This window comes from Sphaerodactylus townsendi, linkage group LG15 (assembly GCF_021028975.2).
Source record: "Sphaerodactylus townsendi isolate TG3544 linkage group LG15, MPM_Stown_v2.3, whole genome shotgun sequence".
NCBI lineage: Eukaryota > Metazoa > Chordata > Lepidosauria > Squamata > Sphaerodactylidae > Sphaerodactylus > Sphaerodactylus townsendi.
The window spans coordinates 8,560,447-8,630,490 of NC_059439.1; the positions used below are offsets into that span (position 1 = coordinate 8,560,447).

At 55.0% G+C, this 70,044-nt stretch overlaps 1 protein-coding gene across 1 annotated transcript; it reads right to left on the reverse strand.

Annotated features, from left to right (window-relative positions):
- Positions 1 to 2,503: 2,503 nt before the first annotated feature.
- TNS4 (tensin 4) lies at positions 2,504 to 50,250 on the reverse strand. The gene is made up of 12 exons (XM_048516437.1): positions 50,149 to 50,250; positions 40,373 to 40,951; positions 33,512 to 33,944; positions 29,022 to 29,437; positions 24,399 to 24,485; positions 22,120 to 22,227; positions 20,100 to 20,195; positions 16,538 to 16,615; positions 14,844 to 14,915; positions 11,860 to 12,028; positions 4,075 to 4,101; positions 2,504 to 3,112 (listed from the first exon to the last, which is right to left on the reverse strand). Exons 2-12 carry the CDS (start codon positions 40,839 to 40,841, stop codon positions 2,983 to 2,985), a joined length of 2,085 nt encoding a protein of 694 aa, XP_048372394.1. The 5' UTR covers positions 40,842 to 40,951; positions 50,149 to 50,250; the 3' UTR covers positions 2,504 to 2,982.
- Between the last annotated feature and the right edge of the window lie 19,794 nt (positions 50,251 to 70,044).

A 70,044-nucleotide genomic window follows, 5' to 3' on the forward strand; every position in this document is an offset into this window, starting at 1 on the left:
AAAAAGGAAAGCGGGAACTTCTGGGTTCCGCAACGTGATAGCCAATCAGAAACCAGTTGAAAAAAAAAGGGAAAATGGCATTGGGCAAGTTTGTGAGGATGCGTGTGCGCCTCTACGTTTCATTGATGATTTCTTGGGGTTTTTTCAATGAAAGTTCCGCCCCCCACAACAGCGTCCCAGCCAATCGGAACAGGGGCCCGCCCTGCCGATCACCATTGAACGTGCGGTCGTGGGGGAGTGCTCCATGTCTGAAGCTGCAGCAGCCGCGAAGCTTCATAGAGGGGCAAGCTGAGGTGGGTAGTGAGACTGCGTGCTCAAAAGCAGCGATTTAAAAAAGCGCGGTTTGCCTAAGCCAGTGGTGGCGAACCTTTGGCACTCCATATGGTATGGACTACAATTCCCATCAGCCCCTGCCAGCATGGCCAATTGACCATGTTGGAAGGGGCTGATGGGAATTGTAGTCCATAACATCTGGAGTGCCAAAGGTTCGCCACCACGGGCCTAAACGTTTTTTTTTTAAGTGGGGAAAGGGCAATAGAGTTGTTATAAGGATAAAACAAAGGAGTGGAAATTAAACTTGCCAACCTCTAGGTGGCACTGGAGATCTTCCACCATTACAACTGATCTCCAGATGACTGAGATCAGCTTATCTGGAGAAAATGGCTGCTCTGGAGGGTGGACTCTATGGCATTATAACCTGCTGAGGTCCCTCCCCTCCCTAAACCCAACCTTTCTCAGGCTCCACCCCCAGAATCTCCAGGTGTTTCCCAACCAAAATGTAACAGCCCTAGGGGAAAACCAATGTTATTAGCTGCGTTGGGTCCCTGTGAAAGAAAAGCAGGATGTAAATATCTCAAATAAATAAATATCCAAGAAATACAGGAAATAGCCAATAATCACATGGTCCACTAGTGCAGCTGCAATTAGTTTGGGTGGGTGGGCAGAAGAACTGTGTTTTCATTGCAAATAAAACTTAGGGTAGGGACCATCTCTCCCCTTATGTCCCTACTCAATCTCTGCGATCTGCGGAGGAAAATTTGCTGGATGCCCTCGGCCCCTCGATGATGCGGCTAGCCTCTTCCTGGGCCAAGGTTTTTACTGCCTTGGCCCTTGCCTGGTGCAACACTCTCCCTCCAGCCATCAGGGCCCTACGGGACCTTGGACAGTTCCACAGGGCCTGTAAAATGTAGTTGTTCCACCGTGCCTGGTGGGGGGGCTAGTCGCTGATTGTCTGCCAACCCCCCATATACCATCATAATTGACTGACACTGTATTGCGCCCAGTACCCTCCCGGGTGGATAGGAGGTTTTTCTCTGAGTGCCAACTGATGTTAGGTTTTTCTATTTTGTCTTGATCTGTATTTAGTTATTCTGTTGTATTGTATCTTTTAATGGATTTACTTCTGTACACTGCCCAGAGCCTTTCGGGGGTGGGCGGTATAACAAATGTAATACAATCTATATATATAAAAAGCTAACAGTGTTTTTGTTGATGATAGTATACCTCAGTAACTGCTGGGCCAATTCCTCTGAAAATTCCCAGCCACTATAGTCAGCCAGGCGAGAGTGTTTTTAGATGTTCACATACCTGAAATTTCACACCTGGCCCAGGTAAAATGCCTTTTTCCTGGCGCTCCATGGTGAAGGACATGCAGCTGCCTGTGTGTAACTGTCACCCTTAGAATGTTCGTGCCCTTAGAATGTTCACTCAGATGGCCAGATAGGAGCAGTGAAAACAGTACATAGGCAGTAACTCGAGTGGAAGTGAAACACAAACACACACATACACACGAGGGAGAGGGAAGGGAGGGAGAGGTCGCATGCAAGGGAAGAGAGGGAGGGAGATGAAAGGGACGAAGGGGGAGGCATGCAAGGGAAGAGAAGTGAGAGAGGGGAGAGAGTGAGGGGTGGCATGCAAGGGAGGGGAGGCAGGGGGCCCAGCATCTTGATATGACCCACCCACCCTAAGCGGAGGAGGAAAAGAGGGAAGGGGGAAGGAGGGAGGGAATTTGGCATGCAAAGGGGAAGAGAGAAGTGAGGAGGGAAGAGGAGTGAGGGGCGACATGCAAAGGGATGGGAGGGAGGTGCCAGAGCACCCTAAAGATTCCCACTGAACCACTGCGGTTACAGTTAAGAAAACCAGGCACGCATTACTCAGGAGTAAGCTCGGTACAGCAACCATGACATACTCTGAATGGCTGAGTTGCGCCTCTCAGAAGGTTTCCTCAGAAGCGAAACCCATTGCCACCAACCAAACTTACTCCCAGGTAAAGGATCATGACCAGCCAGCCTAGATGTGTGGGAGGGGTGCCTTTCCATCCCACCCACCCCGGAACGCGGGCACACACATCAATGACATCGCACAGTATCAGGCTGTGTGTTTGCATGAGCACGTACTGCTGGCCTCTGCAATTGATTTGCTGCTACTGTTCCTTTTCCATTTCACCACAATAAACCACAGCAACGCGTGGCTGGGCCCCGCTAATAAATAAATAAAAAACTTCTGCAAAACCAGAGTTTATTGCGTTGCCTTATTCCTAACCATGAAGGAGAGAAGCATACAAAATACATCCAACATCTACAGACAATATTTCACTAGTTCCAGAATAATTGTCAGGTAACTTTACTATTGGCAAATGAATCCTGTGGCCACAGGAAACATGTGACCGGACAGTCATTCCCGTGAGCAAAACCTTTACAGCTCTTCTGAAGTAGTCCAAAATCATAGACAAAAATGGAAAGACAGGAAATTACATTTTTGGCCCATCCGCACAACAGAGCGCAGGAGATTGCGTGGCCGAGTCTCTGGTCAATCGTCCTCCTTGCCCACAATTGCATTTCTGTATCTTTTCAGGGCAGCTCTCGCATATCTGCAGCCTCAAAATGAAACTTGGGGCAGCTTCAAAGGTTAAAGGGAGCCCCTGCATTGGGGTTCTACATGGGGCGACAATTGGAAAAGGAAGTGCTAAGCATCTGGGCAACTTTAAGCCACAGGTAGAATTTTCTTCACAAAGTCAACAATGTGAGAAGCCGGATGTATGGGGTCATACTCTGCAAAGAGGTGGCAAATGTTCTCGGAGTCAGCCGGGCTCTTGGCAACAACACCAAAGATCCTGCGGTGAGAAATGGAAAAGGAAACACATCCTGAAGGGATAAGCTTACATCCTCAAGTGACAAAGAACTGGCTTCAGCAAATGGGCAGATGGGCCAGGGTGCTACTCCGTGGTTTAATTAAGCAGTTTTCCATATGCTTATTTTGTGTAATTTCATCTGCTTCCGGTAGGAATGGGAGATAAGAAAGGCCCATTTTCTTTGTCTTTTATTCAATCTCTTCCTCCTGCCCCATGCCTTTTATCCTCCCCTCCCCCCATGTGCTGTCTAATTGGAGAAAGGATTGAAAAAGGGTCGGAAAAAGAACGCTCAGGCTGATGTTCCTGTGCCATATGTAGAAAAGTACAAAGGTACTGGAGGCAACTTGCAAAAGTTACAAAAAAGGATGTAAAAGAAACTGAGTGTGACACTCAACAATGAATGAACATCAACATTTATGTGATTACAAAAATGGATCAGAATAATGGATAAAAATAGGAGGCTATCCACTCTTTCTTTTCGACCCACTGAGGATAAGGAGAATATATATTTTAATGGAACCACACTGGCAGCATGGTCACTTCCAGCAACTACCAGGAAATACAGATTCCAGATTCCAGGTGGGATCAGGGGATCTCCCAGAATTACAGTTTATCTTCAGACAGTTGAGATCAGTTTCCCTGGAGAAAATGGATGCTTTGGAGGGTGTCTTCTGTGGCACTGCGCCCACTGAACTCCCTGTCCTCCCTGGGCTCCATCCCCAAATCTCCAGGAGTTTCCCACAGACAATGGAGTGGGAGACCCTACCCTATAGCCCCTTGTGGGCCAGGGAGGACCTGGCAACCCTATGTGGAAGCAATTTTGCTGGCATAATTTGTAAGAGAAGAGATGCTGTAGGGTTTAACCACATCCCTCTGTCCCCACTCCGCCCTCCACAGCTGTTGGCAATCGCATAATGATCCTGAGCCTACCCCATATTGGTTACCTTGAAGCTCTGGAAAATTTTTGCCACCTTTTTGAAACAAAAAAGAAAGAAGGGAAGTTAAGATTTCACATCCATCCTAACATACTTTCTTTATATATTACCAAAGAAAGGACAAAACTGAAATCTTAGGCTGGGCAAAATAATCAGAAGCTTTTAAGAGCCAGACCTTTTTTGGGAAAACCTTGGGGCTTTCCCCACTCACCTTCTGCTGCGCACCGCTCTCGCGCCTCCTCAGCGTGCGTCATTCCTGGCACGCTCTCGGGGTTCCCCACGACCCCACTCTCTTGTAGAGGGTCATCAAAAGGATACCCGTTCGCTCCAGCGCCAGAATTTGGGGCGCGAAACTGGTGCAAGAGCAGCAGCGTCGGGGCGGCTCCGTTTTGCCGCCACAAGTGGGGAGCGCCGCTTTACGGGCGCTAAAAATCCCGGATTTGAGACGCAGCAGAAGGTAAGTGGGGAAAGCCCCCTTGTATTTTCAACATTTCTTCATAAAATACAGTTTTGCAGTAAGGCTGATCTTCACTGATGTACACCCAGATCTTGTCTGCACAGAACAAATAAAACATCTTGCAGATGTTTTTAAAAAACCTGTTTTGGCTTTTTTTGTTTGCATAGTGCGGACAAAAAAGCATTGGCAGGGAAAGCAAGTCTTTACTCTGCCTCCTTCTCTCCCCCCACTAGCTGATTGAAGCTTGTACATTTCATTTTGTTGCACCTGCCATTTTGTGCTGCTACAAAGATTCTCTGTTCTGCTGGCCATTTGGTGAAGGTTTCCCATTGAGGTTTCCTCTCCTGGGCAGATTCTGCACAGGCTGTAAACAGCAGAGTGCAGTCGGCGTAAATGGAAGCACAGCTGGCCCGGGGCGCTCGCATGGCCAGGCATCCCGTGGACAGCATGAAAATTGGCCGGGCTGCGGGGACTTCGCATGGGGCCTGGCGGGATTTTTTTTGTTGGCCAACCATTCCTGTGTAGCTACGTAGCTATGCAGGAATGCACACATGAACCCCCACGGCCACACTGACATCCCACAAGACCCAGATACGACCCTGTGCGCCTGCGTGGCTAAGCAGAAGTGAGCCGGAAATTAAAAAGTGTGGCCGAAGCAGAAGTGCCTCCTGCCCGACTATTTGCTTGGCGCCGGTTGCAGAACGGCGTTTTTTAAAAGGCTTATTTAGCAAGTCAGATATATTGGGGGAAATAGGCCCCAAACGGTATTTTTACTGTCCTCCCACCATTGATTTTGGCCCATGCCAAATCCGCCCTACCAGCTCATATACATGCGATTTCACTGTAAAAAGTACATAAATAAAGTTTGTTTTGCCAATGTTGTTTTTTCTTTTTGTTTTGAGGGAACTGTCTACAAAGTTGTGATATCATGATATGAGAATTGCATATTATGACATTGTAGTTTCGCAGACAGCTCCCTCAAAACAAAACAAAAAAGAGAAAAAACGGCACAGGCATGGGAAAATTGGGCATAGACGATCTGCTAGCAGAGGAAACCTCCGTAGGAAACCTTCACCAAATGACCTGCAGGATGGAGAATCTCTGCAGCAGCACAAAATGGCAGGTGCAAGCAGCAAAAATGAAAATAAGAATTTTAAAATTACTGGTCGAGAAAAATAATGCATTTTCTGCTTGCCTGCTCTCTGAACAGCAAGCAGGAAATGACTTGACCCTCTCTTGGGGGAAAATATCACTAATTTAGCATTTTTTAAAAAACTTGGGTTGGGGGAAATAAAACAATTTGAAAATATTTTGGGGGAGAGAGTTGTGTGGAGTTCTTCCCCAAAACAATTTTTATAATGTCCTCAAGACATTACATTTGTGCTGTGCAGAAAAGACCCTAGTTACCTAATTGTTGCCCAGCTGAAGTTCTGCTCTTGTTTTCCCATCTTGGCACATTGTGACACTTTCCCCATAAACCTTAGGTCTATAAACTTGCCTTACCAATATGCAAATTCATGTGCCAACTGTGTTCCCACTCACCAAGCCCACCAGTCAAGATAGCCAGGGCATTCAAACTTCTGCATCCCTAATGCACTGCTCAGAAGCATACCAGAATCTTCACCAAAAATCAGTAGCATCGGCCTAGCCAGATATATAAAAAGGGGCTGAGTTTTGTGACAACTTAACAAATTTTGAAATGGCTTTGGATCCTGTCACCATATAGCTGTCTGTTGATTAGAGATAATCAAGAATCAGATCTTATATCTATCTAGCACAGGGGTAGGGAACCTGCGGCTCTCCAGATGTTCAGGAACTACAATTTGTGGGGGGGGGGGGGGGTGGGGGGGGGGGGGTGGTGGGGGGTGGGGGGGGGGGGGGGTGTGGGGTGTGGGTGGGGGGGGGGTTGGTCGGGGGTGGGGGGGGGGGGGGGTGGGGGGGGGGGGGTGTGGGGGGGGGGGGGGGTGGTGGGGGGGGGGGGTGGGGGGGGGGGGGGGTGGGGGGGGGGGGGGGTGGGGGGGGGGGGGGGTGGGGGGGGGGGGGGGTGGGGGGGGGGGGGGGTGGGGGGGGGGGGGGGTGGGGGGGGGGGGGGGTGGGGGGGGGGGGGGGTGGGGGGGGGGGGGGGTGGGGGGGGGGGGGGGTGGGGGGGGGGGGGGGTGGGGGGGGGGGGGGGTGGGGGGGGGGGGGGGTGGGGGGGGGGGGGGGTGGGGGGGGGGGGGGGTGGGGGGGGGGGGGGGTGGGGGGGGGGGGGGGTGGGGGGGGGGGGGGGTGGGGGGGGGGGGGGGTGGGGGGGGGGGGGGGTGGGGGGGGGGGGGGGTGGGGGGGGGGGGGGGTGGGGGGGGGGGGGGGTGGGGGGGGGGGGGGGTGGGGGGGGGGGGGGGTGGGGGGGGGGGGGGGTGGGGGGGGGGGGGGGTGGGGGGGGGGGGGGGTGGGGGGGGGGGGGGGTGGGGGGGGGGGGGGGTGGGGGGGGGGGGGGGTGGGGGGGGGGGGGGGTGGGGGGGGGGGGGGGTGGGGGGGGGGGGGGGTGGGGGGGGGGGGGGGTGGGGGGGGGGGGGGGTGGGGGGGGGGGGGGGTGGGGGGGGGGGGGGGTGGGGGGGGGGGGGGGTGGGGGGGGGGGGGGGTGGGGGGGGGGGGGGGTGGGGGGGGGGGGGGGTGGGGGGGGGGGGGGGTGGGGGGGGGGGGGGGTGGGGGGGGGGGGGGGTGGGGGGGGGGGGGGGTGGGGGGGGGGGGGGGTGGGGGGGGGGGGGGGTGGGGGGGGGGGGGGGTGGGGGGGGGGGGGGGTGGGGGGGGGGGGGGGTGGGGGGGGGGGGGGGTGGGGGGGGGGGGGGGTGGGGGGGGGGGGGGGTGGGGGGGGGGGGGGGTGGGGGGGGGGGGGGGTGGGGGGGGGGGGGGGTGGGGGGGGGGGGGGGTGGGGGGGGGGGGGGGTGGGGGGGGGGGGGGGTGGGGGGGGGGGGGGGTGGGGGGGGGGGGGGGTGGGGGGGGGGGGGGGTGGGGGGGGGGGGGGGTGGGGGGGGGGGGGGGTGGGGGGGGGGGGGGGTGGGGGGGGGGGGGGGTGGGGGGGGGGGGGGGTGGGGGGGGGGGGGGGTGGGGGGGGGGGGGGGTGGGGGGGGGGGGGGGTGGGGGGGGGGGGGGGTGGGGGGGGGGGGGGGTGGGGGGGGGGGGGGGTGGGGGGGGGGGGGGGTGGGGGGGGGGGGGGGTGGGGGGGGGGGGGGGTGGGGGGGGGGGGGGGTGGGGGGGGGGGGGGGTGGGGGGGGGGGGGGGTGGGGGGGGGGGGGGGTGGGGGGGGGGGGGGGTGGGGGGGGGGGGGGGTGGGGGGGGGGGGGGGTGGGGGGGGGGGGGGGTGGGGGGGGGGGGGGGTGGGGGGGGGGGGGGGTGGGGGGGGGGGGGGGTGGGGGGGGGGGGGGGTGGGGGGGGGGGGGGGTGGGGGGGGGGGGGGGTGGGGGGGGGGGGGGGTGGGGGGGGGGGGGGGTGGGGGGGGGGGGGGGTGGGGGGGGGGGGGGGTGGGGGGGGGGGGGGGTGGGGGGGGGGGGGGGTGGGGGGGGGGGGGGGTGGGGGGGGGGGGGGGTGGGGGGGGGGGGGGGTGGGGGGGGGGGGGGGTGGGGGGGGGGGGGGGTGGGGGGGGGGGGGGGTGGGGGGGGGGGGGGGTGGGGGGGGGGGGGGGTGGGGGGGGGGGGGGGTGGGGGGGGGGGGGGGTGGGGGGGGGGGGGGGTGGGGGGGGGGGGGGGTGGGGGGGGGGGGGGGTGGGGGGGGGGGGGGGTGGGGGGGGGGGGGGGTGGGGGGGGGGGGGGGTGGGGGGGGGGGGGGGTGGGGGGGGGGGGGGGTGGGGGGGGGGGGGGGTGGGGGGGGGGGGGGGTGGGGGGGGGGGGGGGTGGGGGGGGGGGGGGGTGGGGGGGGGGGGGGGTGGGGGGGGGGGGGGGTGGGGGGGGGGGGGGGTGGGGGGGGGGGGGGGTGGGGGGGGGGGGGGGTGGGGGGGGGGGGGGGTGGGGGGGGGGGGGGGTGGGGGGGGGGGGGGGTGGGGGGGGGGGGGGGTGGGGGGGGGGGGGGGTGGGGGGGGGGGGGGGTGGGGGGGGGGGGGGGTGGGGGGGGGGGGGGGTGGGGGGGGGGGGGGGTGGGGGGGGGGGGGGGTGGGGGGGGGGGGGGGTGGGGGGGGGGGGGGGTGGGGGGGGGGGGGGGTGGGGGGGGGGGGGGGTGGGGGGGGGGGGGGGTGGGGGGGGGGGGGGGTGGGGGGGGGGGGGGGTGGGGGGGGGGGGGGGTGGGGGGGGGGGGGGGTGGGGGGGGGGGGGGGTGGGGGGGGGGGGGGGTGGGGGGGGGGGGGGGTGGGGGGGGGGGGGGGTGGGGGGGGGGGGGGGTGGGGGGGGGGGGGGGTGGGGGGGGGGGGGGGTGGGGGGGGGGGGGGGTGGGGGGGGGGGGGGGTGGGGGGGGGGGGGGGTGGGGGGGGGGGGGGGTGGGGGGGGGGGGGGGTGGGGGGGGGGGGGGGTGGGGGGGGGGGGGGGTGGGGGGGGGGGGGGGTGGGGGGGGGGGGGGGTGGGGGGGGGGGGGGGTGGGGGGGGGGGGGGGTGGGGGGGGGGGGGGGTGGGGGGGGGGGGGGGTGGGGGGGGGGGGGGGTGGGGGGGGGGGGGGGTGGGGGGGGGGGGGGGTGGGGGGGGGGGGGGGTGGGGGGGGGGGGGGGTGGGGGGGGGGGGGGGTGGGGGGGGGGGGGGGTGGGGGGGGGGGGGGGTGGGGGGGGGGGGGGGTGGGGGGGGGGGGGGGTGGGGGGGGGGGGGGGTGGGGGGGGGGGGGGGTGGGGGGGGGGGGGGGTGGGGGGGGGGGGGGGTGGGGGGGGGGGGGGGTGGGGGGGGGGGGGGGTGGGGGGGGGGGGGGGTGGGGGGGGGGGGGGGTGGGGGGGGGGGGGGGTGGGGGGGGGGGGGGGTGGGGGGGGGGGGGGGTGGGGGGGGGGGGGGGTGGGGGGGGGGGGGGGTGGGGGGGGGGGGGGGTGGGGGGGGGGGGGGGTGGGGGGGGGGGGGGGTGGGGGGGGGGGGGGGTGGGGGGGGGGGGGGGTGGGGGGGGGGGGGGGTGGGGGGGGGGGGGGGTGGGGGGGGGGGGGGGTGGGGGGGGGGGGGGGTGGGGGGGGGGGGGGGTGGGGGGGGGGGGGGGTGGGGGGGGGGGGGGGTGGGGGGGGGGGGGGGTGGGGGGGGGGGGGGGTGGGGGGGGGGGGGGGTGGGGGGGGGGGGGGGTGGGGGGGGGGGGGGGTGGGGGGGGGGGGGGGTGGGGGGGGGGGGGGGTGGGGGGGGGGGGGGGTGGGGGGGGGGGGGGGTGGGGGGGGGGGGGGGTGGGGGGGGGGGGGGGTGGGGGGGGGGGGGGGTGGGGGGGGGGGGGGGTGGGGGGGGGGGGGGGTGGGGGGGGGGGGGGGTGGGGGGGGGGGGGGGTGGGGGGGGGGGGGGGTGGGGGGGGGGGGGGGTGGGGGGGGGGGGGGGTGGGGGGGGGGGGGGGTGGGGGGGGGGGGGGGTGGGGGGGGGGGGGGGTGGGGGGGGGGGGGGGTGGGGGGGGGGGGGGGTGGGGGGGGGGGGGGGTGGGGGGGGGGGGGGGTGGGGGGGGGGGGGGGTGGGGGGGGGGGGGGGTGGGGGGGGGGGGGGGTGGGGGGGGGGGGGGGTGGGGGGGGGGGGGGGTGGGGGGGGGGGGGGGTGGGGGGGGGGGGGGGTGGGGGGGGGGGGGGGTGGGGGGGGGGGGGGGTGGGGGGGGGGGGGGGTGGGGGGGGGGGGGGGTGGGGGGGGGGGGGGGTGGGGGGGGGGGGGGGTGGGGGGGGGGGGGGGTGGGGGGGGGGGGGGGTGGGGGGGGGGGGGGGTGGGGGGGGGGGGGGGTGGGGGGGGGGGGGGGTGGGGGGGGGGGGGGGTGGGGGGGGGGGGGGGTGGGGGGGGGGGGGGGTGGGGGGGGGGGGGGGTGGGGGGGGGGGGGGGTGGGGGGGGGGGGGGGTGGGGGGGGGGGGGGGTGGGGGGGGGGGGGGGTGGGGGGGGGGGGGGGTGGGGGGGGGGGGGGGTGGGGGGGGGGGGGGGTGGGGGGGGGGGGGGGTGGGGGGGGGGGGGGGTGGGGGGGGGGGGGGGTGGGGGGGGGGGGGGGTGGGGGGGGGGGGGGGTGGGGGGGGGGGGGGGTGGGGGGGGGGGGGGGTGGGGGGGGGGGGGGGTGGGGGGGGGGGGGGGTGGGGGGGGGGGGGGGTGGGGGGGGGGGGGGGTGGGGGGGGGGGGGGGTGGGGGGGGGGGGGGGTGGGGGGGGGGGGGGGTGGGGGGGGGGGGGGGTGGGGGGGGGGGGGGGTGGGGGGGGGGGGGGGTGGGGGGGGGGGGGGGTGGGGGGGGGGGGGGGTGGGGGGGGGGGGGGGTGGGGGGGGGGGGGGGTGGGGGGGGGGGGGGGTGGGGGGGGGGGGGGGTGGGGGGGGGGGGGGGTGGGGGGGGGGGGGGGTGGGGGGGGGGGGGGGTGGGGGGGGGGGGGGGTGGGGGGGGGGGGGGGTGGGGGGGGGGGGGGGTGGGGGGGGGGGGGGGTGGGGGGGGGGGGGGGTGGGGGGGGGGGGGGGTGGGGGGGGGGGGGGGTGGGGGGGGGGGGGGGTGGGGGGGGGGGGGGGTGGGGGGGGGGGGGGGTGGGGGGGGGGGGGGGTGGGGGGGGGGGGGGGTGGGGGGGGGGGGGGGTGGGGGGGGGGGGGGGTGGGGGGGGGGGGGGGTGGGGGGGGGGGGGGGTGGGGGGGGGGGGGGGTGGGGGGGGGGGGGGGTGGGGGGGGGGGGGGGTGGGGGGGGGGGGGGGTGGGGGGGGGGGGGGGTGGGGGGGGGGGGGGGTGGGGGGGGGGGGGGTTTGGGGGGGGGGGGGGTGGGGGGGGGCGGGGCTTCCACGGCCAGCAGGCGACAACGAGGACATCGTGAGTCCGACGGAGGAGGGAGACAGCGTCTTCCCGGCGGACCGGGAAGACGCTTCCTCCCCAACAACAACCCTTTAAAAGGTTGTTGTTTAGGGCGGCCTGACGCCGCCCTGGGGGGAGGGAAGCGCATTCAGGTCGCCTGTGCGAACGGCGCCTGTGCGAACGGCGGCCTGGGGGCGGCGTTTTTACCACCCCCAGGCCGTCGTTTACGGGCCGTGCGGAAACGGCCTTAGTTTGGATAGACAAAAGGTTCTGCATTATTTTTGATCCTGGAACATGGAGGCATTAAAAGGGGGCTTTCCTGCCCACAACAGCCTTGTGCACTCTGCTAAATCTAGAATCTGCTAAATCTAGAATCTAACTGGTTCTTGAGGGACCAAAATGCTTGACTTCTGACATTTCCCATCTCAGACATTTCACCTGAATAGAACAGCAGGGTGTCCCAAATCAGTCTCCTTACTTTCTCTGGATGTCTGTCAAAGTAATTCCTTGCTCGGTGACTTTGAAATGGACAACAGTGGGGGTGGGCAAAGTCTCCAGTTCAAAAGTGGAAGACACTGCTTTCTGGACTGCTGCTTTGCCGGTGAGAGTCTCCATGGTCACAGAACGCAGATACAGGAGATTGCAAACTGCAAGCCCAAGAGAAGGAGAAGCAGAAGAAGAGAAAATTACTGACCAATTGTAGCCGCCATGATCTACCACTGGCCTTTAGAAATGAAAACAGGAAATGTCTCTCAAAATGGTGAAACGCTGCAGCAGTGAATGTTCCACACCCAAAAGAAACATAGCTGGGTACCCATTTCCACACTGAAGTTGTACACTATTTTTTTTAAAATAGATTTTTTTAAAGGATCAGGTGTGCCAGAGGAGCAGGATAACATGCCTTTGTTGTCTTGTCAGGTAGGGGCACAGTAATGTTGCAGACAAGATCTCCTAGGAACAACAAAGAATTTTTACCCTGAAATTTTTTTATATAGGGGTAGGTTAGTGTTTTCAAAGCTTCGTTTGTTCATTTGTTGTTGTTGTTTTTATTTTTATTACACATGTGTAGTGGCCAAAGGCCAACCACTGTCAGTGACGAAACCAAGCCCTTCTGGGTTTGGCCAGTAAACTCACAACGCTTAAAAGCAAAATAGAGCTTTACTGAGAAAATTTAAAAAGATGTTTAAAATCAAACCGAGTTACAGCTTGGCAATAACAGAGACAGAGAAAATAACAAAGCTAACTCATTACATACACACTGAAATCCTACATGGCATAATTGTTTCTGAAGGTCTTCGGTTTCAAAGAGTAAAGCAAAATTCTCTCTGGCAGGGGGTGGGGGTAAGGTGGGGTAGGGGAATCCTACCTGTTACACTGAAGGCTCTTTATGGAAAATGTTGACCTTGTTGAACCTTCTTGGCTTGGAACAAATTGCCCCTTCCCAGCCGGAATGAGCTGTTCACCCATCCCCCCCAGCAAGTTTCTCAACTGCATCCATGCTCTAATTAGAACTGGGCTGGGCTTATCTTTGAAGATAAGCAATAATCCAAATAATCCAAAAATATTTAAGCAATAATCCAAAAATGCCCCTAACAGCCTGCCCCTTGGCCAGCTCGCTAAATCTAGAAGATTCTCTTAAGATGGATGTTTTCCTGACAAAATGTTCATTGTCATTCTTCCATTAGTCTTTGTTTCCATTGGATTCAATAGGAAACACATTTCTGGCTGTAACCTATTGGCTGTCCATTTAGTTTGGATGAAAGGTTCAAAGGCAGTAGCCCTCGGGCAAACGATCTTCTCTGCCAAATTTCCAAAGGGACCAGATAAAGGCTCTTAGTTTTATGGACAATTAAAATGAAGGTTTGTGAATCTTTTTTAAAAAAATAGATGTATTGGCTTCTAAGAAGCTATTTACCCATTTCCATGAGATCGGGGGAGGTCTTCTCTGTACTGACCCCCAAAACAAGCAAGCAGCATTGAAGAATGTGCAGAGGAGATGTTCAGCTGCCCCATTAAAGCAGACATTACACAGTGGTTGTGGTGGGTTTTCCGGGCTGTGTGGCCGTGGTCTGGTGGATCTTGTTCCTAACGTTTCGCCTGCATCTGTGGCTGGCAGCTTCAGAGGTGTATCACAGAGGGAAGGACTTTCAGTGGCAAGATGTTTGATTTAGATAATCAGAAAGCTTCTATGCTAGTTTCATCAGATGCCACTGGTAGGCACACAGCAGAGTTGCTAACCTCCAGGTGGCACCTGGAGAACTCCTGTTATTGCAATTGATCACTAGATGACCAAGATTGGTTCCGCTGGAGGAAATAGCTGCTTTGGAGGGTAGATTGCATAGTAATCCCTGCTGACGTCCCTCTCTTCCCCAAACCTTGCCATCTCCAGGCTCCACCCCCCAAATCTCCAGGTATTTCCCAACCCGGAGCTGGCAACCCTATCACACAGAGAGCCAGCTGCAACAGTAGGGAAGGTATTATTGCAGTGGTGTAGCTACAAGGTGATGGTGGGGCACGTTGCACTGGGCGCATGCCTGGGGGCACAAAAATCGCCCCACTCCCTTCCCCCTTCCCCTGCCTCACCAGGCCTGGCCTCGCCCCACCAGCCAGAGTGGCCCATTTTACCAGCCGGCAGAAAGCTGATTTCTGCTGGCTGGAAAAGGTAAGCATTGGGTGTGTGTGTGTGTGTGTGTGGCGGCGTGGGGGAGGGGCTGTGGGGTGAGGGGCTGCAGGGGAGAGGGTTGTGTGGAAAACACAGAGTGCGCCTCAGGCACATTCCTATTCAGCTACATCTCTGTATTTTTGAGAGAGGGGTGGGAAGAGAAAAGACAATTTCCCAATTACATAACATTGTGATTTGCACAATGGGTAAATGTGATCTTTCCCTAGCGAAAGCATAACCTTGGCAGAAGCCATATTATCTATATCTCATTTCTCTCCTTTCAACAGTGCCACCTCCTCAGTCGTACATTACTTACTTAGGACAGGGGTCCCCAAAATGTTTGCTGTGGGCGCCATGGTGCCTACCGATACCTTTTTTTGGCACCCACCAAGCTTTTTTAGAAGTGTGGAGGCTTTTGCCAAGCAAGCCTTCTATTGGAGATTTGGTCAGCTGTGTAGACTTTTTTAAATGTTGCTTTGGCAGCAGTGGCTTGCACAGCACAAGGATTTATCCTGTGTTAAGTTAAACTGTGGACATCATTTTGTGGCTGACTCTGCCACCTGTGGAAGCCATTTTGTGGCAGGTTGCTGCGCCCACTGACCTGTGTCAGAATTCCAAATGGGCACACAGGCTCAAAGGTCGTGGAACCCTGATTTAGGACACTTGTATTCCATTGCTCAATTTGAAGATCTAAATAGAGGCTTCCAAAAAGAAGAGCGACATCATAAAGCATCAAGCCACAACATTTAAACTGTTTATAAAATAGGCAATGAAAATGAACAAGCACTCTGGACACATACCAGCTGCTTTCTTTGGAAGGGGAAGGGTAGCTTCTGAGCCCAAGGCAGTATTCTCCTCTCCAACAACCAAATCTGAATAAGGGAGAAGGGGAAAAATCACACCAGGTCTATGAGCATCTTTATCCACTTCCAGCTCAGTAAGCCCAAGTTTAAAAGCATTAACTGGACCTTCTCTCTCTCTCTCTCTCTCTCTCTCTCTCTCTCTCTCTCACACACACACACACACACACACACTCTCTCTCTCTCTCTCTCTCTCACTCTCTCTCTCTCTCTCTCTCTCACACACACACCACACACAACACACACACACACGCACACGCACATACACACACAAATAAATGTAATATTCTGTTAACGAGGTTAAGCAAAAAGCCAAATCCCTGCATTCAATCCTGGTCAACCTGGAGTACTTGTAGCACCTGACACTGCATGTACTCAGGGGTGATTTTGAGGCCCTGGGCAAAAGTCAGGATAACGTCGCAGAATCAGTGGCCCTTTATGCATGCACTGCTTACCCCAGGGCTGTTTGCTTCATAATGGGTTTTCCTCTCAGTTTTTTGTTGTTGTTTACATTCAAGATTCTCTTGCTGCAAAGTGTTCCTAGCAGACCCAGTCCACCATTTTGCCCACCCCCTGCTTCCTCATTCTCTCTGTACAACTTCTGTCTGGGGAGGTTGCCTGCTGCCCCCCTTTTTTGGTTCCATCTGTGGTCTAGCATTAATTTGCTAGACCATTTCAGCTTTATGTCAGAGTGAAAATTTAAAGGACAAACATGGTCTCATTCTTCCTCACTCTGAAACTGGCAGGCAATTTGGAAAGATCGAGACAGCAGCTCTTTTCTTTTGGACAGACCTCCAGAATTGAGAAGCCACTGAGAGGAGCAGGGAAGAGACCTGGCTCGTGATCCCTCCCTGTCTTGCCACCCACTCCCTCCTCTCACCTTTTATATTTGTCATTACTACTTTCTGTTTGGGGGCTCTTTCTTTTAGTGGTTAGAAGAGCAGAAGAAACTGTTGTTGAGTGGGTGGGGGAAGGTAGGGAGGAACGAGAAACCCAAAGAAAACAAAACATGTGGTGGTGTTTCCCTTTGCACTCCCTGCACAAGGAGAGGAAGTTTCAGAAACTGTGGAGATTCTCTGATCTGAGGTGCAGTGAGTTCCGGAGGGGGGAAATGTGTGCATAACTGAGAATCCAACTCGAAGGGAATTAACACTCAATGTGATGGAGACCACAACTGCAGAAAAGGCCAGTGCCAACTGCATACCAGGACCAAGCAAGAGAAGGTCCTTTGCTCCAGGTGAAGTGAATGGGAGGTATCTCTGGCAATTGGAAGACAGTTGCCAGCAGCAGCAGCCACAAGTGTGGCAGGAATTTGCTCTGCTACCCCCTCCTTTGAGGGAGCGGGGCAATGGGTGGTTGCCCCTCTCAGCAGGGATCCCTGAGCAGCTGTCCCTGTTGCCCATTGGCTTCATACCCTTCAGTGCTTCAGCAGTCTGAATGCACACTATACCCAGTAGCTGCCTATATTAAATCCCAGCGTCAGATTCTGATAATAGGTTTGTTCCTTACAATCTGCAGCAATTTAGTTTCAGTTCAGTCCATGAGGACTGAAATACATTTGGGCAAAGGCATTCTGAAGTAGGTCTCCCAAGGAGATACTAGATGTAATTAGTTGCTTCAATTCACAAACATACCTTGGCTAGGGATCACCAGTTTGCAAGGTAATGCTAAAGGCATGATGGTGTGTTGATAGACAAATGCAGAGAGACTTCCTACAGTAAAGAGATAGGGCAAAAAGAAAGGCATTACAAGCATTTATAAACCTTACTTGTTTTACTTGTCTCTTCAAACAAGGAACAGCTTTGAAAGAAAACATGAGAACTCATTCACAATAAATACATCAATGGAACTGCCTTAGATGGGTTTGAAAAAGGAAGAGAAGAAGAGTTTGGATTTATACCTCCCTTTCTGTCCCATAAGGTGACTCAAAAGGATTTACAAACCCTTTCCCTTCCTCTCCCCACAATAGACACCTTGTGTTGAAGGCTGGGCTGGCAGAGTTCAGAGGTCACCTAGCAGGCTTCATGTGTAAGAGCAAGGAAACTAATCCAGTTCACTGGATAAGAGTCTGCTACTCAGATGGAGGAGTGGCGAATCAAACCCAGTTCTGCAGATTAGAGTCCACCTGCTCTTAACCACCACACCATGCTGGGTGGGATCAGACATCATACAAAACTATAGTTTATTTAAAAATAGTTGGCTTATAAAACAAAGGTTTGACAGGCAGATGCTCACTCAACATGTGAGGATGTTGACTCCATAAGAGGTAAGTATACAAGACTAGAGGCAGATTGAAAAAACTGGATCTGAAGCCAGACTTTAAATGCCCTTAACAAGGCCATTGTTTCGATAGTAATCTGCCCAGTCTCGATGCAGCATAAGAGACACACTTAGGGAGACAAGTTAGATGTACACTCAACCGATTCCAGGTCCAAAACCCCCTCAGATAGTTCTTCACAGGAAGATATTCTCCACCACCAGCAGTGGTGTAGTGGTTTAGAGCAGATGTACTCTAATCTGCAGGAACCAAGTTTGATTCCCCGCTCTGCCACCTGAGCTGTGGAGGCTTATCTGGGGAATTCAGATTAGCCTGTACACTCCAACACACGCCAGGCTGGGTGAGGGGGGAAGGGAAAGGAGTTTGTAAGCCCCTTTTAGTCTCCTATAGGAGAGAAAGGGCAGATATAAATCCAACTCTTCTTCTTCTTCTTCTCTGTGTGACATCAACTCGTTCACCCAATCAGAGTGCAGGGTTATCACAACCAAATCAGGTGGCTTTATAGGCCTTTATGCCTCACTCTGAATGTAAACTTACTCTGCTTTAGACAGCTCTGCATTTACTAAACTCACATTTCCTGTGCAGTCTGTCACACCACCTCTCCAAAAGCCTTCTCAAGGTGGCAAGCAATGAAAGTCCTCGATTAATATAAAAACAAACAAGCCAACAGACAAGCCTTTTTTTTTTAAGCCCAGGGACTTAAAAACAGCATAAAACTACAAACACAACATATCTGTGTCCAGAAGAGGACCATAAAACTGCTGGAAAGATAAAACCCCTAATGAAAAGCCTGAGTTAAAAAAAAGAAAGAAACATTTTGTCCTAGCACAGAAGAGACTGCAAGCTGGGTGGCAGGCGACTGTCAAGTGGGAGTAGGTATCAGCAGAGTAGAGCGGAGCTACCCATAGCAGACAAGGAGGTCTAGTAGTCCAACTGCATACACTCAGCAGTCTCCCACCTTCTTGGACTAAGACACTTCACATGAGATGTTCTTTCCACAGGAAGGCTTTACTTGATAGTTGCAGCATACAAACACTGTACAAAGTTCTTAAGCTACACAGGACTAAGCACTAAGATACTAAGATAAGTAAGAAACCTCAAGGGACATACAGACTTCTATACACTGCCTTTATAATGTTCAAGCCAACACTTTGACCAGCAGCAGTCTTCCATAGGAACAGAGTCACAGTCTCTTGCACCAATCACATTAAAGGTTGACTATCACAAGTTACTCCAGACTCTCTATCTCCTTCCTTGTTGCTGACTCAGCTATCTGCGACCTAGGAGATGAACCCTCTTTTTTCACATACCATGACAGTAGGGTTGCCAGGTGCCCCTTGGCCACCAGTGGGGAATGGTGGAGTAGGGTTGCCAAATCCTGGTTGGGAAACTCCTGGAGATTTTGGGGTGGAGCTTGGGGAGGACAGGGACCCCAGCAGGGTACAATGCCATAGAGTTCACTTTCTGGAGCACCCAATTTCTTCAAAGGAACTGACCTCTATAGTCTGGAGATGAGTTATAATTCCAGGGGATCCCCAGGAGGCTGGCATCCCTAATTGTAATTCTGGGGGATCCCCTAGAGGCTGGCATCTCTAATTGGGAGGGAGTTCCAAAGGTGAGGTGTCACCACAGAAAAATTCCTGTCAAAATTATGTTGTACAGAGATCTCAGAAGTGCAACCTGAGCCTGTAACAATAAGATACGTGGATGCAACAGGGTCACAGACAGTGGCATATCTAGGCAAACTGGAGCCCTGGGCAAAACCTGAGTTTGATGCCCCCCCCCCCAATGGGTGGCCACCTTCCCCCACCGTGACCAAACAATGATTTTTTTCCACCAGGTCTTTTCAAAGTCACCATCATATTATAGAACATGCCCCAACTCACAAATCTGAACACAGCAATGGGCAGAAATAATTTTTTAAAAACATTTTCAAAATGCTTTCAAAATGTTTTATTACTGCTATGAAAACATTTTATGGTGTTGCATCCAGTCCTCCCAATTGGGGGAAACAGCATGACTTTCAATGTTATTTAAACTGGGGACCCCAGATTCTCCCTTTAAGGTGGATTTAAATGGATAATCTGGGCTCCTTAGTTTAAACAAGTGATGCTGGAATCCACCCCCAAACAGCATCATTTTCAATGGTGTTTAAACTAGGGAGCCCAGATTCTCCTTTTAAATCCACCTTAAAGGGAGAATCTGGGGTCCCCAGTTTAAACAACATTGAAAGTGATGTTATTTTGGGAAGGATTCTTCCCCACCCTGAAACAGCATCACTTCCAATGTTTAAACTGGGAACCTCAAATTTTCCCTTTAAATCCATGCCGAAGGGGGTGGATTTAACAACAACAACAACAGCAACCTTTATTAGGCATTGAGAGAATAAAAGAAAGAAAGAAAACAAGCATTGGCAGGAAGGGGGTGTATTTAAAAGGAGAATCTGGGGAAATTTAGGGGTGCAATTATTAAGATAGCAGCACCAAAATTTCAGAGTATCTTCATGAGACCTTCCTGATGATACCACCCAGGTTTGGTGAAGTTTGGTTCAGGGGGTCCAAAGTTATGGACCCTCAAACGTGTAGCCCCATCTTCTATTAGCTTCCATTGGAAAAAAATGGAGGATGGGGCACTCCCTTTGGGAGTCCATAACTTTGGACCCCCTAAACAAAATCTCACCAAACCTGGGTGATATTATCAGGAGAGTCTCTCGAAAAATCCCTGAAATTTTGGTGCTGCTAGCCTAAAAACCGCGCCTCCTGCAGGCCAAAAACGGAAAATACAAAAAAACCCACAAACGAACCTGCATTCTTGGACCCCACCACAAGGAGGCGCCCTGGGCAACTGCCCACTTTGCCCAATGGGAGGAACGCCTCTGGTCACAGATTTATAATGCAGTCTTGTCATAGTTGTCTTACCAAAATAGGGTTCTTCATCAGCCCCTTTAAGATGAACTCCTCTGTTGGAAGACTCAATGAGGAAGTGTCTGATGGAATCAGGACCATGATTCCCCCCTATAGAAGAGAAACAGCGAAGGCTGAAACTTTTAAACATATACATCCAGGTGCTTCACAACTGAAGTTCTGCAAAATTTAATTTTGAAGTGACTTTAAAAGCTGACCATCTCTTGAAGACAAAGAGATGGTCAGCTTTTAAAGTCACTTCAAAATTGTTTCTTATTTTTTCCTTATGGAAATTTGCAGCAAATAAGTCAGTGCTTGAATCTTTAAGATTAATGCTTAAGATGCAGTCAATGAACACTGCTTTGTATATTCTTCAAACAGGGAGGTGATATAAAAAGCTGTGGCATAACTAAGGTATGACAGGCATGACACATGCCCTGAGTGCCACTTGAAGGTGGCCACCATCCCTGCCTGTCCACCCACCTGCTGCAGGCCTAGCCTTGCTCTGCCTGCCCTATAGTCCCTTAGCACTGCTCAGTCACTGGGGGTGCCACGTCTGCCCCACAATAAGCTGAGATTCAGTGAGAGGCTTCCGCTGCCCAGAGCCAGCAACAAGACCCATGGCTAGTCAACAGAAGGCCTGACCCTCTCATTGGGTACCCAAGAGGCATGCCGATGCCAGAGGCAGGGTTGCCATGGATGCTATTTTCCATAGATATGACTCTGATAAAAAGTTTTTAAGAAGTAATTCTACAACAGAAATTTTGCTACACATTTGAACTATTGGAATAAAAGGAATTTGCTTTGAAAATCTACCTAGCTTCACGCTTGTACTGTCTTCCTCCTCACCCCTCTTCCATGTTGACAGTTCCTTTGTGCTTCCTACTCATCCAGTCAATATATTTGGTAGCCAACAAGCATAAGCCAAAGAAAAGAAGCTCAATCACATGGGCTTAGTCAAAGCACACTGACCTCTAAATTCTCATATCAATAGATCAATATCTCAATATAATAATAACAGAGAGTGCTTGGTCCCACCATCCACCCATTGTTCCCATGCACTCAGCTCCCCTTTTCCGGGGATGGTGTGAATCCACCCCCCTCCCCCCATGCACTACAGGGGTGACAGGAAGGGAATGTGGGGGTAGATTTGATGCAGGAATATCAAAATACCAAGGGATATTGAAATAACAAATCTCTCTCCTCCTGTGGCAGTGTGTGTGTGTTGTGTGTGTATGTGTGTGTGTGTGTGTAGAAGAATATCCGTTCTAGGACATGGTCCCCTTCTTCAGCAGAGGGTGGTCCAGGGAACAGCTTTGCCTCTTTCACTTGGGGGGATTATTTTTGGAAAGGGACTATAATATCAGTATAACTCCAATAACAGCAATAATGATATAATTGCAATTTACAGAGCTTTAACAAAGCCAGCAATCTTGTGCCTGTGTGACCTCAACAGCAAGTTGATGGGCAGAGTTAAGAGAACAAGGAAAAGCAGAGGCCCTGGAAACTTCAGCAAGCAAGCTGTGCAGTAGTAGTAGCAAACCTCCTCGCGGGTACACAGAGAAACACGAGGAGACCCCACTACAACCCTACTGCTCAGCAAAAAGCCCTGAAGTAAGTGTTTCATGGGCTGATTCCGCATGGGCCAAAAACAGCGGTGTGAAAATGGTGTGAAAACAGTATAAACCCTTTTACCCCGTTTTAAACCCTTTTACACCATTTTCACACTGCTGTTTTTGACCCATGCGGAATCAGCCATGCATAATGGGCCTGAGATGCAGCTCTAATTTTAATTCAGGAAAAAACCTATTTGCATCAGAGATCATAAACTGGAATACTCCGGTATATTCTAATCTTCCTTTCTGTCTACCCCTTTCCCTTCTTTCTTGCCAGCACTGGGACTGTGAACCTTTAATCACAGACATCTTCAACATATACAAAACCCTTATGGTGGTCAGTTGATCCCTGCCTAGTTTTGAAGTAGAGCCTCTCTGTGAATAGATGTTTCCCTCCCTACTAAGAGAATTCTCAGTACCTGTTTTGCTGCTGAAGACTTTCATGGCCAGTCCAAAGGAACCGCGGAAAGAGGTGCTGTCTCGCAAGATGAAAGTACCAGGAGGTTCATCCATCAGCAGCTGAATGGCTATGTGAACACATGTTGTAGAAGAGAGGGGAAGATTATCCAAAGAAGAATGTCATTTTATGACTACATTTCATCAAGGGCAAATTACCCATTCAAAAAGGAGGGGCAAAATAATAAAATCACAGAATCATAGTGTTGGAAGGCTCCATCAAGGTCATCTAGTCCATCCCTCTGCTCAATGCAGGATCAGTTTACAGCAGCGGCGAAGCTCCCAGGGGACAGGGGGTGAGCGACGCACCGGGCGCACGGAGTTGGATCACGTGGGGGGCGCAAAATCCCCCAGCCCCTCCCCCTCTCCCCCGCCCTCCAGTGGCGCCCCCCCGGCGCCCCCCCACACTTACTTTAGGAAACCGAGCAGGCTGGAGAACAGGCCTTCCCTGTTCTGGTGGGAACTACATTTCCCCGGAGACCCTGGGAAATGTAGCTCCCACCAGAACAGGAAGACCTGTTCTCCAGCCTGCTCTGTTTTCTAAAGTAAGTGGGAGTAGGAGTGGGAGTGGGACGCCGCCATGGGGGGGGGGTGCCACAGGGTGGTGGTGGTGAAAAAGCCCAGCTACACCTCTGGTTTAGAGTATCCCTGACGAGTGTTCATCCAGTTGATGCTTAAAGATTGCCAGTGAAGGGGAGCTCACCACCACCTCCCTCAGCAGCCAGTTCCACGGCTGAAATACTTTTACAGTACAAAAAAAGAAATCCTAATGTTCAGCTGGTACCTTTCCACCTGTAATTTATACTCATTATTCCAGTCTCCTACTGTAAACAGGAATAGCATCCCTTCCTTTTCTAAGGGACAGCCTTCCAAAAAAAAAAACCAGACATATGGCTAGAATCTCATAGGGAGGTGCAGGAGTAAAATAAGCAAGGTGGGAAAGGCGCTTCAGTCCCTTCTCTGTCCCCAAATGCTGTCCTCCCATAGAAGAAGTCTGCCCGGTTAATTTGTTTGTTTGTTTGTTTTTATTTTTCTCTGCTCATTCCTGGCCCAAGCATTTCCATTCTTAAGTATCCAGAAACTGGGATCAAAGGACAGAACGAAAATGCTGTGAGTCAAATATGAAATACGCAAGTCTGTGTTTGCCTCCAATGGGGAGAGCATAAAGCACTTTCAGATAAGTGTTGGTTGAGAGTTCCCCTGCCAGGGAGGGGAAAGAGGGTTGGAGGAGGACTTATAAAGAGATACCTAACTATCAGAGATACAAAAGCAGCATCTAGTAAGAAGAAGAGAGCCAGAGATATGAGTTGCTTTATATAAATGTTTACTTACTTAAAGGATGGGATGACATAGAATAAAAAACCAATAAATGTTATACTGCTCTGTCACATATTTCAGTAACAACAATATGCTTAGTTTATTCTCTGGTCCATTCTGTTCAGTTCTATTCTATTCTGCTAGAACAGACAAAACAAGTTGTCTTTATAATTTCTGATGGACCTGCTCACTAATATGTAAGCAATGGCTATCTGACTGACCAATAGCTAATCAACTGTCAGGAGGCCTGTTGTTATGGGTTTTGCTTTTGCTGCTTTCTAAATGCACAGGGGGGTGGAGGAATGGGTTAAATGCATTTCTAACTGTCTTTCCACTGTTTCTGTAGGATGTTATGCAGTACCAGGTGGTGCCCAAGGTCACTGCCTGACCATCTCATGTTATCGTTCTTATGGTAACTTTTAGGTGCGCTTTCCCAGGCTGGGAGGTGCAAGTTGTTTTAACTATAGGGTTTTGTGCGGGCAATTCTCAGTACTGACTTTGACCAGGGAAGATCCAACATCATTAAAAACTATTGTTCTTCAACAGGAGTTTGCGTGTGTTTTTGGGATTCTGACATCAACAGGTCAACTGATTACCATATCACCTCAGCATCCTGTTTACATACAAACAAATATTAACTCTTTGAAATCCTGAAATCCCCACCCCTGGAGCATTCCAGAATTGTGACAGACACTTGCAAATACCAACAAGAGGCCACAGAGAGAAAGCAACAGGCAGGAGCAAAGTTATGCAAACCCTCCTACTTGGGTTTTTTGCTTCTTGCCAAGGCAACCCTTTCTCCCCTCCAAAGCATCCCATAACATTTGTCAATGCATCTAGGCTATTACTCTGCTCCAGCAAGGCAAATTCTAATGTTTGAGATATACTGCCTCCCCCCAAAATTGGTCCTTATGCTTTATTTTACCCTGGTCTCGTGTGATGCTCGGTTTGAACCAGTACTTGGAAGTGTGCCACACAAATTTCATGGTTGTCTGGACCTCTCTGGGACAGCCTGCAAGAAGAAGAAAGAGACAGTGAAGGGGGAGAAGATATTAAAAAGGCAATTAGATTGACCGCAGTAAAGGATCCTACTCCTTTGGGATGGTGGCTTTTACTCTTGTGATGGTGGAGGTTAAATGGGGATCAGACATAGGATTGTAAAGTGAAGAATGAGACGGCATTTGCTCTCACAATCTACTGCAAATGACAGTTGAATAGGTGCAAGGCAAACAAGAAGTCAGTGTGATAACACAGAATTAACTGGCGGATTTCATGGTCACAAGAAATTCATGCTGTAAATGGGTTTCAATACAGCTTTAAATAAATATGAATAGTAGGTTCAAAGATGTATACAACACTTAGCAATGTGCACTTTCAAGAATGGAAACTTTTGTCAAGTCAACCTTTATTGGCATATCAGACACTCCCCCCACCCCCTTATATGACATGACAGATCTTGAGAATCGGCTGCGGTACTATAAAAGTCTTACTCTTCTTTTGTGGACGCATCTCAATAGTGAGACACAGGAATTTGGCTGTTGTCTCAGTTATATTATCAACCTAATTATTTAACAAGTATAATTTTTTTGTTGGTCCAATAGATTTTTTTCTTTACCAGAACTTTTTTTTTAAATATAATTTTTATTGGTATATTTGGACTGGTTTCTTACAAACATATTGCAAACTTTATGTTTCATCCAAATTAAACATTTTCCCTTTTTTCCTTCCCTCCCCATGAGTTTCTTTCTTTGTTTCTTAAGTAAGCAGCAGCAGGTTCATTCTTTCTAGCCTCTTCTCCCATCTTTCTTTTATTACTCCAATTTCTCTCATCCTCTTTAACAGAACTGGTTGCAAAAATTTTAGTCTAGTTGTCTCACAGGCTCATTCCGCACATGCAGAATAATGCACTTTCAAACTGCTTTCAGTGCTCTTTGAAGCTGTGCGGAATAGCAAAATCCACTTGCAAACTGTTGTGAAAGTGGTTTGAAAACGCATTATTTTGTGTGTGCGGAAGGGGCACAAATGCACATGCTTAAGCGTTTCTACACAGTTCATGGTGCATATGCAATTTCTCTCATAATGGGGAATTTTTAACTGTCTGCCTTGCAACAAAGCTGATAATAGTACATTACATCTCATGCATATGAAGGCTCGGTGCTGATTGGACTCTGTTAGTTGGTATAAGTACTTTGCCATACAAGGTTGGAATAAGCATCTTCTGCATGCCTGGACAATGGGGGGGGGGGGCGCTATGTAGCACTAAGCTGTTCTATTGTTTGCTCTTCATGTCTAGGCTCTGCCCACCAACTCCTTCTCCTTCACCCTGCAGCCATTTTCTTTCTTCTTCTCCTTTGTACTGAGCACAATGTAGTGGCTCCCTTCTCCTCTTGGGGCTTTCCCACAGAAGCAATTCATACTTGTGCATATCTGATGGGGTGTTAGGATGCCCACTTGTTATAGGGAAGTTATCTCTTTAGACTAGGGTTTCTATCTATCTACTTTTCACATGGAACAATGCTTGTGATCCGAAGTTACCTGAAATAAATGTAAGTTTTTTTCCTTTTTTGCATATATTTGTTTGGAAGAGCTTCTTTACTGCACTCACACACAGGACTAGGCTGATCCATATTCAACCAAATTCCAACACTACCTTGGGATGGATTCCTAAGTAGAGCGAGGAACAGAACTTATTGGCTTCTCTCGTTAGATTCTGATGCTCTTGGTCAATCAGCCTCCTTTTAAAATTCTGAAGGATTTCATTGGCTGGTAACATTGCCAAAGCCTCACCAACCAACCTAGAGTAAGTATTTTAGCCTCTATGCATGCCCACCACTCAGATCTCTGAAGGGCAGGCAAAGCTTCATACATTAAACTCGAGGCCTCCAGATTGAAGCATAAATGGAAACTACCCAAACTGAGCATTGAAACTCAGAGGAGGCAGCGGACGTGAAAGAGGATACTGCCCTCTTTGGGTGATTCTGCACAGGCAAAATATAACAGGTTAAGGGGTGTGAAAAAAGTGTGATGGGGAGAAGTTCCCACAGAACTCACCCCCCAGATTTTTTTTTTTGCTGAACCCAGAAAGTCGCTAAATTAGCGACTTTTCCCCTTTAACCCAGTTTTCAGATGCCTCCTGCTTGCCTGTGCAAGCTATGGCAAGCAGGAAGTGTTCTATTCCCCCACCCCTTCCATCCACCATTATGGTGGAGTCTGTAGACAGCCACGGTTAGGGAGCCGGTATGTTTGTGTGTGTGTGTGTGTGTGTGTGTGTGTGTGTGTGTATGTGGGGGGTGTTCTTGAGTGGGGGGATTCTCACATGGGAGGATGCTTGGATGTCTGATTCACAGGGAAACATAGCATTTCCTGTGCAAACCCTGCTGCATCCTGATGCCCGGATTGCAGTGGTCCCTGGGTGGCCCCTGCACCCACCATGCAAACAGTGACACAGGCAACATGAGTTCACCCATTTGTGTTGCCTGTGCAGAAACAATGACTGGCAGCTCTCTGTCCTGGTGAGCCACTTTGGGGAAGAGATTTGCCTCCTTCTTCCACACTTCACAAGTGGCCATTCTATCCCCTCTGCCCAATGATGGAAATGGCTGAAATAGAAGGAGAGGAACACATTGGGTTGGATCCAACCATCTTTCCAGCTGGTGAAAACAAGAGGATGGGATTACCTTGATTGGCTGATTTACAGTATTCCTATGCCACCTCTTTGGAGTCCTGCCTTTGCTGCATAAAATGTTCTGCTGGAAATAATGGGACTTGCATGCTTTACTTCAAAATCCAAATTGCCGAAGGCCTTTTCCATGGCCAGGTTCAACACCTTGCCATCTGCTCTCCTCTATGGAAGATTCCAGAATGTTGCTTATATAGAAACACTCTGCCCCTGTAAGCTTGGTTGCCCTGAAACTGATAAAGCATACTTTCTTCTATTGCCCATTTTATGATGAAATTCGAGCAAAGTGTATAAACCCCATTTTAAGACAGAGAGCAGAGTTTTCTGATAGTTCCAAAGTGATCTTATTACATAACCCCATCTTAGAAATGTGAGAGAGTGTAGCTAAATTTCTGCAGGAAGTCATTACGCTCCATCTTCCAAAGAAAGGGGACTAATTTTTACTCTGGTTCTTTTTATTATTGTATTCTCTTTGCTTTTTAACTCCATGCAATGTCATATATCTTTTATTTATTTTAAATTTTATATTTTTTTTAAAAAATTGTATGTGTTATTTTAAAGCCTAGATGCCAATAAAGGTCTTGGATTGGATTAGGCATGCATGTTGGATGGGGGCTACAGTATAGACAGGCATTGGTTTAGTGTGAACAAAAAGGTTGTCTGGACCCAACCCCTTGTGAGCAAGTAAAAGAAAGAGCTTTGTTTTTCCCCTGCCATGCTTCTCCGGCTCCCCTCTTAAGTGGTGCCTAAACTGGAGGGCATGGAGACAAAAGGGAAAGCATGCTCTTTTCCCATTTATCTCTCTCAGCAGTGGTGTAGTGGTTGAGCAGATGCACTCTAATCTGGAGAACCAGGTTTGATTCCCCACTCTGCCACTTTAGCTATGGAGGCTTATCTGGGGAACTAGATTAGTCTGTGCATTCCAATCCAATACACTTTGAAGTTAAGTGATCTTGGGGTAGTTAAGAAGTTGTGCCAGAGCCTTCTCAGTTCCAATGCATCTGGCACAATGTGTTTGTTGTGAGGGGGGGGGGAAGGGAAAAGAATTTGTAAGCCCCTTTGAGTCTTCTTACAGGAGAGAAAGGGGGGATATAAATCCAACTCTTCTTCTTCTTCTTCTTCTTCTTCTTCCTCTTCTTCTTCTTCTTCTTCTTCTTCTTCCTCTTCTTCTTCTTCTTCCTCTTCTTCTTCTTCTTCTTCTTCTTCTTCTTCTTCTTCTTCAGCAGCTTTAAGAAACCCATATGAAAGGGAAAGAAAAAGCTAAGATTGGCAAATGGGGGGCACAGCCTTGTCAGCCCAGGGAACTTCATTTAAGGCCAGCTCTCCATCTAAGCCCCCCAAGTGATTTCTTGGAGTAAAATAATTGTGGGAGGTGGGGAGAGGGAGAGTTTTGCTGATGCTCTACTGGGACTTGTCTTGCTATCATGAGCTTGGGCTGCCACCAGCTGGACTCATGCCAAGCCCTGTGGCACTGCTGCGGTGGCATGGCTGTTGCTTGGGCAGATAAACTACCTTCAAGCATCCCTGACTTTAGCAAGCTGATTGCAAAAAAAAATCACGTGAACAATGTACTGTTGGGGCTTATATACTGGTGCAAATACAAGTATGTGATCTGCTGTCAAGTCTCAGCTGGTTTATGGCAACCCTGTAGGGTTTTCAAGGCAATGTGCAAACATATCTCACTACAATTCTTAGCCTGACTGTCCCCCTTTGTTTGCTTACAACTTTCTTTAATAAGCAAGTTTATTCTCTCACAAGTTTATTCTCTCTCATACTTCAGCTTTGCTCATATTATGTGGTTTGCAGCAACTTGTGAATACATTTTGAAACACAGGTAGCATTTCTAACCACAGTGAAGGAATGACTTACTCTCCCCAGATGACGAAGACGTAAGCGAGCTCTCAGAAGAGGTCTTGCTGGGACCGTCAATGTCCAAAACTGTGCCAGAAGCTGGCAGGGGCATCTTCTGTTTGAAAGGACACTGGTGAACCTTGGAAGGTTTTGCAGACATCTCACTGTGCTCCAGACAGCCATTGACAAGCAAAATGGGGATGGAGAATGTGGAGTTTGTGACAGGAGAAAGAGGGCCAGGGGGGGTCTGTCCCTTCCAGAATGTTGGCAGTAGCAGTGAATTCACTTTCGTGGAGGAAGTGACAGCAGAGTTGAAGGCCTCCAAGCCCTGGGCGCTGAAGGAAGAGCCGCTCAGGGAGCCAATGGATGAAAGACTTCCTGTTGACCTGGTTTGAGGAGTGTCCAGTTCGTTGCTGCGCAATGACTGAGTGCTGCTGCCAATGAAAAAGGTCACACATAAGATTGAAGAGAGACCAGTATGATAACTTAATGTTAAATATTCAGTTGGAATGAGCCTGTATAATAAGTGCTGTATTTTGCTGTTCAAGCTTGCTGTAGTGACACTCAGACAAAGTGATAATGGCCATACTACTCCCATGATCCTAAGGGGCGGTTATGAGAAGGTTAACTCCCCTCTATGTGTGTGTATAAGTTTGGTTTAACAAGGCTCTAGCAGGGACAAAATGGAGTCCATTCAGAAGACAGCTGACTCAAAACACTGAACGTCATTCCTCCCCACACCCTTAATGGAATGGGAGCTATAGGGTCTCCTGCCAGACATGACTAATCTCATCTGGGCTGATGTCATCTTTCCCCTCTGAAAGCATACCTTGAATAGACCTGTTACTAACTCCAGGATAGAAGGAGATTGTATAATGAAAAATTGTATAAAAACATATGATGAAAGGAAAGGAAAATGTTGGGAGTTTTATATAAATACATGATAGAAGATCAAGAATTTATGGTAAGAGCTGTAATGGAAAAATGGCAACAAGATGGAGTAAAAGACATAGATTCTATAAAACAAATAAGATAAATAAGATAAAAATAGAGAAATATGCATTGGAGAAATTGGAGAAGAAACTAATATTAAAATGGTATAGAACACTGAAACAGTTGGCATATATGATAAATGGACTCAGCTCGAAATGTTGGCATTGTGGGGATAAAAATGCAATTTACACCCATATGTGGTTAGAATGTCCAGAGGTAAAACACCTGTGGGAAAATGTTACAATGTATATGGAAAAATATGTGAATGTAAAAATAAAGATAAACATAGATCTATTATTTATAGGCATACTGGATTATACAATAATAGAACAAAGAAAGAGAATGCTATTTAAACTTATGATCAGAGCGGCCCGTGGAGTAATAGCATTAGGGTGGAAGGACAAAAGAATCTGGACAATACAGAAATGGTTGGAATATATATGGGAACAAATACAATTAGAAATTTTTGACATAATGTCAAGAAACCAGATATGGCAAGAAAAACAAAAAGATATGAAGTGGATCTGGACTGAATTCAAAGACTGGTTAAATGAAATTGGAATCACAGAAGAAAACTGGAAAAGAAGATTAGAAAGAATGAACCTGCTGCTGCACATTTAAAGAAGAAAAGAAGAAGGGGGGAGGGGAAAAAGGGGGGTAAAAGGATATGGAGGATGAAACATAAAGATGTATAACATAAATCTGTAACAATCCAAAATATCAATAAAAATTTATTTTTAAAAAAAGAGCTGTTACTAACACACCCTTACAGCGCCCACCCCTCAGCAGAGAAGACAATCAATATTTTGCCTCACCTTGAAATAATTTCCTAAGGAATTGGAGTCACACTCAGCTGCTCAATGTGTCTTTTTGTTAAGGCCGGAGACCACCATTCAGAAGTCTCTGGGAACATGCAGCACCGATAACCTCATTGAGACATTATTCTCATGAGGCATGCTCACTAACATCACCCCAGGACATATGTCATTCTGGTCGATTCCCTATGGTCAATTTTTCACGTGATACTCATGTGAAAAAACATGGTTTAAGCAAGGACTCCCCACTGCTTAAGTGCTGAACACGGATTCATCCCGGTTCTGGCACACGCTCTCCCTCTTATCACACGTTTTTCAAAAACCTGCATGGAAGTGCAGCTTTTTGAAAAACACGCATTGAAGCTGGCTTGGTGGGGAGGTTCAGGGGACAGAGTAGGTTTATTTTTCCCGCTACAGGGAGTGATGTGTAGCCTTCCAGCCAATCAGGGTGCAGTGGGCTGTGTGCAATGTGCGCACAGCCTTTTGTTGTTGTTGTGCGCCGGGCAGGGCTATGTAGAAACTGTAAACTGTGTAAACTATAAACTGTGTAAACTGAAATTAGCCTTCTGTGCCAACGAAGCTGCACAGGTAATGAATTGGAATGGCGAAGCTGTGCATCTGCGTAGCTGCGCGTGAAAAAACAAGACGAGGGTGGAGTATTGTTCCTGCTCTAACACAATAGCCAATCAGCTGCTCAAATGCATAGGCAGGGAAATTCTACCTATGCATCTACGTAGCATGGTAGCTGCACGAAAAAAGTTTTTTAAAAAAGTTCCCGCCCCAACACAACACAACAGCCAATCAGGACGAGGAAGAACAGACCCGCTGAGCGTGTTCGTGGGGAGTTTTATATTGCTTGCAATCGTGATAGACATTGAGGTCTCATGCTGCAGTGGGGAGGGAGCAACCACGATAAAAAGGTGCTCTTTCTTTTGGAACCGGGATTTATCCGGTTTAGTTTTCCAGTGGGGATTCCACCTCAATAAGTCAGAAAGTAAATGGCACCTGCATGAGTGTTGGTTCTACCCATGCACCCAACATTGCACTTCTCTCTATGGCTTTTCCGCACATGCAGAATAATGCACTTTCAATCCACTTCAAATGCACTTTGCAGCTGGATTTTACTGTGCAGATTAGCAAAATCCATTTTCAAACAATTGTGAAAGTAGATTGAATGTGCATTATTCTGCATGTGCGGAGCGGGCCCAGTCAGTACACAGTGAATATGCATTGCTCCTTGGTCTTCTGGACAGATAATGTATCACCCTGAACCACCTCCTTCTCTGTAATTCACTCCACTCTTTATTTCTTTGTGTCTTGTGTATTTGCAACATTCTTGTTTGTAATATCTCCTTCTTTTCAATAACCCCCCCCCCCTTTTCTTTATTTATCGTTTTCCTTGTCATTTCTGGGTCTAGTCTCTTAAAGATATACACTAGTGGAGAATCTTGCTGTTTCTTATCTCTCACTAAACTGCATTTTGGCTTCTAATTCCATGTACTAATTATTAGACCATTAATTTGGGAAACATAAAGGGCTTGGCTGTTAGTTGCTGAGTGAAGGAAGAGAATCTCTGACCCCGATTTCCCCCCATGTTTCAGGTGCTGTTTCTGAGGTGTTTGAAGCACAGAATCTGTGAAAATCAGGTATCTTGCCTATGCCGCCCAACATGCAATGAGATGGACCACTTAGGAACAACATCTGAAGTGTTTGGGTTAAAAGAAATTCTCTTCATCTGCCAGTTGGCTGGCCAACTGGCCTCCACCAACAAATTCTAACTTGTCTCTGGGTGTGGTTGGATTATTCAACTGCGTATGATGGAGAGACTAAACAGAATCACTCACCATCAAAGGAGGCTGCCTGTCGAACCACTGTATGAAGCATTGCTCTAGGCTGACTTCATGCTTGTACTGGTTACTAATGCACAGGGAATGAATTCTGATAATGGTTTAGAGCAAAGGAGGATTTAAATTTAACTCAGAACTAGATGGGCTTGTATCGGGGGGGCTGAGAATGGTATTAATGCTTAGGGTATGATGAGGGAGCTACATCAGGTAGGAAAATGGACAGGATCTTTGTAATCATGAGAGAGAGGAGAAAAACAGTAGTGAAAGGTCAGAGGGCCAATCTAGCTCTCTTTAGGTATTAACTGACAAGAAGGGAATTCAAAGTTCAAAGAGATTAAACAACAATCACGCATCTCAACATGTTTATAAAATGCAACTTGCCTGCTTATGGAGCCTCAATTTGCCTTGGGCCATATGGGGAGGAGATGAAGGGTTCAACCCTCCAATTGCCACCCAGTTGTGCTATTTGAGACCAGCTCCCCACTCTGCTGTTAGTATTTTAAAAGGACAAAACATATGTTTTTAATGACCTCTTCTTTCCTTGGTTAAAATGCTAACTACAAAAGAAGGGAAACTGCTCGGAATAGTGAAACTGAGTGGAGGCTGAAGTGTTAAACAGCCTCCTCTCCCTTCTATGTTCAACAGCAGGCAAATTAAGACTGGGTGAATTTGCCACGTGCATTTTATAGTTGAGCCTGCAGATCCTCCTTCCACCCTTGACCACCTTCAGAACCACACTGGGCATTAAAGTCCCTGAAGCACATGGATCCTCTAATTAAAAGGGGAAATGAGGTCTTGACTGCCAAAAGCACAAGTTGCAATTCTTAGGTGAGTTCCAAACAGAAATGCTTACCTTCCCAGAATGTAGCTGGTGTCTGACCCAGGACTTGTTGACAGTACAGATGTTTCACTGCACCGTTGCTGTATCTTCCCATATGGAGAGGGCTTCAGTAAATTCTCAAAGCCCGGTGAGGTAGCTAGGAGAGAATTTGACTCGCTGGTGGCAGAACTTGTCTGACCCCGCTTTGGAATGGAGATGCTTGCAGATGCTTGGAGGAATGTTGGTGATTGTTTCTCTATGGGTAGGAAGTGTTGGGGGCCTCTGGGACTGTTACCGCATGGGGAAGTCACATGGTCTCTAAGGCTGGCATTTTCTCCAGGGTTTTGTCTGTAAGGCAATAATCGGACGTGGTTTGGCAGTGGAGTTCCAGAAGGACTTGAGGAATTCTGCAAGGACTCCATGGTGCATTTTGTTCTTGTGGGAGTCATTTCAATGTATTTTATGTCTGATTAAAAACAAAACAAAGAAAAATATGCCCAGGAGCACAGCATTAACAGACATACTGAAATACCAACTCTAGATTCTGCTTTCATTAAGAGCCCTGTTCACATGTTATACTGAATGAACATATAATCTGGGTAGAATGTTCACTTAATTTTTCTTTATACGTGTATTGAATAATTGTCATGTTGTATTTATGCACTTACAGCTGAACGTGTGATTTAAAACCCACATTTTCCCAGATACTAGTCTCTTGTCTCATGAATTTGTATATGCAGATTGTACATGAGTACACTGTAACATGTGAACAAAGTTAACATCTATCCAGCGTATTTGTGTCCTGCTCTTTCTCTATAGGGCTCAGGGAGATGTACATGGTTCCCCCCTTTACCCTCACAACAACCCTGTGTGGAAAGGTAGGTCAAAGGGAGGAGAGACTGGCTGGCCTACGATCCTTTGATGAATTGCATGGCTGTGGGAAGATCTAAATTGAAGTCCCCCAGGTCTGATCAACACGCTAACCACTACAACACACTGTGTTTCAGAAGTAGTACATGTTATAATAGAATTACATCTAATACACTTGAGTATGTCCCCCTTTGTGAAGATCAAAAAATCCATGGTGCATGGCCATACAGGCATATGGTATAGATTTCTCCAAACCTAAGGAATATCTAGGTCTGCAGAAAAATGCAAAATATTTATAAAGTAAAAAAAAAGTTTTTGGGGAAACTTGTTACAGTGTTGGATTTTGAACGTGAAGATCTGGACTGAGCTCAGTTACCCATGAAGTCTCTGGCATTCATTGTCTGTCTCTCTTTCTCACTTACTCATTCAAACTAGCCAACAGTTCTGTTGTGAGAGAATGTCATGGAAAAGAAGAGAACTGTGTATTCTGCCCAGAGATCTTTAAAGGAAGAATAGGATAACAATGTGCTAGTTGTCCATGAACAATGTGGTTTGCATGCGAATGGTCCCCAAGTTCAATCCCTGGAAGGTCCCCTTAAGGAGGATCTGAAGATGCAAAGCTGGGAAAAAAACCCTCTGCCTCATTCTCATTGCTAAGCTTGATCTGGAAGGCCAACAACTCTGTCTGACGCACGGCTTATTACGTTGATTCCTCCCTATGAACTTTTTAGAGCCCACTGCTTGTTGGCACCTGCAGGAAAGGGTGAGGTGCATGCTTCATTTCCTTCCTTCAACGGCCCTGTCTGTACCTGACTCCAGATAAAAAGCATCTGGATACTCCCAAGGAACACATCAGAGGCATGCACCAGGACTTTGTGCAAAGCCAGATCTCAGTGATGTTTGGCTTCATTGATGCACTGATCTCAGACCGACCTTTCCCTATATATATTTTTCATGCTTACATTTTAAAGGGGTGTTACACATTACAGCATCAAGGGGTTTATATAGGACTTCAAAAGATTCTAAAGCCCATGTTACCCCAGGAACTACCTGTTTCTTTCTGCCACTGTTGCAATAAGTTGGCCTAATGTGGAAAGGAAGGAATCCCTAACCTTAGTGGTTTCTTGGTCAAACTGTTCAAGAAAGGATTCAGTTTAACTATCTTTTGGCTCTTTCTCATAGTTGCACACATAATCTTAGGCTGGGCCAAGAAGGGAGTAATTTACTGCCCATCATTGGCATTGGAGAGTTACGATTTCCAGATATCTGTAAAGGAAGGAAGGCAGAACAATATAGCCCAATCTCATCAGATCTCAGAAGGCAAGCAGGATCAGCACTTGGATGGGTGGCTACCAAGAACGACTCTATAGGGGAAAGTAGTGGCGTGCCACCTGTGCTTCTCACCTGCATTGACAACCCCTTGATGGGGTCTCCATCAGTCAATCAGTTGTGACTAGATCACACATACCTATATGTAAACCATTGGAGGGAGAGGGAGGGGAAGAATCCCACTTTCTTATACACACACAGAGTGTGTAAGAGACTTCCCTCTGTGATACACCTCTGAAGATGCCGGCCACAGATGCAGGTGAAGCGTTAGAAACAAGATCTACCAGACCACGGCCACACAGCCCGGAAAACCCACAACAACCAATGCCATACACAATTATTTTGCATATGGGAATAACTATCTTTTTTAAAAAAACAAACACCCAGTCATTGTGTATGAGTTATGCTGTTATATAATATGGTTCTCCCTTTAGGCTACAGCATGACATGGCCATTGATGAGCAACAATTGGTATTAACGGGCAATTGACTCTTCCCATTTCCTGGAGTGCACATTACTGCCACCTACCAGTTTTGCTGGGCAGAATTGTGTGGGGAGAACTGGGAAGTCGTTGTTCTCATTCTTTAAGGGTTGCCATGAACTTCTGATCCTAAGAAGTTTGAAGATTGGCTGTGGCTCAGTAGCAGAATATCTGCTTTGCATTCAATCCTCAACATCTCAAAAGGATTAAGTAGCATAGTCAGTGATGTCCAAGACCTCTGTGTGAGACTCCAGAAGTCCTGTTCAGAAGTTACAACAAAAGCATTTAAATCCTGATGATGCATGTGTACATCTGTTTGCACGATAGAGCCAACAGGTGTTTAATTTACAAATGAAACTGGGAACCACTAATTTGGGTAAATGTTTGGTTTAAATTCCATCAAAGTCTGAAGGGAGTATTGTCAGCAGCAATGTTATGAGAGCTAGATAGACCTCCAGTGTTCACAAATGTAGCATGTCTCTGAATATCAGGCCAGGAAGGGCTTATGAATTTTGGCCCATTTTGAACAGCTTGCTGCATCGGAAGGATGCTTGGTTGGGATGTTTCTTGCATTTTCACGATGAAATGTCTACATCTCTGATTCCCAGACATTGCCTGGTACGTTCTGGGATACCTTCCAGGAAATCGTTTGGTTTGTGGGCCAAAACATTATCTGCCACATTCCCATTTCAAGAAGGATTTACCGTAATAGATTATCCACTGTGTGCGGAAGCCTTTAACTAATACAAAAGGTACGTGTGGGTTCAGGAGTTGTGTTTTATTAAGGCTTTTGAGATTCCTGACATGCTCAACTACTTGCAGTTCAAAGAGGGGGGGTATTGTTAATCCTGAGTTGTTTGGCAGTCACCACATGGAACACTCCCAGAGGCATCTGTGGGGTTGCACAGTTAATAAGTAAACATGTCTGTACAAGCATCATGCCAAGCCCGTGGTGGGCAAAGTACCAAAGATGCTGCTGCTTTTAACAGGCACATCTAATCTGATTATTTGGAAAATGTAAGGATCTCAGTCGTTCTTGTTTCCCTTACAGCCTAACCTGACCTTGAAGGAGATTCTTTTGGCCGGGCGTCCGGCCAGGACCTGCACCAACCTTGTGAGAATGCTTATCTCGCTGTTGCATAGTAGAATTCCGTTCTCATGAGAACGGGGCAGGGGGGATGGGTTAGTCAGCATTATAACCTGTTGTTTGAGCGGGGATGCTCATTCCTGCCATGTCGTGTGTGTGTGCTTTCCAGGATGTCTGAATAAACGGACTTATAATCAAAAGCCTTTTTATTTCTGCTCTTTGGAATTCCTTACAGAAAATCTGTCAGATGCGTTGGAGTGAATTATCATATGAACGGATGACGAAAAGAACTAATCTCCCAAACTCAATACAGTAATGGACGTGGATAAGAAAAGTCCCTCAAGAAGACAAGACCAAAGGTCAGCATCCTGGCCCCTCAGAATGTCTACATCACAAAGCCTGCTGGTTGACATTGGGCTAGTCATGGTTCTTTCAGAACTCTCAGAATATTAAAACAGCTGGTGAGATTAAAACCCCCTAATTTAAAGCCTGGGTTAAAAGATATGTTTTGGCCTGGTACCTAAAAGAAAGTAAAGCAAGTGCCAGGTTAAGCTCAAGGAGGACATTTCAAAGCCAAGGAGCCACCACTGAAAATGCCTCATCATTGGTCACCATCTACCACACCTCTGTCTGAAGGCAGCAGCACAGAGAGCAGAGCCTTGAAAGACATGTTGTAACTAGCAGGCTGGATATTATAGAAGGAGATTTATAGTCTGAAAGGTAAGAACCAGCATTTTGGATTGTGCCCTGAAGCAGACTGGTAACTGGTGTAGATCTTTCAGCACAGGGGAATTGCCTTACTAACAGCACATGAACAATCTGGACTTCACATATCTTATAGCCTACTACTTCCTTCCCTACATATCACACCATTAATTTTTGGATTTGCTTCCAAAGTCCAATATTTATGTGCTGAACTCGATCTCCTTCTCTCCAACTGTCTCTTTTAAGGACTTGCCAGATCCCTTTTTGGAAGCCTTTTAAAGACTTCTTTCCCGGGGATGCTTTTGGATTCTTTGGATTAAGGCTTTATCAGCAATGAGATGTTTCATTTAACCTGATTTATTTGGACACTGTAATTGCCTCCCTTCTATATTGTGGTGTAACCTGATCCCTTGGGATGGTGGGGGAACCTAAAAAGTATTTCAGACTGTGCATCATATATAACTCTCTCTTCCCCTATGTTCCTTTGACAAATCTTAAGCTCATAATGAAGGGATACAAACTCAGGACAGAGTGCAGTATAGGCTGGAAGCAATTTTTTAAAATCTACAGCAAGAGTTCCCTTTTTGAGCCTGTGGACCTATTTGGAATTCAGACACAGCATGGTGGACACAGCAGCAAAATGGCTGCCTCAGGAGGCGGAGCCAGCCACAAAATGATTACCACAGTTTGATCTCAGTCACACAGTGGAGATCCTTATTCTATGGTGGCAGTTGCTGCCAAAGCAACATTTAAAAATAATCTGCACAGCCAATCAAATCTTTAATAGTCAACCAGAAGCCTTGCTGGTCAAAAGTCCTACCTAGCCCCACCTCCCTAAAAAACACTTGAAGAGTCCCCCCTCAAAAATGTTGGTGGGTGTGTTGGAGCTGATCTGCAGCTTTAAGCTCAAAACTTGTTTCCGAAAAAAAGTGAGATTCTCAGCATATAGAGTTCTGTGGGTTGTATCCTTTCCATTCAATCTTGCCTGTTTTCCCTCTCTACTGCTGCTTACATCCCCCTCGACTTCTGTCCAAACAAATCCCACAATCAAGGGCGGTCTGACCACTAGGCAAACCTCGGCAAGAAAGCGAGAATCCCTGTCAACTGGCTCAGAGGGACACTTGAACTGGCTTCCAGGATTTCCATATCTCTTGACTCTTCTTCTGTAGCTGCCTTAGTGGAACATGGGAGGCTTTTGAACAGCTTGTCTGCTTTTATTTTTATAGTTTCATTTTGAATGCCCAGTAAGTAAAATGTTCATTCTAGACTGCTCATTTTTCTCTCTATTGACTGGGGAAGTTAAAGTCACTGTTTACCTCAGATGTAAAAAACCCAAACCCTTGAGCCACCTTGCCCACAGTTCCCTGTACAGTTTTGAGAAAGGGCCCTCCTCCATCTTTCGCCCGCAGAAAAGCAGGCAGTAACATTTGTGTCAGCAACATTTAATTCGTTGACGTTTGTTTCCTATAGTTCCCTTAACATTCTACCTCCCTTTAGGTTGGATCCAGCTGGCTTTTTTGCTCAAGTTTGCCCAGTTCCAGAGGTGGATCCAGCAAGTTCTCACAGGTTCCCGAGAGTAGGTTACTAATTATTTGTGTGTGCCGAGAGGGGGTTACTAATTGGTGATTTTGCCACGTGATTTTTGCATTAGTTACTCTCAGCAGTAGCGCGCAGAACTTGAAGCAGTCTAGCGGGAGGTGCACCGGCGTGCATGGCAGCCTGCGCCTGCGTGCATTTGTTTCCCGCCCAAGGACCGGCGCAGTGGCTGCGTCCTTGCCACAGCCCCGCCCAGGAATGCCCCGCCCCCGGAATGCCTGCCCACGCCCCTGTCGTGCCCCGCCCATCTCCATTGGCACTACGTAGGCCACAGTTTGAATCCCACCACCATGGGAACCTGTTAATTAAAATTTTTGGATCCCACCACTGCCCAGTTCATCTCCTTACTAAAGCCACTGTCCCACAATGCTTTGTCCATTCAGGTCCTACAATGCCCAGCGTAGCCTTTTTGAGTAATCAAAAGGGACACCTTCCTTTCTCACCAGCAGAAAAAGTGTTGACTGACACAGAAAAAGTGTTGACTAGTAACATCTTACGCAGAATATACTTCTTTGGGGAAAGACATGTTTGTCTTAGGAGCACTTCTTAAGAGCACATTGATATGATTCTGGTCACACTCCATTTCCTATCTGCCATATTCACCTGGATTTAACTCTGGGAAGGGGATTTGCACATACAATCAGTCTTGTGATTGCTCCCAGTTTTCACGGAATTCAGAATCTAATGAGCAGTTTTCAGAAAGGCTGGCAGATATTTTTTTTATCATAAACCACCCCTCTGCCAAAAAAGGCCAATTCCTGGCAATTTCACCATCTCATTAGCTCCACAAACATAGCCCTAAGTCCTGATGAATTTCAAAACTCACTTGGGGAATCTGGGACATCCTTTTGCTCACGTAGGATAATGTGTGCAGGACTCTGGGTTGGGTGTTGCTTTAGCTGGAGAGGCTGAAAAGTGGGATCAATTTCCAGGATCAGGCGGTTCAGGTTCTCTATGGATATATCCAAAGTAGGAGAGATCACACAGGCATCACAGGTTGTGTCTAATTGATCCTCTTGCAAACATTTATCTTCCAGAGTTGGAGAGATCATCACAGGTGTGGTCCCAGTACTAGGTCTGCAAGAGCCAAAGAGTTCAGTCTTGGGCAATGAGCATCCTTTGGTTTGGGCTACCAAGCTCTGCCTGTCCAAACCCTCAGTTGAGTAATAAAAGTACTTTGTGGGCAGTGAGTGAGAGGGCAAGCATCCATGCTTATGCAAACACTGTTCGTCCTCAGATGAAACACATATTGTCTCTCCCACTCGTACCACATGGTTTGGGATGACTTTTGACATCCTCTTTTCAAGCTGTCTTCTCCTTGGCCTTTGCTGGAGAAAGATTTCACCAAGGTTTGTGACTTTATTCTTAGGTCTGCTTCAAATTGGAACAGCCATGTGAATAGAACCTTTAAAATAATTAATAGAACAAATGGTTATGAACTATCAAGGCAGGGTGACCTTTCATCTCATAGCAGAAAGTCATGGAAAAAGATTGGTAGGGGAGGAAAGCTTACCTTTGAGCACTAAGAATTGTGGGTGCAGTGAATTTGGCAGTTGAACGTATCATGTTCACCTGTGATAACCAGACATGAACCAATCATTGGGAACCTTAGGTTTGGCACTACATGACTTGAATATCTACCACACAGGTTGCACATGCAAAACTGTGTATGTGCAAAATAACTTCCAATCCAATCAGTATGGAAGACATTAGTATCACTAAAGACTATTTACATCAGGGTTCTCCACCATTGTCAGCCTGTGGGCACCTTCTAAATTTTGACACAGGATGGTGGGCGTGGCCACAAAATGGCTGCCACAACTTATCTTCGGGCACACAGTGAAGATTCTTGTGCTTTGGAGGCAGCTGCTGCCTGAGCAACATATTAAAAAATCTGCATAGCCAATCAAACCTCCAACAGCCAATCAGAAGCTCTTTTTGCTGGACAAAATCCCCATTGGCTTCTAAAAACACTTGGCAGAAAGGTGTGGGTTGGCACCATGATGACTATGGGAATTGCACTGGGGACCCTGGGCTTACACAAACACCAAACAACAGCATTGTTTTTAAACTGTTCGTAATGGCTGAGTTGCAAAATTTGTAACTGATTTAATTGCTTAAACCAGTGCAGACTGAATAAAGCAGTGATACAGCAAAGATGAGGGTAAATAGAACTCTGCATGAGAACAGGCACACACAATAAAGTTGAACAGTCCTGTTAGAAAGAGCTCCGTTGAAGCAAACTGCTGAACAGCCACAAAAAAGTCCCCTTCCTCTCCCCATAACAGACTCTATGACAAAATCAAGCCTGGGAGAGCTATGCTTGTTTCTGTAAAACTTGGGTTCTTTCTTCCAATAACTCCAAACTAGCTGAATTCTCAAGGATTTTATTGTGAAAATTCAAAACAAAGAAATAAAAATAAATTGTCGAAGGCTTTCACGGCCGGAATCGCTTGGGTGCTGTGTGGTTTCCGGGCTGTATGGCCGTGTTCTAGCAGCATTCTCTCCTGACGTTTCGCCTGCATCTGTGGCTTGCATGATCCTCTGAAGATGCCAGCCACAGATGCAGGCGAAACGTCAGGAGAGAATGCTGCTAGAACACGGCCATACAGCCCGGAAACCACACAGCACCCAAATAAAAATAAACTTCAGTTACAGAGATTTCTCAGCTAAATACATTCTTGTTGTTTCTGTTCAGACCCTAAGCCAAGAGAGATGCTTCTCAGGCCTAGGTCCATGATGGAATACCCTTTCCCTTTGTCTTTTACCTCTCAGGAAAACTTCCCTCCTTGCCATGCGGACATGTTACCCTTTGAAGTGCCCATATGGCTCCTATCTTGTGTTGGGTAAATTTCCATAGCCTTTCCGGTTTCTCCATCCGGAGATCAAAGCTACCTGTAATGTTGGTGTGAGTTTGCCTGCTGGAATTTCAGGATGCAACTTCTTCACAGACTCCTTCTGAGGTAAGTGGGGCTGACAGCAGAAATAACTGTGACTAGCCCAAGGTCACCCAGCGGGCTTTGTGTAGAAGCAGGAAACAAATCCAGTTCTCCAGATTAGGGTCTGCCAGTCATGTGGAGGAACAGGGGATCAAACCAAGTTCTCCTAATTAGAGTCCACAGTTCTTAATCACTACACCATGTTGGCTCTCCTACATGTTATGGCACATTGCTGAATGCACATTCTCCTCTGCCTGATGTATGTTGAATTCACGTGCTCTGTCACTGCCTGTATTGCACTGGCTTCTGAAACAGGACTGTTTCTGTTTTCCCCAAAAAAAGGATCACTATGCCACAGTATGCTTAATTTCACAATAGACAGGTTGCAGAGTAGCTGAAAGTCAGACACATGAAGCCACTCATTATCTGGCTGCCAACAAAGGCATTGGGTTGGATCCCAAGATGCATAGTTCTGATTGCACCAGCAATAGGCCACAGCAACAAAGAACACTTCAGAATAATTTTTAATGACATAGTGTGATTATGGAGTGTGCAAGTCATGGTCGGCGTAATGTTATTTCATTTGCTGTTGAAGAGGTACCAGAACAAATACTGTGTGCTCTGTCTTGTGCAGACAGAAAAGATAACGAGGATACAATCACTTTCACTTAATGCAAGGAGACAGTGAAAGAGTAATTTTAGTGTTTTTGCTTGTGCTACAACTGTTGTGGGGGATTCAACCCACTCTGTCTTCTTGCCTGCATATTTGCAAGCATATTCAGAATGTACTCAGTTCTTAGAGTTTTAACTACACGTGTATGTGTATATATGCATGGGTGCTAAGACATTTAAAGCAACAGTTCTAACTATCACATGATTTCGGGGTACCCTCAAAATGTATCCCAAAAACAAAACAGGGCCAGCCACCAGGAAAATCAGGGAAGTGAACTGTAAACAGAAACTGCTAGATTGAAAGGTGATAAGGAATCACACTGGCCCACAAAAAACTTCCTAAAACTAATTTTTTAAAAGTACCTTTTAGTGTGTGAGTATAGAGTCAAGTCTCAGATGAGTTATGGTGACACCAGCAAGGGGCTTTCAAGGCTGGTGAGACACAGAGGTGGTTTACCTTTGCCTTCCTCTGTAGAGTCTTCCTTGGTGGTCTCCCATCCAAGCATTGACCCTGCTTTGCTTCTGTTATCTGACAATCAGGCTAGATTATGGCAACTCCCCTCCCAATTCCTTTTATTAGGACCGATCAAAATACCCTAAAGGCTGAGCATCACAAAGCACGAGTGTTTTCTTACAGCAGTTTAGACAAGGTACGAAGGTGAAGGATTTTAAATGGTAGGTATAAAAAGGAAAGATGAGGAAGGAGACACAGATTTGCCAAACACATGTACCCACTGCACAGACAAGAAGATAGAAGTGTGTGGGATGTCAAAACAAGTTGTATTTGTATAATATGCACTTGTTTGCATTTGCTTCCCTAGCTGTCCTATTGATTCCATGTCAACTTTACATAAGTGTACTTACTGTACTTTAAACAGTTTTAACACCTATTAGGGCATCCTAGTTAGGAATCAGACTAAGTTCAGAAATTAGACTTAGTCTCTCGGACTGGATTCATCGCTCTGGGTCAGGGTGGAGGAATTACGGATTGCAAAGGGTATTCTACGTCATGTCTAGCAAGCATTGACTAACTGCCCTGAAGGCTGCTGGGAGAGGCAGACAGAAAAGAAAGTCTGAAAGCCAGCCAGAACACAATTCCCTAGAAGATATATAACCAGCTATCCACTGGACTTAAACAAACTGTTCCTTCCTGTCCCCTTCCCCCTAAAAGACAATCTTAGCCGGGTCTTTTCAATAGGTTTCCTTTGGGTTGGGTTGTTCTCTGCATTTTTAGTAAGAGCTTAGTGGCATGAAACAACAGTTGTTAGCATATTGTTTTACTTGCTCTCTGATACTGGCAGGCAAAGAGGGACTGGATGTCTCTGTGGCCCTTCTAGAAACACATATGCAATATAACAATATAACAAAGCGGTACATTTTCACAGGTTTTTTTCCCCTCGCCTTGCAAATCGCCTCTGCCAAGGTTGTTCAACACATCTCTGGCTGGTGGAGAGAGAAAGTGTGCTTTAGGATACTACCCTTGCTTGAAATTTTGCACAGTCGCCTTTCTAAGAGTCCTATGCCATCCCTACTCCTTCTCAGGTGTTACCATCACATATACCCATAAGTGCTATGTAATGGGAATGAGCACAACTCTCAGTCCTCCTGATATATGGGTTATGTAAACAGGAGAAATATACATATTTACCCTGTGTGTACACCATTGGTACATGTGAATGGTCAAAAATAGGATGGGGTGGGACTCAGGCCAGCTCTTATATAGGCTTCATCCCCCTCCCCCAAATCTATCACAAAGAAAGCAGCATCCAGCTATTTGGTTCATCCTTCTGCTGCTTGGCTAAGTGTTCTCTCTCAGTTGCAGATTCAGGAGCTGTCTCAATCCAGTGTAATAGGAATGTACCCTACTCACAATCTTTGTGATGCATGGGTTGTGTAAACAGGAAGAAGAAGAAGAGTTTGGATTTATACCCTGTATTTCTGTACTGTAAGGAGAGTCAGCTTACAAACTCCTTTCCCTTCTGCTCCCCACAACAGATATCTTGTGAAGTAGGTGGGGCTGAGAGAGTTCAGAGAGAGCTGGGACGAGCCCAAGGTCACCCAGCTGGAATGTAGGAATGCGGAAACACATCTGGACTTGTTCCAGCTTGTCAATATCCTCCTTGAATTGTGGTGTCCAGAACTGGACCCAGCATTCCAGGTGAGGTCTGACCAATGCAGAACAGAGTGGTACTATTACGTCCCTCGATCTAGACACTATACTCCTATTGATGCAGCCCAGAATTGCATTGGCTTTCTTGACTGCTGCATCACACTGCTGATTCATGTTCAGTTTGTGGTCTACTAAGGTCATTTCCGCATGGTCAAAATATCTTGGGTTGAGCAAGAGAAATTACCCCTTTCTGTACAACAATTCTGCATGGTTTCTGGTCCTAAAGCGGGTTTCCCCCGCAATATTTCCCTCACCCCAGGGTATTCAAAAACTGCCAAATTGGTGATTCTTTTAAAAAAACTCCAGGGTGAGCCTGCTAGAGCCTGCTACAGTGCGAACACCAATCAGAAGCAGGACCAGTTTATTTTTCCCGCCCAGCCACATGATCTCCCTGCCTGATGTTCATTTAAACTGCCACTCAAAAACAACAGCCAATCAGAACGTGGGACACTGGGCATGCTCAGGTAAGCTTGCAGCAACAGAGAGAAGTCTGTTATACACTGTGTCCAGACTTCTGTTATAACAGACTTCTCTCTGTGATACACCTCTGAAGATGCCAGCCACAGATGCAGGCGAAACATTAGGAACAAGATCTACAAGACCACGGCCACACAGCCTGTAAAACCCACAACAACCAGTTGAATCTGGTCATGAAAGCCTTCATCAATACTTTCAATGTTTTTTTAATCTAGGGAGCCCAGATTCTCCCTTTAAATCCACACCAAAGGGGGTGGATTTAAAGAGAGAACCTGGAAAAAATTTGATGGTGCCTATCAGGGTAGCAATGTTTAAGCTAACAGTACCAAAATTTTAGGCTATCTTCAGGAGACTCTCCTTATGATACCACCCAGGTTAACTGAAGTTTGGTTCAGCGGGTCCAAAGTTATGGACCCTCAAAAGGGTAGCCCCATCTACTATTAGCTCCCATTGGAAACAATGGGCAATAGGGGCACCTCCTTTGGGGGTCCATAACTTTGGACCCCCTGAACCAAACTTCACCAAACCTGGCTGGTATCATCAGACGATAGCCTGAAATTTTGGTGCTGCTATGCTAGTCTAAAACTGCGCCCCCTGCTGGCCAACAACACAAAACACTTAAAATACCCAAAAAATAGAAATACCCAAATTTTTCTGTGCCCCCAATGGTGAGCGCCCGGGACATTTGTCTCTGAATGTCCTCATTGTATCTACGCCTCTGCCCTGCTGAATTGGAAGAACCAAGAGACCCACAGGAGTAAGAATAGAGAAAACGATAAAAAGAAGGGCTAGAGATTATAAACTAGATCCAAATCATGATGAAAAAAGCTGGAATTGCATCTAAATGTATGGAACATATACAGAATAATTTATTTATCAACTCACTTCATTTATATCCCACTTTTCCCCAGTGAGGACCCAAGGTGGTTTACAATATTCTTCCCTTCTCCATCTTATTCTCACAACAATCTGGTGAGGTAGGTTAGGCTGAGTGTGTGTCAGGGAGTTTGGAGATGTGGGATAAAGCCTTGGAAATGTGGGATAAATAAATCCATTTCCCCTTCTCTCTTACACACACACGCAAACGCGCACTCACGCACGCACACACGCACGCACACACACACACACACACACACACACACACACACACACACACACACACACACACACACACAGAGTGACCGCCAATTCCCAGCTTTATATCTGAACAAGCCCCCATCCTGCCTAGGTTACCTAGTCCATGAGTTTTAGCAAAATATTAACTTGAGACTATGTGATAACTGGATCTGTTGTTATTTCAGTGACAACAAAACAGGTTCTGGTAACCCTGGCAACCAGATCCCGCAATCTCCTTGGCACACCCTCTTAATCTGGGTGAGCTACCAGGGAATCCAGTGATGATTAAAGAATGCATAATATACGAATCCAGCCTTCGCTTTCACCTCACTTCTGGGCTAAAGGAAGGGTTGATAAGTCCATTTGCTGCTGCAGCTCAAATGTCAACAAGGAAAACCAAAGGATTAGAACTGACTGATGCAGATTTGATTCATAGCAACAAAACTTTTTTCTCAGAACTGGTCAATAGGACATGCCTACAAAGTGCAGAATTTCAATACATGCTCTGAGTTTGCAACAAAACCTTTTGAGTTTGCAACAAAACCTGAACATCCAGTTTCCCTGTTACTGTCTAATTTTGGGCACCCTGAAACCTTCCAGGCCTGTTTTTTTAATATGTACAGAAAGCATCTTAGTACTGGGATTTTAAAGAACATGAGGGCAGTCATGCTGGTTCATAATAATCTATGTTGTCCAAGCATCCTGTTTCCAGCAGTGATCAGTCACAAGTATGGCTTGCTGGAACTAATAAATTCCAAGGGTTATGGTACTGTATCAACAGGAGGATGGACTTTCTACCCTGTCCTCCCCAAAAACAGATCTGGAATCTTTCAAATGATCTGTGAAGAAAGGAAGAGCAGTTCATGCTATCACCCAAAGACAAGATAACTGCCCCAACTCTAAAACAATGGGGGTATTTGATAGAACATTAGATTTTATTAAGAGCAGCTCAGCCAATAAGAAAAGTTTGTGGAAAGCTTTTCCCCTGGACTTTAGACTGGGCAAGCATTTGTCAGGGATTACAGAGGAATTTGGTCTAAAACAGGACTGTCATTATTGTTTCTCCCATGCCCTCAACATGTATAAAGGTAGCTGAGGAAGCTTTTCCTAACATGGGCAGCCTTATGATTTAGCATCATCTGCTAAATCAAAAGTTGTGTGGCAAAAGCACAGAAGCCCTGCCACAGAGAGAAAAACTGGCCACCCAAGTTACACAAAGGGAGGCTTTCTAGTGGACCCAGCCATTAAACTGTTTGTCAGCTAATTCCATCGACACTATACGGAGCTTAAATATGGGGGTAGAGTAATCAAGTATTGCTGAGATTGGAAAGATTGCAGATTCAGCTTATGAGGAGAATCCTTGCACTCCTAAGAGGGTCACCTGAAGCTGTAATAAGGGTGGAACTGGGGCTGCCTTCAATAAGACCCAGCATTAATATGATCATTTTAAAATACTGGCAAACAAGGAAGACTCTTGGTCAGCAAAGCTGGTCACTCCTGAATACTTTGATGAAATCCAGGGCTGAGGAAATTACCTCAGTCGAAACAAGATCTCTGTCGCAGATGATTTGCTCAGTGGGAATGAAAAGGAGCGCAGCCTCCATGACTGGGTCTTCCAAGATGATGCTGTGATAGATGGCAACTTAATTAAACAATCTAAAGCAGACCCCTGGTTTAATTTTCTTTAAAAGGGGATCATACCAGAACCTTGAATTTTGTGAACTTAACAATTCAACCAGTAAAGATGACTTTCACCTATTTGAGATTTCATGCTACGCCTTCAGCAATGAGAACTGGCTACTTCTTACACATCTCTGCCTCTCAACGCCTTTGTATTTGTGGTGCTGGCATGGTTGAAAATTCATTGCATTAGTGCTTGTTTGCCTCCTTTACAGTGGCCCAAGGGGTAAATACATCAATAGCCAGATTTGTCTAATCTTAATAAACTGATTTTTGTTGTTGTTGTCTGATACTGCCCTATGTTTCACTATTTGGCACTATTTGCACCGGCGGCTAGAAAGATCAGAGGCCAAACAACACAGTCAAGGTCTAATTTTGCCTTATCCCTCTTTTCATGTGTATGCAGCCATTGAGTTATAGTTTAAATGTCATGTCATGATTGTGAAGGCCAACGGCCAATGCAATGAACTTAATCTTGGTTCTTGGTCCAAGCTACAGAGCCAGCACCTAATCCACTAGATTCTTTCTTTTCTTCCCTTTGCAATAGCCAGTGTAATGTGGCAGGTGCAATATCAGATTCGGACCTGGGAGACCCATGTTCAAATGGTCATAGGAGCCCTTGGGCCAGGCCCTGTCTTAGCCTAATTTACCTCACAGGATTGCTGGTGAGACCAAAAAGGTGGGAGCTCTGTGTATGTTGCTCTGAGCTCCTCGGAAAACGATCAAGGTGAAAATAGACTGGCAGAAGTGCTCTTTTTACCCACAGTATCTTGACTGTCACATCTCTCCACTGCTTCTGCATCCTGCTAGTCTGTTTAACCTCAGCCACCTTCTTGGAGATAACTTTGCTCCTTCCCTGTTGTCTCATTGAGCTCCAAAGCAGCCTAAATCCAGCGCCTTGCAGAGTTAGCATCACTGGTATTTTCGATACTTCCCAATTCAAGTTATTCTAGTGGCTGGAAGAATGAAAAATGGCCAGTGGCCAAGGATAATTTTCCTGGACCATCTGGGAGCCATCCCTGAATTGCTCATGGATTGCATGAACTACTTAAGTCATTTTTGACAGGCCAGGGTAGGCAAATCCGAGGTCTCACCTGCCCCCTTTCACACAGAGATGCTTCACAAATCAATGGTTTCTCTACCTGCCCACTCATATTATCAAGATTGTTTACAAGAAAAAAACAAAAAGAAAAATTGCTCCCATGCATGTGGCAGCTACATAATAAGGAATTCTCTGGAGACATCAAGCAATTTCAGGAAACTGATGCAAGTTTTGCACAATGTACCTGCAATGAAGAATATGAGAGCCCTGGACACAAGAAGATTCAACATTTTGCATTATACTCTGGCCCTGTAGATCTCAATGATCTTACACAAAGAGGATTTCTCCTAGATTTTTTTGCCCCACTGAAATTTCCAAGAAGACTGCAATAGAAATCAGATGTCTGAACATTGTGGTTAAATGCACACAACGTTGGGAAAAACACGCAATTTGTCAGCAGAGCACAAGTGGAAAGCAAGCAGAAAATCAAGAGTTTTCCACATTACCCAAATTGCCTCTGTTCTTTCCTGATGTCTTCAGTCTGTGCAACGTGGTAGGAAGAAAATGTGAGCAGATCTCAGTGCCTTCAGGGTGCTGTTGCTTTTACAGTAGTTCTGCCCCACCTTTGCCAGGTGATCTCATGGCAGCCACACCTGGATTCTGTAAGGTGTGTCTCGGCTCCTGTCCAGCAGTGAGGAAAAAACTGAAGGAGCTGTCTATAGAAGCAGGCAAGCGTTCAGCAGCAGACTCCCTCCACAATTCATAGCTCTAAGTTAACAGGAAGACACACAAACACGCAATACCTAAGAAGGAGAAATAGAGAAGTAGAGCATTTAAAGGGGGCGGGGGAAGGAATAACCCTCTCCTTAGTAACTGGAACAAGATCAAATTGTACATAACCCGAAACTAAATTCTTTGATATTTGGGTGAAGGGGGGAAAGCCTCTGAGCATATGTAGACTGCATGCCTCTTGTTAAGGATTTGCTAGAGGGGTTATGGGAGGGAAGGTGATATGTCATGACATTGAAGCTTCAAAGGTATCTCATCTGAAACAACAAAAATGACAGGAAAAACAAACTTTATTAGTACAATGTATTGTCAAAGGCTTTAACGGTCGAAATCACTGGGATGTTGTGTGGTCTTCAAGCTGTATGGCTGTATTCTAGTAGCATTTTCTTCTGACATTTCACCTGCATCTGTGGCTGGCATCTTCAGAGTATCTGATGGTAGTAAAGCAATGGGCGGATCCCACCCAACACATGCAAATCAAGCTTGCTTATTGCACCCTTTACACTTGTTAACAGGCAAATGGTTCTTTCTCCCACCTTGGACATTCCCAGATATATATATACTCCACTTGCCTTACTACCATCAGATCCTCTGAAGATGCCAGCCAAAGATGCAGGTGAAATGTCAGGAGAAAATGCTACTAGGACACGGCCACACAGCCCAAAAACAACACAACATCCCAGTTTATTAATGCACTTTATACACTGGAAGTACACACAGATGAGCTGCAAGCAGAAGAAACTCCATGGGAAATTCTGCAAAGGGCAGCAGCACACAGCTTTCAGAAGAGGGCAAAAAAGGGCAAGCACGAGCTTCAGAGAAACCAAAAGTGAGAGCTATTTCAACTCAGGTGGGAAAAATAAAACGTTTCTTGTTCTGCACAGCTGTTAGGTCTCAAACCTTAAGCCAGTAAATAGACTCTGTGTTGTTGATCAGTAGCATTTATTGAAGAGGCATCGAAGCACCAAAGCTTGACAAAGCCAGTTCTGACAAACCTGGCATTTGCCATTCCCTTTGTCCCCGAAACGAGTCCCCCCTCCCAGTTTCCCAAGAAGTTGTGAAAAACAGTCCTCGGAGCGAAGGAGCCCCAAGGTCGGCGGTAGATAGCAAGACAGAGTCACCTGGCTTCCTGCCCCCACGAGATAATAGATACATCTCTGTTCCCGTGGGACCAGGGTGTCAGGGGAAGCCTAGTTATCTACAAAGCCTAGTTGTACGGAATGAGCCAATTGGGAGCCTAGAGTCTGATCTAGAGTCTGGCCCAGGCCTGAATTAAGACCTGCTATGCCAAATTTAAGAGATACCACAGCATTACCAAAAAAAGATGCATTGTTCTAATACTGAAATTCAGTTTTTGAAAGTTATTATTTAGAGGCCCGTCATAATCTGAAGTCTAAACCGTAGTTTACTTGGTCTGTGCACAAATCCAGCTCTGGTTTGTGCAGACCTATGACAGTTTCCTTGCAAGCTGCCTAGGAAGAAGGGTTTTTTCAACACACGTCCATTTATTTAATGTATTTGATAATATAGACTGCTCTACCTGAAAATTGGGCAGGCATTTTCCAGGGATGCTTTAGACAGGCAGGCAGAACTTGAAGGATATACTATATTAGGACTCTTTGAACTCTCTGACTCTGTAATGATGAAAATGAGTGAGTGACTGTAGAAATGATTGGATCTAAAAAGAAGGAAAAGTTAATTGTAATCGGTTATTTGATGCATGTCGTAGGAGATCAAGTGACAGGAAACACATATTGTGAAGTCAGAAGCCACAGTTTACCAAGAATTCAGACCAAGGCACATTCATGAAATTCAATGAAAAGTCTTTAACAGATTGTTCAAAGTTTTCAGGATACCCTGAAACTATTATCTCACCTGGTTAGCAGATAGAATCCATTTTCAAGATTTTGCTTTTTAAGTCTTGGTGAGAGATAGTCAAATAAGAACCCTGTTTGCTTTTTTGATAGCTTAAATGCCAAAGTGCGAAACCAGGACCCTCCCCCCTCATTCCCCAATTTACAAGGCTGGTTCATCTGTAGAAAGAAATGAAACGAAATTACTCAGGTTGATTTTGCATGGGACAAGTAAAATGGGTTGAGGCCCTTTTTAAGGCCCTTTTTTGAGGCCCCCCCAACGCTGTCAACTTGTTTTATTGGTCAGAACCCGGGTTAAATGAAAACCATGACTGCCCCCCCTTTAATCCGGGTTGTGAATGCTTCCTGCTTGCCTGTGCCAACTATGGCAAGGATTCAATCCTGACCCCCTTCTGTCCACCATTAGAGTGGGTACTCCAATAGGCAGCTGCCATGCTGTGCAGGGAGGTGGGGGATGGATTCTTGGATGGGGTGGATTCTTGGCTGCACGGTTTGCATGGAAACACAGCATTTCCATGCAAACCATGTTGCCTCCTGCCTGTGGGATCCCAGTGATCCCAGCTGGCTTCTGCAGCCACCAAGCAAATGGTGGCACAGAAATGGGCTCCATGAGCCCATGTTGCCTGTTGGTTCCCCAAAGAAGGCTAAACCACCTGAAACTTCTGATCTGGACGGAGATACTGCTATTTCAGCCAAATAAATAAGCTGATAGGTTCTTCTTCTTCACTCATTTTTATCGTGAGTCATCATTCCTTGTTCAGGATGTAGAAAACTGACTCAGCGTGAGACTGCCCACTGATCAAGTTCCCCCAAACAATGCTCCTTTCAAAAGCTGGTCTGATTTCTATCCCTCTTTTCTTCATCAGCCATGGTTTAACTTTTCAGTGACTTAATTCCACAAACATTTTGTGGGAAGCTCTGCTCTGTCCCTCTTCTCTTCCTCCAGTGCTGGCTGTCTTCCATGCCTCAACATAACATTTTCAAAAAATACCTTCATGATAATGCCATAAATTATGCAATTAAAATGCAGTTCTTCACAGGAACCTGAAATTATAATCTCCAACACTGTGTGGAAGAAAATATGTACTAAGCCATAACGTCCCTTCTTCTGCCTCCATTCACATCCTGACACCAGAAGAAGAAGAAAAATGTGGGACCAGGATACTGACAGGACCGCTTACCTGATATGTTTTTGCCCAACATTTTGTGAACATTTTGTGTACTTCTTTTTGTGTACCCTCACCTGAGGAAGTCAGGTAAGTGGCCAGAGGGATTAGGGCCTTTTCTGTGGTGGTTTCCTGTTGATTCATTCCCCTTAGAGAAGGTTTGCCTTTGATTTTGGGGGTGGGGGAACAGGCTAAAATATAAAACCTTTACACTCAGGTTTTACGTGGTGGATTCCACACATGGCAGATATAGCAGGTGTAGGGTGCTATATAAACTTGGGGGGGGGGGGTTAAGATGGGTTGCTTTTTTTTTACAAATGTGGTTTTAGATATTTTGTATTTTCCTTTTTTCCTGTCTTATATATTTTTTTAAAATTGTAAACCCTCAGGTGGACCCATTAACCAATGACCATAATTATAGCCACAGGCCCTGCTTCTCTCCACAGCACATGACCTTAAACTCAGTTCTTTTCCAGGATAGTTTTTGCGCCACGGTGTTGTCGAACTTTGAGTCATGAAATAACATTATAAGAAGCTTTCCACTGGCATGTCAAAATTGGCTTTCCAAAGATTCTCTCTGACGTAATGGTCAGGTACTATTGAAGCTGATTGTCATGGCAATGCCATTAAGCATGTTTAAAGTACTATCAGCTGACAAGTGTCATGGCAGCTAAGTCCACCATAACAATCCCCAACATGTCCTGGATTTACGTAACGGTGTGTTTGTGTGTTCCTGGATGGGTGTGGATGTGAATCATACACTGGCTTGATCATTGTCTGCCTCCCTCAGGGGAGAGATAATGTTGCTTATGCTACATGATGCTCAAATGAGGCATGACTTTTCTGATGGGTGCTTCAACTCCACCCTAGAGTCTCATGAAGAGTGAAGACACAGGGGAGGGCCTGAAGTTGCTGGCAAAACCCTGAATCAAAGGAATATATAGAAGATGAGGAGGAAAAATGCAGTGGAAACATGAGGAAGAAGCCTCCAGTGGTTGATCTCTGCCTCATCTTTTGAGATAGTTGAAGTCCCTAATCTTGTCGAACCTATGAGCGCTTTGGGAATCTTGAGAAGAGGAGAGGGTATAACCATGTAATGACTGCCATAGAGGCATAGCCAATCACACAATGGCTGCCATAGGAGCCTCCTTTGGCTAGTCACAAGATCCAAGTCACACATGATGGAGGCAAAATGGTGATGTAGCCTCTTAAAAAAGTGTGATACAGAACTAAGGTCTTGCCACCTCTTGTACCAGTGAGGTGGAGGAAAGCAAATATTGGCTATTTGCTTGAAGGAAGAGAAGTAAATGGGTGCCAGGAAATGCATCAGAAGGTGTCATGTTGTGGAATCACTAAGAAATTGATGATATCAGTCAATTAAAAAATACCTCACCATTTCAGTATTTTCTCTGCAACCATGAGGACTAGAAATATGTTGTTCCACAATGCGAAACATGACCATATAAAAGACAATATTCTATGCAGCATTTGCAAGTAACTAAGATTATTTGTTTGGGAGCACATATGACATTTACATAAACTTCTTGTATAGAAGAAGAGTTCGGATTTAAACCCCACTTTTCTAAACCACAAGAGGCATCAAAGCAGCTTACAACTCCTTTCCTTCCTCTCCCCACAACAGACACTTTGTGAGGTAGGTGAGGCTGAGAGAGTTCTGAGAGAACTGTGACAAGACCAAGGTCACCCAGCAGGCTTTGTATGTAGGAGTGGGAAAACAAACCTGGTTCACCACATTAGAATCTGCCGCTCAGGGGAGGAGTGGAGAATCAAGCCTGAGTCCACCACACTACTACACCATATTGGCCATATTGTTTATAGCCATGTTTGTATTGTCAATGTCACTTCATTTGGGGGATATCAACCATACAAACATGGCTATAAATGAAGTGACATTCTTTTCCAAATGATGTTATTCTATTCTATTCATGAATCATTGTGTTTCAAACATTGTTTTTCCAAGGAGATGTTATTATTTTCAAACATTGTTTTCCCCAAGAGATGTTATTGTTTTCCAAATCTCAAAAGTTTTGCTGATACCTTAAGGGGATGGGGCAACAAACAGAGAACTGGACTTAGACAAATGTTTTGTTTCGACAGTGAGAGCTGGCGCCTTCACAAATCTCAGCTTCATATACACAGGGGAATCTGCACATCTCTGACACGTTTCTGATTGCACACCAACCACCAGGTTCTGATCTCAGTTTCTGCACATTGCACAGCATGTGTGTTGCATTATTGTGGCTCCTGGGGGCATGTGTTTCCCATGCTTTCACAATCACAGACGGGCTTTGTGGCCTGCGTGCAAGATGAGTTGCTTCAAAGGCAGCAGACAGCTCACTGGCTCCATCTCTGTAAGGAGGGTATAGCTCTAACCATTCTATTCTACTCTGGCAGCGGTCTTGCTTGGTCCATTCCCTCCCCCACAGGAATCACTGTGTGTGTTTGATGCGTTTTCCATTTGTTTATTTAAGAAAGTTATATCCGCTCTTTTTCTCCAGTGGCAACCCCAAGAGGCTAACAACATCTTTTATTTTATTCTCATTACAACAACCTTGTAAGAGTCCAGGCTTCCATGGCACAGTGGGGATTCGAAGCCGATTTGCCCAGGTCCTAGGCTGACACTTTAACCACTATGCCATGCTAGGTTTGCAGAACCGTCTCTCTTATTACAAGGCTGTGCGCAATCTCAGATCTTCCTCTTGGTAGAACCTTCCCTCATCTGATGATCTCTTCAGGGCTCAGTGGAATGCAATCTGCAAGGGTGTGAGAACGTCACTAGCACAGTAATACGTCCTGAGAAAGGGGGAAAGGGAGGCCTGAGGGGAAAAGGGAATTTTCCCCCTGAGAAAGGGGAAAGGGAATTCTGCCGGTGGAGGGGTGGGGGCCGTTCGCACGGGAGCATGCGAGCAGCCCCTGCAGAGGCCGGCGCGGGAGAGGCGGCTCCACACGGAGCCGCCTCTTCCCCATCCTCCCCCTCACCTCGTTGTCCTGCATTGCCCTACTGGACTCCTAAGACCCACCCACACTGCCCTCCGACCTCCAGGGGTCGGAGGACAGCGAGGGAGGGTCTCAGCAGTCCAGTAGAGCGACGCAGGACGACAAGGTGAGTGGGGGGGGGGGGACAGGGAAAACAGCATGTTCCTGGCAGTGCCGTTCGCACAGCGCCGGCGGGAGCACGCTGTTTTCCAAAAACCTCCCTCCAGGAGGGAGGTTTTTGGAGGCGGCCTGACACCGCTCTGGGGGAGGTGGAGGGGAGCCAGGTCGGCACTGCTGCGTTTCAGCAGCGCTGCCTGTGCGAACGGCTCCCTGGGGACGGCGTTTTTGCCGTCCCCAGGGCATCGTATTTGGCCAGTGCGGAAAGGACCGGAGTCTTGGAAAGGAATTCCACACACCTCCCCCCCCCATGTCCCTAGGACACCTTATTTCAGCTCGAGCCATCTTATTCTAAGGACCCAGAATTACCAACCTTTTTTCCCCATGTTGTCTGCAAGTCATCTCCTTTTGCTATGCGAAGCTCAGGAGCTAAGGCAGTGATGGCGAACCTTTTCGAGACCGAGTGCTCAAATTGCAACCCAAAACCCACTTATTTATCGCAAAGTGCCAACACGGCAATTTAACTTGAATACCAAGGTTTACATTTAGAAAAAACAGTTGGCTTCAAGGCGTGTGTTACTTGGGAGTAAGCTTGATGGTAGTCAGTAGCTTTGCTTTGAAGCAACCGTGCAACGTTTCACATGAGTGAATCACGACCCTAGGAAGGTTTACTCAGAAGCAAGCCCCATTGCCAGCAATCAAGCTTACTTCCAGGTAAAGGATCGCGCTTTAGTTCTTTGCATGAAAATCAGTGGGGTTTAACAGCGCTTAACAGGGTTACCTAAACTGCTTCCCCAAAACTAGGCCTTTGGTTTAATGCTAATAATCGAGCCCAGGCCAGCCTAGATGTGTGTGTGTGAGACTCTGTTTGCGCGTGCCCACAGAGAGAGTTCTGAGTGCCACCTGTGGCACCCGTGCCATAGGTTTGCCATCACTGAGCTAAGGAGACGTATTATTTTTCCTGCCTGACCATTAAAGCCCTCGTGCCTGACATTTCATGGTACTCAGGGATTCTCCATTCCCACAGCTTTTTGCTGAAGGTTTCCCAGGGACATTTGCTCTGCAGGCTACCCGGCTGGGTGCCTTTTCAGCCTGAAAAGGACATGGTTGTACTCATCTCATCCTGCGCATACCAGTAATATATAGTTTTCTCTTTTTAAAAATTCTTATTGTCTCTGCGTGTTTTTGAAGATACCTCATTAAAAATTTTAAAAAGGGAAAACTATATATTGCTGAATTGGCAAAATGAGCTGAATACAATTATGTACTTTTGGGGCTGAAAAGGTGCCCAGTAGTGGAGCCTGCAGAGCAAATGTCCCTGGGAAACCTTCACCAAATAGCTGCAGGTGCAGAGAATCACTGCAGCACCATAAAATGTTAGGCGTGAAAGCTTTAAATTTGGGTGGGAGGAAATGACGGCGGGGGAAGGGGGGATCTCTCTAATACCTTTTTTGTCTGTGATTTCCAAACAAAAACCGTGGTGGTGGCTTTTTTAAAGACATCCCCAGAACATCTTATTTGTGCTATGCAATGCACAGTGTGCACAATTGGCCAATGTAAAGTTGGTTCTGTTCAGGCCTTTGACTCTAAGAGGTGACTGAAATTGGCACCACCAAATGCAGCATTTTTAATGGTACTTCATTGGGTGATCGTGGTTTTGTAAGTTGCTGTTAGCTTCTGCAGTTGGTAGGAAAGGCGGGATATACTCATAAATCAACTCAATAAAGACAGACAGCACTTTAGAGATGTGCGAGAGAAAGAACGTTGGCTGACAGCTTTTGTGCGTAGGAAGATTAAAAGCCACACCTGAGGAAATTCCCACTTCCATGCAGCCATTCAGGATATAGGAACTTTTGCCCAGCAATGCATCTGATCAACTCTGAGATGAATTAGGAGCAATTCGATTGCATGCTTCTTGGGACAAAGGCATGTATTTTTATGCCAGCATTCCCCCAAAATACCATGAAAATTGATGGCATAACAGCAATAGCAGGAAGAAATCGTTCAAAGCATCTCCTTTGAAGCAATTCCATCCTGGTGCACTTATGCATACAGAAATGGATCTACAACTTTATCCTTTTAGGTTGTGGTCACCTGCACATTAATTTAAAAAGTTCCAGAATTACTTATCGCCTACAGTTTCCTTTTTGTAAATAGAAAAGCTGCTGGGGAAGCCCAGAAATCTATTGATTTACCACTAAGGTATTTTGCACCCCAGCCGACATAAAGTATTGAAGTACAAAATGTCACATGAGGGTTTTTGGTTTTTATTTGCAAAGGAAAATTGATCCAAGGAAGCAATGAAGTCTCTAAACAATATTAGGCAGAACATTTTGTTAGCATGAAGTGTTATAATTGTCAGCAGCCTGGGACAAACTTTCACCAGGCAACACAGACCTCACACAGACAGAAATACACTATGAGAAGAAAAATATCACCCTCACAAATACTGAAAACATTTGTGATAATAAAGATAGCTGCTTTACTTTACAGTTTGAAGATGGAAGTTTGAAGAAAAAGAGTTGGGTTTTTTTATACTCCATATTCCTCTACTTTTAAGAAGTCTCAAAGCAGCTTACAAACACCTTCCCTTCCCCTCCCCACAACAAACACCTTGTGAGGTAGGTAGGGCTGGGAGAGTGCGAACAGAAATGTGACTAGCAGAAGAACAATTTGGATTTATATCCCACTTTTCTCAATTGTAAGGAGTCTCAAAGCAGCTTGCAAACTCATTCCCTTCCTCTCCACACAACAGACTCTTTGTGAAGTAGGTGGGGCTGAGAAAATTTTGAGAGAACTGTAGCTGACCAAGGTCAATTCAATCCAACCTTTAATGGCATATGAAAATTACAAATATATTTTGAATTGTTTAAAAACATTTAAATATTGATATTTAAAATATTTTCCAAGAACTTAGCCACTACCAGGGTAGTCAGTGGGCTACAGTCACGTAACAAGAAGTGAGTAGTCTGGAATTTAGAATGGGTAAGCCTTGGAAGCAACAAGGGGCGGATTAAAGTCAAATGCAAGTTACTATGAAGATGGCACTCCAAGAGGATATGGAATATCATTTCAGGTGATCCACATCTGCACCAGCATAGTCTAACTGACCAAGGTCACAGAGGGCTTCATGTGGAGGATTTGTAAGGAATTCCAAAGAGCAGAAATAAAAAGGCTTTTGATTATAAGTGGGGGGGGGGGGGGGGGTGGGGGGGGGGGGGGGGCGGGGGGGGGGGGGTGGGGGGGGGGGGGGGGGGGGGGGGGGGGCGGGGGGGGGCGGGGGGGGCTTTGGGGGGGGGGGGGCGTGTTGGGGGGGGGGGGGGCTTTTGGGGGGGGGGCGGGTGTGGGGGGGGGGGGGGTTTTGGGGGGGGGGGGGCGGGTGGGGGAGGGGGGGGGTGGGGGGGGGGGGGGGTGGGGGGGGGGGGGGTGTGGGGGGGGGGGGGGGTTGGGGGGGGGGGCGTGGGGGGGGGGGGGGGTGGGGGGGGGGGGGGGGGGGGGGGGGGGGGGGTGGGGGGGGGGGGGGGTGGGGGGGGGGGGGGGTGGGGGGGGGGGGGGGTGGGGGGGGGGGGGGGTGGGGGGGGGGGGGGGTGGGGGGGGGGGGGGGTGGGGGGGGGGGGGGGTGGGGGGGGGGGGGGGTGGGGGGGGGGGGGGGTGGGGGGGGGGGGGGGTGGGGGGGGGGGGGGGTGGGGGGGGGGGGGGGTGGGGGGGGGGGGGGGTGGGGGGGGGGGGGGGTGGGGGGGGGGGGGGGTGGGGGGGGGGGGGGGTGGGGGGGGGGGGGGGTGGGGGGGGGGGGGGGTGGGGGGGGGGGGGGGTGGGGGGGGGGGGGGGTGGGGGGGGGGGGGGGTGGGGGGGGGGGGGGGTGGGGGGGGGGGGGGGTGGGGGGGGGGGGGGGTGGGGGGGGGGGGGGGTGGGGGGGGGGGGGGGTGGGGGGGGGGGGGGGTGGGGGGGGGGGGGGGTGGGGGGGGGGGGGGGTGGGGGGGGGGGGGGGTGGGGGGGGGGGGGGGTGGGGGGGGGGGGGGGTGGGGGGGGGGGGGGGTGGGGGGGGGGGGGGGTGGGGGGGGGGGGGGGTGGGGGGGGGGGGGGGTGGGGGGGGGGGGGGGTGGGGGGGGGGGGGGGTGGGGGGGGGGGGGGGTGGGGGGGGGGGGGGGTGGGGGGGGGGGGGGGTGGGGGGGGGGGGGGGTGGGGGGGGGGGGGGGTGGGGGGGGGGGGGGGTGGGGGGGGGGGGGGGTGGGGGGGGGGGGGGGTGGGGGGGGGGGGGGGTGGGGGGGGGGGGGGGTGGGGGGGGGGGGGGGTGGGGGGGGGGGGGGGTGGGGGGGGGGGGGGGTGGGGGGGGGGGGGGGTGGGGGGGGGGGGGGGTGGGGGGGGGGGGGGGTGGGGGGGGGGGGGGGTGGGGGGGGGGGGGGGTGGGGGGGGGGGGGGGTGGGGGGGGGGGGGGGTGGGGGGGGGGGGGGGTGGGGGGGGGGGGGGGTGGGGGGGGGGGGGGGTGGGGGGGGGGGGGGGTGGGGGGGGGGGGGGGTGGGGGGGGGGGGGGGTGGGGGGGGGGGGGGGTGGGGGGGGGGGGGGGTGGGGGGGGGGGGGGGTGGGGGGGGGGGGGGGTGGGGGGGGGGGGGGGTGGGGGGGGGGGGGGGTGGGGGGGGGGGGGGGTGGGGGGGGGGGGGGGTGGGGGGGGGGGGGGGTGGGGGGGGGGGGGGGTGGGGGGGGGGGGGGGTGGGGGGGGGGGGGGGTGGGGGGGGGGGGGGGTGGGGGGGGGGGGGGGTGGGGGGGGGGGGGGGTGGGGGGGGGGGGGGGTGGGGGGGGGGGGGGGTGGGGGGGGGGGGGGGTGGGGGGGGGGGGGGGTGGGGGGGGGGGGGGGTGGGGGGGGGGGGGGGTGGGGGGGGGGGGGGGTGGGGGGGGGGGGGGGTGGGGGGGGGGGGGGGTGGGGGGGGGGGGGGGTGGGGGGGGGGGGGGGTGGGGGGGGGGGGGGGTGGGGGGGGGGGGGGGTGGGGGGGGGGGGGGGTGGGGGGGGGGGGGGGTGGGGGGGGGGGGGGGTGGGGGGGGGGGGGGGTGGGGGGGGGGGGGGGTGGGGGGGGGGGGGGGTGGGGGGGGGGGGGGGTGGGGGGGGGGGGGGGTGGGGGGGGGGGGGGGTGGGGGGGGGGGGGGGTGGGGGGGGGGGGGGGTGGGGGGGGGGGGGGGTGGGGGGGGGGGGGGGTGGGGGGGGGGGGGGGTGGGGGGGGGGGGGGGTGGGGGGGGGGGGGGGTGGGGGGGGGGGGGGGTGGGGGGGGGGGGGGGTGGGGGGGGGGGGGGGTGGGGGGGGGGGGGGGTGGGGGGGGGGGGGGGTGGGGGGGGGGGGGGGTGGGGGGGGGGGGGGGTGGGGGGGGGGGGGGGTGGGGGGGGGGGGGGGTGGGGGGGGGGGGGGGTGGGGGGGGGGGGGGGTGGGGGGGGGGGGGGGTGGGGGGGGGGGGGGGTGGGGGGGGGGGGGGGTGGGGGGGGGGGGGGGTGGGGGGGGGGGGGGGTGGGGGGGGGGGGGGGTGGGGGGGGGGGGGGGTGGGGGGGGGGGGGGGTGGGGGGGGGGGGGGGTGGGGGGGGGGGGGGGTGGGGGGGGGGGGGGGTGGGGGGGGGGGGGGGTGGGGGGGGGGGGGGGTGGGGGGGGGGGGGGGTGGGGGGGGGGGGGGGTGGGGGGGGGGGGGGGTGGGGGGGGGGGGGGGTGGGGGGGGGGGGGGGTGGGGGGGGGGGGGGGTGGGGGGGGGGGGGGGTGGGGGGGGGGGGGGGTGGGGGGGGGGGGGGGTGGGGGGGGGGGGGGGTGGGGGGGGGGGGGGGTGGGGGGGGGGGGGGGTGGGGGGGGGGGGGGGTGGGGGGGGGGGGGGGTGGGGGGGGGGGGGGGTGGGGGGGGGGGGGGGTGGGGGGGGGGGGGGGTGGGGGGGGGGGGGGGTGGGGGGGGGGGGGGGTGGGGGGGGGGGGGGGTGGGGGGGGGGGGGGGTGGGGGGGGGGGGGGGTGGGGGGGGGGGGGGGTGGGGGGGGGGGGGGGTGGGGGGGGGGGGGGGTGGGGGGGGGGGGGGGTGGGGGGGGGGGGGGGTGGGGGGGGGGGGGGGTGGGGGGGGGGGGGGGTGGGGGGGGGGGGGGGTGGGGGGGGGGGGGGGTGGGGGGGGGGGGGGGTGGGGGGGGGGGGGGGTGGGGGGGGGGGGGGGTGGGGGGGGGGGGGGGTGGGGGGGGGGGGGGGTGGGGGGGGGGGGGGGTGGGGGGGGGGGGGGGTGGGGGGGGGGGGGGGTGGGGGGGGGGGGGGGTGGGGGGGGGGGGGGGTGGGGGGGGGGGGGGGTGGGGGGGGGGGGGGGTGGGGGGGGGGGGGGGTGGGGGGGGGGGGGGGTGGGGGGGGGGGGGGGTGGGGGGGGGGGGGGGTGGGGGGGGGGGGGGGTGGGGGGGGGGGGGGGTGGGGGGGGGGGGGGGTGGGGGGGGGGGGGGGTGGGGGGGGGGGGGGGTGGGGGGGGGGGGGGGTGGGGGGGGGGGGGGGTGGGGGGGGGGGGGGGTGGGGGGGGGGGGGGGTGGGGGGGGGGGGGGGTGGGGGGGGGGGGGGGTGGGGGGGGGGGGGGGTGGGGGGGGGGGGGGGTGGGGGGGGGGGGGGGTGGGGGGGGGGGGGGGTGGGGGGGGGGGGGGGTGGGGGGGGGGGGGGGTGGGGGGGGGGGGGGGTGGGGGGGGGGGGGGGTGGGGGGGGGGGGGGGTGGGGGGGGGGGGGGGTGGGGGGGGGGGGGGGTGGGGGGGGGGGGGGGTGGGGGGGGGGGGGGGTGGGGGGGGGGGGGGGTGGGGGGGGGGGGGGGTGGGGGGGGGGGGGGGTGGGGGGGGGGGGGGGTGGGGGGGGGGGGGGGTGGGGGGGGGGGGGGGTGGGGGGGGGGGGGGGTGGGGGGGGGGGGGGGTGGGGGGGGGGGGGGGTGGGGGGGGGGGGGGGTGGGGGGGGGGGGGGGTGGGGGGGGGGGGGGGTGGGGGGGGGGGGGGGTGGGGGGGGGGGGGGGTGGGGGGGGGGGGGGGTGGGGGGGGGGGGGGGTGGGGGGGGGGGGGGGTGGGGGGGGGGGGGGGTGGGGGGGGGGGGGGGTGGGGGGGGGGGGGGGTGGGGGGGGGGGGGGGTGGGGGGGGGGGGGGGTGGGGGGGGGGGGGGGTGGGGGGGGGGGGGGGTGGGGGGGGGGGGGGGTGGGGGGGGGGGGGGGTGGGGGGGGGGGGGGGTGGGGGGGGGGGGGGGTGGGGGGGGGGGGGGGTGGGGGGGGGGGGGGGTGGGGGGGGGGGGGGGTGGGGGGGGGGGGGGGTGGGGGGGGGGGGGGGTGGGGGGGGGGGGGGGTGGGGGGGGGGGGGGGTGGGGGGGGGGGGGGGTGGGGGGGGGGGGGGGTGGGGGGGGGGGGGGGTGGGGGGGGGGGGGGGTGGGGGGGGGGGGGGGTGGGGGGGGGGGGGGGTGGGGGGGGGGGGGGGTGGGGGGGGGGGGGGGTGGGGGGGGGGGGGGGTGGGGGGGGGGGGGGGTGGGGGGGGGGGGGGGTGGGGGGGGGGGGGGGTGGGGGGGGGGGGGGGTGGGGGGGGGGGGGGGTGGGGGGGGGGGGGGGTGGGGGGGGGGGGGGGTGGGGGGGGGGGGGGGTGGGGGGGGGGGGGGGTGGGGGGGGGGGGGGGTGGGGGGGGGGGGGGGTGGGGGGGGGGGGGGGTGGGGGGGGGGGGGGGTGGGGGGGGGGGGGGGTGGGGGGGGGGGGGGGTGGGGGGGGGGGGGGGTGGGGGGGGGGGGGGGTGGGGGGGGGGGGGGGTGGGGGGGGGGGGGGGTGGGGGGGGGGGGGGGTGGGGGGGGGGGGGGGTGGGGGGGGGGGGGGGTGGGGGGGGGGGGGGGTGGGGGGGGGGGGGGGTGGGGGGGGGGGGGGGTGGGGGGGGGGGGGGGTGGGGGGGGGGGGGGGTGGGGGGGGGGGGGGGTGGGGGGGGGGGGGGGTGGGGGGGGGGGGGGGTGGGGGGGGGGGGGGGTGGGGGGGGGGGGGGGTGGGGGGGGGGGGGGGTGGGGGGGGGGGGGGGTGGGGGGGGGGGGGGGTGGGGGGGGGGGGGGGTGGGGGGGGGGGGGGGTGGGGGGGGGGGGGGGTGGGGGGGGGGGGGGGTGGGGGGGGGGGGGGGTGGGGGGGGGGGGGGGTGGGGGGGGGGGGGGGTGGGGGGGGGGGGGGGTGGGGGGGGGGGGGGGTGGGGGGGGGGGGGGGTGGGGGGGGGGGGGGGTGGGGGGGGGGGGGGGTGGGGGGGGGGGGGGGTGGGGGGGGGGGGGGGTGGGGGGGGGGGGGGGTGGGGGGGGGGGGGGGTGGGGGGGGGGGGGGGTGGGGGGGGGGGGGGGTGGGGGGGGGGGGGGGTGGGGGGGGGGGGGGGTGGGGGGGGGGGGGGGTGGGGGGGGGGGGGGGTGGGGGGGGGGGGGGGTGGGGGGGGGGGGGGGTGGGGGGGGGGGGGGGTGGGGGGGGGGGGGGGTGGGGGGGGGGGGGGGTGGGGGGGGGGGGGGGTGGGGGGGGGGGGGGGTGGGGGGGGGGGGGGGTGGGGGGGGGGGGGGGTGGGGGGGGGGGGGGGTGGGGGGGGGGGGGGGTGGGGGGGGGGGGGGGTGGGGGGGGGGGGGGGTGGGGGGGGGGGGGGGTGGGGGGGGGGGGGGGTGGGGGGGGGGGGGGGTGGGGGGGGGGGGGGGTGGGGGGGGGGGGGGGTGGGGGGGGGGGGGGGTGGGGGGGGGGGGGGGTGGGGGGGGGGGGGGGTGGGGGGGGGGGGGGGTGGGGGGGGGGGGGGGTGGGGGGGGGGGGGGGTGGGGGGGGGGGGGGGTGGGGGGGGGGGGGGGTGGGGGGGGGGGGGGGTGGGGGGGGGGGGGGGTGGGGGGGGGGGGGGGTGGGGGGGGGGGGGGGTGGGGGGGGGGGGGGGTGGGGGGGGGGGGGGGTGGGGGGGGGGGGGGGTGGGGGGGGGGGGGGGTGGGGGGGGGGGGGGGTGGGGGGGGGGGGGGGTGGGGGGGGGGGGGGGTGGGGGGGGGGGGGGGTGGGGGGGGGGGGGGGTGGGGGGGGGGGGGGGTGGGGGGGGGGGGGGGTGGGGGGGGGGGGGGGTGGGGGGGGGGGGGGGTGGGGGGGGGGGGGGGTGGGGGGGGGGGGGGGTGGGGGGGGGGGGGGGTGGGGGGGGGGGGGGGTGGGGGGGGGGGGGGGTGGGGGGGGGGGGGGGTGGGGGGGGGGGGGGGTGGGGGGGGGGGGGGGTGGGGGGGGGGGGGGGTGGGGGGGGGGGGGGGTGGGGGGGGGGGGGGGTGGGGGGGGGGGGGGGTGGGGGGGGGGGGGGGTGGGGGGGGGGGGGGGTGGGGGGGGGGGGGGGTGGGGGGGGGGGGGGGTGGGGGGGGGGGGGGGTGGGGGGGGGGGGGGGTGGGGGGGGGGGGGGGTGGGGGGGGGGGGGGGTGGGGGGGGGGGGGGGTGGGGGGGGGGGGGGGTGGGGGGGGGGGGGGGTGGGGGGGGGGGGGGGTGGGGGGGGGGGGGGGTGGGGGGGGGGGGGGGTGGGGGGGGGGGGGGGTGGGGGGGGGGGGGGGTGGGGGGGGGGGGGGGTGGGGGGGGGGGGGGGTGGGGGGGGGGGGGGGTGGGGGGGGGGGGGGGTGGGGGGGGGGGGGGGTGGGGGGGGGGGGGGGTGGGGGGGGGGGGGGGTGGGGGGGGGGGGGGGTGGGGGGGGGGGGGGGTGGGGGGGGGGGGGGGTGGGGGGGGGGGGGGGTGGGGGGGGGGGGGGGTGGGGGGGGGGGGGGGTGGGGGGGGGGGGGGGTGGGGGGGGGGGGGGGTGGGGGGGGGGGGGGGTGGGGGGGGGGGGGGGTGGGGGGGGGGGGGGGTGGGGGGGGGGGGGGGTGGGGGGGGGGGGGGGTGGGGGGGGGGGGGGGTGGGGGGGGGGGGGGGTGGGGGGGGGGGGGGGTGGGGGGGGGGGGGGGTGGGGGGGGGGGGGGGTGGGGGGGGGGGGGGGTGGGGGGGGGGGGGGGTGGGGGGGGGGGGGGGTGGGGGGGGGGGGGGGTGGGGGGGGGGGGGGGTGGGGGGGGGGGGGGGTGGGGGGGGGGGGGGGTGGGGGGGGGGGGGGGTGGGGGGGGGGGGGGGTGGGGGGGGGGGGGGGTGGGGGGGGGGGGGGGTGGGGGGGGGGGGGGGTGGGGGGGGGGGGGGGTGGGGGGGGGGGGGGGTGGGGGGGGGGGGGGGTGGGGGGGGGGGGGGGTGGGGGGGGGGGGGGGTGGGGGGGGGGGGGGGTGGGGGGGGGGGGGGGTGGGGGGGGGGGGGGGTGGGGGGGGGGGGGGGTGGGGGGGGGGGGGGGTGGGGGGGGGGGGGGGTGGGGGGGGGGGGGGGTGGGGGGGGGGGGGGGTGGGGGGGGGGGGGGGTGGGGGGGGGGGGGGGTGGGGGGGGGGGGGGGTGGGGGGGGGGGGGGGTGGGGGGGGGGGGGGGTGGGGGGGGGGGGGGGTGGGGGGGGGGGGGGGTGGGGGGGGGGGGGGGTGGGGGGGGGGGGGGGTGGGGGGGGGGGGGGGTGGGGGGGGGGGGGGGTGGGGGGGGGGGGGGGTGGGGGGGGGGGGGGGTGGGGGGGGGGGGGGGTGGGGGGGGGGGGGGGTGGGGGGGGGGGGGGGTGGGGGGGGGGGGGGGTGGGGGGGGGGGGGGGTGGGGGGGGGGGGGGGTGGGGGGGGGGGGGGGTGGGGGGGGGGGGGGGTGGGGGGGGGGGGGGGTGGGGGGGGGGGGGGGTGGGGGGGGGGGGGGGTGGGGGGGGGGGGGGGTGGGGGGGGGGGGGGGTGGGGGGGGGGGGGGGTGGGGGGGGGGGGGGGTGGGGGGGGGGGGGGGTGGGGGGGGGGGGGGGTGGGGGGGGGGGGGGGTGGGGGGGGGGGGGGGTGGGGGGGGGGGGGGGTGGGGGGGGGGGGGGGTGGGGGGGGGGGGGGGTGGGGGGGGGGGGGGGTGGGGGGGGGGGGGGGTGGGGGGGGGGGGGGGTGGGGGGGGGGGGGGGTGGGGGGGGGGGGGGGTGGGGGGGGGGGGGGGTGGGGGGGGGGGGGGGTGGGGGGGGGGGGGGGTGGGGGGGGGGGGGGGTGGGGGGGGGGGGGGGTGGGGGGGGGGGGGGGTGGGGGGGGGGGGGGGTGGGGGGGGGGGGGGGTGGGGGGGGGGGGGGGTGGGGGGGGGGGGGGGTGGGGGGGGGGGGGGGTGGGGGGGGGGGGGGGTGGGGGGGGGGGGGGGTGGGGGGGGGGGGGGGTGGGGGGGGGGGGGGGTGGGGGGGGGGGGGGGTGGGGGGGGGGGGGGGTGGGGGGGGGGGGGGGTGGGGGGGGGGGGGGGTGGGGGGGGGGGGGGGTGGGGGGGGGGGGGGGTGGGGGGGGGGGGGGGTGGGGGGGGGGGGGGGTGGGGGGGGGGGGGGGTGGGGGGGGGGGGGGGTGGGGGGGGGGGGGGGTGGGGGGGGGGGGGGGTGGGGGGGGGGGGGGGTGGGGGGGGGGGGGGGTGGGGGGGGGGGGGGGTGGGGGGGGGGGGGGGTGGGGGGGGGGGGGGGTGGGGGGGGGGGGGGGTGGGGGGGGGGGGGGGTGGGGGGGGGGGGGGGTGGGGGGGGGGGGGGGTGGGGGGGGGGGGGGGTGGGGGGGGGGGGGGGTGGGGGGGGGGGGGGGTGGGGGGGGGGGGGGGTGGGGGGGGGGGGGGGTGGGGGGGGGGGGGGGTGGGGGGGGGGGGGGGTGGGGGGGGGGGGGGGTGGGGGGGGGGGGGGGTGGGGGGGGGGGGGGGTGGGGGGGGGGGGGGGTGGGGGGGGGGGGGGGTGGGGGGGGGGGGGGGTGGGGGGGGGGGGGGGTGGGGGGGGGGGGGGGTGGGGGGGGGGGGGGGTGGGGGGGGGGGGGGGTGGGGGGGGGGGGGGGTGGGGGGGGGGGGGGGTGGGGGGGGGGGGGGGTGGGGGGGGGGGGGGGTGGGGGGGGGGGGGGGTGGGGGGGGGGGGGGGTGGGGGGGGGGGGGGGTGGGGGGGGGGGGGGGTGGGGGGGGGGGGGGGTGGGGGGGGGGGGGGGTGGGGGGGGGGGGGGGTGGGGGGGGGGGGGGGTGGGGGGGGGGGGGGGTGGGGGGGGGGGGGGGTGGGGGGGGGGGGGGGTGGGGGGGGGGGGGGGTGGGGGGGGGGGGGGGTGGGGGGGGGGGGGGGTGGGGGGGGGGGGGGGTGGGGGGGGGGGGGGGTGGGGGGGGGGGGGGGTGGGGGGGGGGGGGGGTGGGGGGGGGGGGGGGTGGGGGGGGGGGGGGGTGGGGGGGGGGGGGGGTGGGGGGGGGGGGGGGTGGGGGGGGGGGGGGGTGGGGGGGGGGGGGGGTGGGGGGGGGGGGGGGTGGGGGGGGGGGGGGGTGGGGGGGGGGGGGGGTGGGGGGGGGGGGGGGTGGGGGGGGGGGGGGGTGGGGGGGGGGGGGGGTGGGGGGGGGGGGGGGTGGGGGGGGGGGGGGGTGGGGGGGGGGGGGGGTGGGGGGGGGGGGGGGTGGGGGGGGGGGGGGGTGGGGGGGGGGGGGGGTGGGGGGGGGGGGGGGTGGGGGGGGGGGGGGGTGGGGGGGGGGGGGGGTGGGGGGGGGGGGGGGTGGGGGGGGGGGGGGGTGGGGGGGGGGGGGGGTGGGGGGGGGGGGGGGTGGGGGGGGGGGGGGGTGGGGGGGGGGGGGGGTGGGGGGGGGGGGGGGTGGGGGGGGGGGGGGGTGGGGGGGGGGGGGGGTGGGGGGGGGGGGGGGTGGGGGGGGGGGGGGGTGGGGGGGGGGGGGGGTGGGGGGGGGGGGGGGTGGGGGGGGGGGGGGGTGGGGGGGGGGGGGGGTGGGGGGGGGGGGGGGTGGGGGGGGGGGGGGGTGGGGGGGGGGGGGGGTGGGGGGGGGGGGGGGTGGGGGGGGGGGGGGGTGGGGGGGGGGGGGGGTGGGGGGGGGGGGGGGTGGGGGGGGGGGGGGGTGGGGGGGGGGGGGGGTGGGGGGGGGGGGGGGTGGGGGGGGGGGGGGGTGGGGGGGGGGGGGGGTGGGGGGGGGGGGGGGTGGGGGGGGGGGGGGGTGGGGGGGGGGGGGGGTGGGGGGGGGGGGGGGTGGGGGGGGGGGGGGGTGGGGGGGGGGGGGGGTGGGGGGGGGGGGGGGTGGGGGGGGGGGGGGGTGGGGGGGGGGGGGGGTGGGGGGGGGGGGGGGTGGGGGGGGGGGGGGGTGGGGGGGGGGGGGGGTGGGGGGGGGGGGGGGTGGGGGGGGGGGGGGGTGGGGGGGGGGGGGGGTGGGGGGGGGGGGGGGTGGGGGGGGGGGGGGGTGGGGGGGGGGGGGGGTGGGGGGGGGGGGGGGTGGGGGGGGGGGGGGGTGGGGGGGGGGGGGGGTGGGGGGGGGGGGGGGTGGGGGGGGGGGGGGGTGGGGGGGGGGGGGGGTGGGGGGGGGGGGGGGTGGGGGGGGGGGGGGGTGGGGGGGGGGGGGGGTGGGGGGGGGGGGGGGTGGGGGGGGGGGGGGGTGGGGGGGGGGGGGGGTGGGGGGGGGGGGGGGTGGGGGGGGGGGGGGGTGGGGGGGGGGGGGGGTGGGGGGGGGGGGGG

What these genes read in the sequence shown, in the direction of transcription:
- TNS4 (XM_048516437.1), bottom strand. Translation starts at nt 40,841, where the DNA reads ATGTCAAAAGTCATCCCAAACCATGTGGTACGAGTGGGAGAGACAATA. An exon ending in GTCTTCGTCATCTGGGGAGA is followed by an intron (nt 24,486 to 29,021) that starts GTAAGTCATTCC and finishes TTCTTCTTGCAG; the next exon opens with GCTGTCCCAGAGAGGTCCAG. An exon ending in TGATGAAGAACCCTATTTTG is followed by an intron (nt 16,616 to 20,099) that starts GTAAGACAACTA and finishes TCTTTACTGTAG; the next exon opens with GAAGTCTCTCTGCATTTGTC.